We start from the raw sequence: 60948 nt of genomic DNA, 5'->3' as shown, positions 1-60948 counted from the left end.
ATGGGCAGACCCCAGGTGGTGAGAGCAGGCAACTGCACCTCCTCATCCATCACCCTCAACATAGGGGCCCCCCAGGGCTGTGTCCTGAGCCCCCTCCTCTACTCCCTGTACACACATGACTGTGTGGCTCAGCGGAGCAACAACACAATCATCAAATTTGCTGACGACACAGTAGTGGTGGGCCTGATCTCTGCAAACGACGAGAGGGCCTACCTGGAAGAGGTCAAGGTCCTGGCGGGATGGTGCCAGGAGAACTGACTCTCCCTGAACGTCAGCAAAACAAAGGAGATGATTGTGGACTTTAGGAGGTCGGGGGTCAAGGACTACAGCCCCCTCAGCATCGACGGTGCACCGGTTGAGAGAGTGAACAGTTTTAAGTACCTCGGAGTCCACATATCCGAGGACTTGACATGGACCACACACATTGACAGTGTTGTGAAGAAGGCACGACAACGCCTCTACTTCCTCAGGCGCCTAAGGAAGTTCCAAGTCAGTCAGAAGATCCTTAAGAACTTCTACTCATGTACAATAGAGAGCATCCTGACTGGCAACATCACCTCCTGGTTTGGGAATAGCACTGCACAAGACCATCAAATGCACACAGCACACACACACTCACTTTAAACAAACAACACACTGCAGCACCCACTCTCCACACTTTCGATCACCTAAACACACTTTATATTTATTGGTAAAGGATTTGCACTACAACTCGTACACCTTACTGTAAATTGTACCTAACTTGTACCTCATCCCATTTCTGCTTTGCACTATATAGTATTGTATATTAGTATATTGCATAGTATATTGTATATTGTATGGTAACTCAGTTACTTCTAGTCTGCATCGAACATTGTACATATGTCTATACTGAACACTGTGACCTCTATTTTTACTTCTTTTTACATGCTACTTTATTTTATTTCATACTTATCTTGTCTAGCAGTCTCTGGAGCGTAACAGTAAGAAGCATTTTGTATAAAAGTATTCTGTACTTCTGTATGACAACTATTAAAGAAACTTGAACTTGAAAATGTTAATCTTGTTTTCTTAAAACAAGATTAAATTGACCAAAATCAGATAAAAAGCTAAATTATCTGCCAGTGGGATAAGATCATTCAAGATAATCCTACTCAATAGACTTATTGTACCAAATACAAGATATGTTCACTTGATAAGATTTTTTTTTTGCAGTGTAGTTGTAATCAAAGTAAATGTCAAGATTAATGACATGCCTCAACACTTGTACACTATTTGTATTGAACATAGATATAGATGATTTAATAGATAATATAAATACTAACATACTAACTGTCTAACATACACAAATCATAACACTACAACAGCACTTTACACCTAAGAAGTCTCAGTGGCATAGATAGGCTACATTCTGCATTAGAGCATTTCATTTTCCTGGGCTTTTGAAAGAAAAGCTCCAGGGGCTCTTTGGGAAATTCACTGGTAGGGGTCCATTGATGCTGAGACGCATACAAGCGGCCAGATGTTCTCCCTGCAGCCTTTTCCTCAGGTCAGTCTTTTACATTAAGCACCTCCCACAGGCCAAATGAAATGATAAAAAAAAAAATATATATATATATATATAATTTCTTTTAATAGTTTAGTTCATAGCAGTGGCGGTCCTAATTATGTGCCGCTGCTGAATGCATATAAGGGCAACACTGATACCCATGTACCTGTTGAAATACTTCCTAAAGGTCAGTGAAGTCCACGACCACAACACCAGAGGGAGCTCCACAAATCACGTTCAACCCAGATTCGGGTCAAACAAGGGACTAAACACGTTTTGCAAATATGCCACAATAATGTGGGACACCGTACCCACAGCCGTAAAGGAATCTGAATCCCTACCTTCCTTCAAAACCACTCTCAAAGAGCACCTACGGGTGGCTGCAATTAGAAACTGGCGCCGGTAAATGTCAAAATCCCCCCCCCCCCCTCCAATGTAGTTTCTTCTCCTTCGCTATATATTTTTTTTTATGATATCTTTTTCTTACACAGTACCGTATATTTGTATGTCTTGTATGTCATAAATGTCTTGATGAATTGAAAATGGAGGACCCTTATGTAAACAAGTCAAAAGTGTTGTTTGCACACTTTAGGAGGTCCCTGGTATAATATTAAAGCGTCTCTTTTGGCCTCCAGCAGCCCGCTTTGCTCCTCTCAGTTGGCCATAGAGGACTTGGCGGGGCAGGCGGTAGTCAGGCATACATATGGTGTGCCCTATCCAGCGAAGATGTTTTTTGGCCACAGCTGCGGCCATACAGATTGAGTTGGTGTTGTTGAGGACGTCTGCGTGGGGGACTCGATCTTCCCAGGTCAGGCCGAGGATCCTTTGTAGGCAACGGATGTGGAAGGCCTACAGGTTGGTGATGTGCCAGCGGTATGGGGTCCAGGATTCTGCTCCATAGAGCAGAGTGGAGAGACATACTGCGTTGTAAACGGCAACCTTGGTGCTGAACTTCAGGTTTCTGTTTTCAAAAACCCTGCTGCGTACTGCGTAGGCGTCCAAAGGATGATGCGGCTTTATTGATACGTGTGTATCTCCGCGTCAAGGGAGCAGCATTAGGACAGAGTGGAGCCGAGGTAGGTGAAATGATCCACCGAGGAACACTTGTAGTATAATTTGGCTGTTAAATTATACATATTAACTCCCAATTTGGAATTCAGGAGGAAGCCATTTAGAGAAAATCCTCTAGTGACCTTAACTAGGAAAACATTAAAGGAGACAAGTTGTCTGTGGCCATGCAAGGCAGCCGTGTCTACAAAGACAATGGGAAGGTAATGATAAAAGTGTGGTGACCTAAGCAACTAAATTTAGAACAGTAGGCTATTTGAATTTCTTGATTAAAAGTTCACACGCCGAGGAGCCTCAAAGACTTTGCCAACAACGAGACCAGCTAGTCAGGTCAGTGAGGAGTTTCAGGCCAGGATGTGAAATTAAGATATATGGTGGCTGAGACCCAAAATGGTCCCAGCTGTGTGAACAAGACCAAGTGAAATATAACTTACTTTTTTTGGGCCATTTTAATCTAGATTAATCTAGATAAAATCCAGGATTGCAGATAGATTAATCTAGATTAAAAAAAATTATCTATGCCCACCTCTAGTTATTATTAAGAATGCATATTCTATGATGAAAAGATGTTTTTAAATGTATTTTTACAGGGATTCATGATTCACCCCCGAAGACGCAAAGAATGATTCGGCCAATGACGGTGTTAACATTCAAATCACATGTATATGTGATAAACAGCTATTTCAACACAGTGTTGTGTGAGCAGGTATGCTGCTCTTTTTTTTTTTAATCCACTTTTTCTCCCATTTTCTATTTTTTCTCCCATCCCAATTTTCGTATCATCCAATTCAACCCTCCCCCGTCTTTGAACGCCGTTTCATGCCTCCCACAAGCTGGCTGCAATGTGGACTAAGTCATACATAGCACGAGTCCCATCCAATACTCGAGGTAACAGCAGTCGCATCTTTCCACCTGCGCGGCTCGATCTTTCAGCGTCAGGGGTCTGGGCTTTGGAGGTGCCCCGCCCCCGTCGCTTCCTGATTCTACTGCGCAGGCGCACCAACCGACCTGTAGGAGTCGCTGTCCACAACGCCCGATCCCCACCCATCAGTTTCCCTCCCCCTAATACTGCCAATGTGTATTAGTGCGGACGACCAGCTAAACTGAAAGCATTGTGGAGCGCTGGGCTCGAACAGGGAGGCGAACCTGTTCGAGCCCAGTCTCCAGTATTCGTGGTGAGCGCCTTGCCCACTGCACCACGTAGCCGCCCGCAGGTAGGCTGCTCTTGAATCATGAAATAAAACATGGCCCGAGCTTCTGGTTGAATCAAGACTTTTAAAAAAGTAACTTAAAGCATTACATCTTCAAAGTATTATGTGGGATAAAGTATATATCTTTTAAGAATAACTCATTCTGTAACAAAAAAATGCAAGTAATCAGAAAATGCGGTAAGTAACTGAAGAAGGGAGACAAACGCATTTGCATACAAGCAGGCTCACAGCCGTTTCTCTCAGAGGTGTGAAAAGCTGGGGCACAAATAGATAGGAGGAAGGAGATGTTTAGTAATTAGGACACATTAGAAATGTATTTTTCTATATTCAATTTAAACCAGATTAACTACAATTATCACTGAAATTATGTGTTTAACCAGGGAAACATTTTGATAGTAAACTTAGTGGTTTATAGCCAAATGTATAGGATTAAGGAAAGATCATTTTCAAATAGCTAATACGAGTGTTAAATAAATGTAATTATTTAGAAAGGCATGGTTTAAGACTTTAATTAATCTAGGTAAACAAGTTGAATAAGTCAAATAATATGAAATGCCGTATAAATACACTGAATTGGAAATAACTCATGTGAATGTCAGCTTGGTGGTTTACTCTGGGACAAAACAAGTAATGTGTTATGTTGAAATGTGTGTCCCTGAGAGAAGTACCTTAATATTCATATATCATGTGTAGTAAATGTAATAGTAACAATGATTTAGTCTTAAAATGAGTTGGAAAGAAATACTGTCTTCAGCAGGGCAGTTAGCGATAGGCCACGCCTACATTTTCAAACTGAAAACGAACTGTTTGTGGATTGGAGGAAAACCTGTTATGATGTCACTAGCTGCGATGTCATCAGCTGGACCCAGGCCTGCTATAAATACAGGGCCATCAAGACACTAGGGCAGAGATGAAAGAGAAGATGATGAATACAAGGAAGGATACGTAGAACGGACTGCCCCAGCGATGAAGAATAGCCTATATCCACATTGCCAAAGACGGGATACGATCAGCGGACATTTTTGTTAGATTAGTTTGGAGAACGCCGATTCAGAACTTGAATTGTTGTATACATCCAGTGTTTTTGAGTGACAGCAAGTGTTTTTAAGAAGCAGCCAATGTGTGCTTTTGTTAATAAACGTGCAAGAAACATCAGGAGCGCCTGTCTGGACATCCCATTCTTAACTAGAGTATACTTCTGGTTTGACAACAACGCGGGTACCTAGTATCTTTATCCGATACAACACACTGTTTATGTGAAAACTGGGAAGTGTTTTAACATGTATCCATGGAAAGATTAGCTGAGCACTTTTTCAGCTACACCCTGCCAAATACAGTCACAGACATTCGCAACTGGGAGCTGTCCACTACAACCAGTCTCTGCAATCAACAGTGTCTACCCTTGGCCATTGAGCAGTTGTCTGGGATTAAGTGCCTTGCTCAAGGGCACTTCAATAATAGCTTGATGAGGAATGGGAATGTTTTTGTCCAACAATTGGGGTCACATTTTTGAATATACACTTGGTTGGAGACAGCTTTTCCAATTATGGAAAAAGGTGATTTTTGGGTACAGTACAAAGTACAAAGAGGCACACAACTCTATAACACTCAAGTGTAAAAAAACATTAGGATGTTATTCATAGTATCAGGTTGTACTTTCCACATACAAATTTGATGATTGAAGTGGATTTGCAGTGGTCATTTTCACCTAGTTAGGGTATTTAATGAAAACTACAAATACCAGCATTAAAGAATATTTCACATCCTGGTTTCTTAAAATATGGGTCGGGACCCAAAACGGGTTACGTGCCTTCTCCCGACGGGTTGCAATTTGTCAAAATGATACCCATTCAGTTCAAAATCATATGAAGTTCTAAAATAACTGACTAAACATTCATCTTAACAGAACAAAATGTTTCAAGTTATCCAGCACATGGCGGGAGTGTCTTTAGTCTACTTTAGTTTAGTTCATAGTCATAAATAAAACACAGGAGCCTTTATTTGTAGCTGTCAACAGGTTCTCTTGGAAAAGACAAACACGGACAGTGCATGTTTTATCAAATACTCCAGCAGGACTGCTGAATTAAACTGACCACCATTCTCCATCGCGTGGTTCTGCCAACAATTCTGACGGTCAGTTTTAGAGCATTCTGGTTTTGCTTCATGCATAGTACAAACAAAACTATTTTTCTCAAACGGGTCAAGTCTAACGGTTGACAACGGGAAACCAAACTATTTCCTCATGTTGAACCATAGAAATGGACAGTGTCAGTGGCATCAAGATTCCGCAGGTACAGGACTACCAATATGGTGGTCCAAAACTAAACGGATGCTTCCAAATGTGCACAGAACGATATCAAACGTGTTTAGAGAGCTTTAAATCCAACGCAGCACTCTGCAGTGGTGACATTCCAAAGTCTGTAAAAACTTGCAGATCTCCATGAGGTGTGAGCGTCACACGCCATATTTCTTTTGCAAGGCTCCAACAGAAGCTCCCTCCAGGTCGGATTGATGAAGAAAGTCAAACAGTTCTTGAAGCACTGTGGGGGGGGGGGGGGGGGGGGGAGAAATCAGACGTTGATTTATTTTGAGGGTTCCCAGACACTGCAAAATGAAATTCAATGACTTTATTTTTCATTTTAACACATTGTGTGCCACGCCTCTTCCGGGAAGTGACCCCTTCCGTGCCGCCCAGTAAACCCATGTAAACGTCGTTGTAGTTTGTAGAGCTAAACCTATATTTTATAGTATAGCTATGGGTCTAATAACGCCCTCGAGTCTCAGTGAGCTGCTTCTGGTCAACGTGCAAAAACAGATTATTTTTTCATCCATACATTTCCATTTTGAATATGAACATAGTCCGGCTGCTTCTGAGCAATTCCAGGGAAAAGACATGAAAACAGCGTTTTTGTGTAATTCAATAAACACGTTGTAATTTTTCGCATGATTATCAGATCTTCCTGAAATCAACGATAGATCATCATTATTATCCTTCGCCGTGCACACATGCAATGTGATTTAGACCGGCGCGCAACCCAACGGCAAACAGCCATACACATAAAACACAGATAGCTTCAATAGCTGTAGAAATAAATATCAGATCAACGCAAGCTTTCATATATGGTGTCCTTACCTGGTCTCTGAAGTAATGCAAAAAAAGAATCCAATAATCTCATCGCCATTCCAGTTATCCACAGCGATCCTGTCTCCGACGTTGTTGGGCATTGCACATTGCGGGATCAGTAGTCCAAACCATCCCTACAAGCGTGTGTTTTGCCGGAGTGTTTAGGACCCGCCCCCACACCGCAGCTCGGTAGGGAAAATAAACTAACCCGTTTCTAACGGGGTGCAATAATGCCGGAAGGCGTTAGAGGGCGGTATAAGACTGTCTGCCAGCTCAGACACACTCAGAACAGTATGCACAAGGTGCCCCGCTGAATTATGAATGGCAATAGCCAATAAAAGAAATACCGTGACAGAAACATAGATCTACGTTTCCGGCACTCAACGATCGGGCGACAGAACCGTAGATCTATGTTTTTGGCAATCAATGTGTTAAAAGGGCATTTAAAAGGATACAATTCACTTTTAAATGCTGTTTTTTTATAGAAAAAAATCGGATCCAATATGTATGGCTTAAAACCATTTTCCGACAATTAGTTACACAAAAAGAATTCTTGATTCAGAAAGATTTGTATCATGGATGAACAAAACTTTCAATGTGAATGGTTGATTTGAATGTAAAAAAAATGGGCTGGTTAACACTTTCCCGGCGATTGGGGGCCGTCTAATCTCACTCTATAAGGCCAGCATTTCAAAACAGACTTGCATTGTGCGTGAGGCTGTTTGTAGAGCTAAATCTATACTTTATAGTATTGCTATCTGTCCATTCTCATTGTCAATTTAGACCATAAACCGTCCCTTCAAAATGGCTTAAAGAAAAAAAATAAAAAATATCAATACGTTCTCATTTTATAGCCTCGTGAATATAAGTGTTATATGGGATTTGGACTAGTATATTTCCTGGAAGGCGAGATACAGGGCGCTAAGCTAATAACATTAAATCGAACAACGTTTCGGCACTACAGAAGCTAGAGCTAAAACGCAAAATGCATATTGTCGGTATTCATGGTCCACCATGAATGCATGAAAGGGGGGGGGGGGGGCGTCGTTTCTGATTATTGATTACCAATAACCGCGATAGCCTCAGTAGCCACATTCGCTGATCGCCTGGTTGGCTATCAAAGCAAAAAAAAAATCTTACCGTGGGCCGGTTGGATCCCCAAAAGGATTTCCCAGTTATCGATCTCCATCTGGTAGATCGATATGTCCATTGGCTGATGATATATTCCTTTACTGCAGTGCCACAGGGAACACTGCATTATCGAGACAGCGCCCCTACGAGGATCTGGCCGGTAATGCACTTTTCAGAAATCGAAGAGTGGGGTAAATCTGCAGTGCCGCTCGGTGACATTGAGTAGGTTATTCAAATGGAATAAAAGCCAAAACAACCTTGCCAAGGACATGTCCGTGGTTGGCCCTTTAACACTTTGAATGCCAGCCACGCGTTTTGTCGTTAGTTCATGCCGACCGTTGAGTGCCGCCAACGTTATATAGCGTTTGTTTGTCGTATTTTTTTTTATTGGCGATTTGAATTCATATTTCATCAATCGAGCCTCAGGTTAGTGTTGCACTCTCTCTGAGCTCAATTGGGAAGATACCGCCCCCTATCGTCTCTCCCTGTGTAACTGCACCCAATTACTTTAGACGGATGGGGGGGGGGGCGGGCCAGCCTCCTCATGTTACTTTTCCGTCAAGCCAACTGAAGAATCCATTGTGAACGCCGGCCTGGAAAACGTGTGGATTATGTATTTACAGAACCCAATGCTGAATCAATAAACACGATCGATATTTGGAATAGCGATCAGGAATTGGAATCATCTTTTTGGATAACATCTGATCTGAAGTAAGGAATTTATTTTACCAGTCTTAGGATAATCAGAGCTGTTTTCACAGAGATATCAGCGTTTGTCCTGTGTGTGTGTGTGTGTGTCTGTGTGTGCGCGATCAGGAAATGAGAGAATCGATATTTCAGCCCGCTTCTATAGCGTGCATAAGTACCCATATACTAACGATAATCTAGCGTTTATTTGAAAACGATTCATAAATAGGCAGAAAAATTACAACGTTTTTGTGTATTCCAGAATATTCCAGTAAATGCCGCTTATCACGGAATCTTTATATTTTCCTTGAAAACAAGGGCTTTTCAAAATGCTATAAAAACGGAAATGAAGCGATTAAAAAACAATCCGTTTTTGACAATGTTGACTGCAAACAAGACGGGCAGATTAGACACATAACCATAATTTAAGACAGAGATTATGCGTTCACAACGCTATCATTGAAGTGGGTGGTGGCATTTAACAGGGTTTTACCACGTTAAGCTCAGGCATTGAAAGTGTTAAGCATGGCGCCGAAACACGGACATGTCCGTGGCCTTGACTTTTTTTTATCTTCAAAAATCAAGCACTTTAACACATTGGACGCCAAAAACGAGTATACTCGTTATTGCCCACGATGCGTTGTGCGCCAGAAACGAGTTAACTCGTTTTTGGGATCAATATTAAATTTTTTCGCCATGGCATTCATAATTCATCCAGCCTCCCTCCGGGACTGCAGCTGGACCCTGTCTGATATTGCAACGCCTCAATACCGCCGCCTGGTGGATGATCGGACGAGTTACACTCCAAGCCAAACTGGAAGTGGCGCTCGGTGCATCGAGGAAATTCCTCCGGCAATAATATCTTGTAACGTGGGTCTAGATACACACTCGAGTGCATGGGATCGCTTTCGAAACGCAATAATCAATATGATTTCGGCGTTTATTGCGTCATATAAACGGGAAATGGATCGACGTCAAATAATTGGAATATTTTCGGTAAGAGGAATATAACGATATTTTCAGCCCGATTGTTTATTCATTTCACGGAAATCCATCTGATCAACATATCAACCCATACTAAATAAAGCCGTTACTGACGATCAAGGAATTACGACCCCCCCCCCCTTTCATTCACGCATGATGAAGCATAATGTATAGCAATCATATAAATTTGAATTTTTTAATATAGCATGTATAGGAAAGAAACGCCAATCGATAATCTATCATATGCGCCAGGGCCTATAACTCGCGTTTTTAGGAATTACTGCAGAAAACCTTAAAAACATACTTATATTCTCGAAGGTATTAACACAACAATGTATGAATGAAAAAATATAACGTTCCCACATCCGGAACAATAGATACCCGATGTTGAATGGGCCATAGTAATGCCGATATAGCTATAATGTTTAAAAAGTTATAGCCCTGCAAAGAAGGTAAACATCTCCATAGGGTTACAGCACTGGCAGACTGGGCATAAGGATGGGCATACTGCGTGGCAGACAATGTGTTAAGCACTTCCAAGGACCTTGTGCGAACCCTGTATTTTGTACAAAGAAATTGTTGATAGAATATGATAGAATTGCTGCATCATGCAGAGGGTGTATATAAGTTTTCCGTCATGCAAGAAACCGCACCTTTCTTATCTGGGGAGGACATGAACATGACGGCCATGTCAAATCGTCTCCCACTTGCTAGACTCCTGAGGATCTCCAGGATGAGCGTCGGCTCTTCGTTCCTGCGGCAGAGTTGATCAACATCATAACGTTGCGTTAGAAAGTACAGACAGGGGAAGAACATAAGATTTCATTGTATGCGGACGATGTCCTCCTCTACCTATCCGACCCAGTGAGGTCGATTCCATGCCTTATGAGTAAAATTAAAACATTTGGTTATTACTCTGGATACAAAATTAACATAGACAAAACAGAGGCACTGGCTATTGGGGGGAACATTTCTCAACAGGCCAGATCCCTCTTCCCTTTTAAATGGCCAAGCACTGGTATTAAATATTTAGGCATTACCATAACACCCACATTTGACCAATTGAATAAAGCCAACTACACAAGGCTTATCAATAAGATCAGAGAGGACGTGGATAGATGGACTGTTCTGCCTCTTTCCTTGATAGGGAGGGTGGAAATAATCAGAATGAACATACTCCCTAGACTACTGTATCCGTTTCAAATGCTGCCCATCCCAATTGATAACCCCACTTTTAACTTACTAAATCGATTACTCTCACGTTTAATATGGCAGGGGAAATTACCTAGAGTGCGTTTCAAAACATTACAGCTGGCCAAAACTGCTGGCGGTTTGGCCCTCCCTAACCTCAAATATTATTTTTGGGCTGCTCAACTTAGACCCTTGCACACCTGGATTACAGATGATTTGTCATCAAGATGGTTAAAAATGGAAAAAGACTTATCTACACAGAAACAACTTACTGCCTTATTATTCTCTGGACATAAGATAAGGGAGGACTCAATAGGTGTGTGGTCCAGATTTACGATAAAAATATGGAGAGGTCCAGAAAGAGTTCAGGTTGCCTTCAACATCGGGCCTGACCTCAATCGGTTTTATTGGGGACTTTACACCATCAACTTTGGATGCAGGATTCAGTGGATGGAGGACAAAGGGTCTGAAATTTGTTCACCAACGTATTCACTCCGGCCAGCTTAAATCCTTCGAACAACTCAGAGTGGAGTTTAGCCTTCCTATTACTGACTTTTTCAGATGTCTCCAATTAAGACATTTTTTAGAAAACCAGGAAGATTGGGACAGAATTCGACACCCTTCTGCTATAGAACGCTTTATAGCTAATATCCAAATTGATGCTTCAATACAAAAAATTCTTTCTAAATTATATCAAAACCTAATATCAATTAACCCCAACGACTCGCTATACATTAAGTTGAAGTGGGAGGCTGAGCTCCAACAGGAGATCTCACAAGAGGAGTGGTTCGATGTTTGTACTGAAGCACATAAGGTGACTAATTCTAATTCCTGGAGAGAATATAAATGGAAGGTCATTAGTAGGTTTTTCAAGACCCCCTTATTGACTGCTAAAGCAGGTACGACTCCCACAAGCGAATGCTGGAGGGGATGTGGTGAACAAATAGGTGACCATACACAAATTTTCTGGACATGCCCAAAACTATTTCACTTCTGGGATGATGTATTCAGGGATGTAAAAAAAGTATTCGACATGGACATCCCACAAGATTTCAAAACTGCCATCCTCGGAGTCATACCAGAGGGCATTGAGGGAAGGAAAAGTGTGTATCTTCTTCAAATACTGTTAACTGCTGCCAAGAAAATGATCACAATTAATTGGTTAAAACCCAGTCCCCCAACACATAACCAATGGCTAAACAAAGTTAAAGAAATTCAGGACATGGAGAGGCTGACTCATCTGATCAGGTTGCAAGGCGAACAGTTCGATAGAAAGTGGGTTTGTATAGAGCGAATAGGGCTATAAAGGCAATGTATTACCTATTTTCATCTTATTATTTTCATCTCACTCCCCATTTTATTGTCATTTTATTTTTAAAATGGTTTGAACTACACATGTAGTATATTCTGGTTTACCTGTTATTTGTTAGTTTATTTTTATTTTTAACATTATTATAATTTTATTTTTATTTTTTATTTCTGTTAATGTATTTATTTATTTTTTCGACCCTTCCCCAAGCATAGCTGTCTCTTGATGACACGGTACAGACAGTTGGTTGAGAACTAGTTGTAAGGTATATCTGCATATCTGTACTGCCTTGATTTGGTGCTGAATAGTAGGGATATGTGAACGGGAAGAAGGACGCAATCCTAACTGCATGCATTTACATGCTTTTGAGAAAGGTCAGTGATGAAGGGTTGGATTTGCAATGCAGTGATGGTGAAACAACCAAAGCTCTGGTATAAGAGAATGTTTGTTACTGCTGTACTACACCCAGAGAAGAGAGGTTGACACGTAGTATATTCTGGGTTACCTGTTTATTTTTTTGTTTTTTTGTTCTGTTGTTGGTTTTTGTGTGTGTCCCCCACGCCCCTTCCCCAAGCATAGCTGTCTCTTAATGATACGGTACAGACATGATGCTGATTGAGAAAGTGATGTAAAGTATGTAATTCATTATGACTGATTCATTATGTTTAGGTTACTCACACAAAAGGCTGGGGCCATGTTTGACTTCAGCTAAGCTCTATGATAGGATAAGCTCTACGATATAAGATCTATTATAAGCTCTATGATAGGATGAAGTTTATGATAGGATAAGGTCTATGATAGGATAGGCTCTATGATAGGATACGCTCTATGATAGGATGAGGTCTATGATAGGATGAAGTTTATGATAGGATAAGCTCTATGATAGGATAAACTCTATGATAGGATAAGCTCATCATAAGCTCTATGATAGGATAATCTCTATGATAGGATTGAGTCTATGATAGGATACATTCTACAATAGGATAAGCTCTATGATAGGATGAGGTCTCTCTCTAACCACCAGTTTATCCTGCCAGAGATTGTGATTATTATACTACTTATATTATTATTGTACTACTCACTTAGTGAAGAAACTTTGTAATGTCCTCAAGATCTGAGTGAGAAGGTCAGGTTCAAGGGAGCTCTGGAACATATTTCCATATGCCTCAGGCTTGATTTGCTGCAAGAGAATAGATACAAAACAATATTACACTGAAAAATAAATGATAACCATGTTACATTTTAATATGATATATATACCGTATATATATATATCCAATCGTGCAACACCCACCCTCAGGTATTTGTAAAGCATTTCAGGCTGATTTCCAATCTTCCTGAAGTCAGCTTCTAGCTGGAAGCTGCTGGTGGGTGGAGGAGGTAAAGAGGAGGTGCTCTGGGTCTGTGTGGGTGGAGGAGGTAAAGAGGAGGCGCTCTGGGTCTGTGTGGGTTGGCTGATCTGTTCCTTCCTGTGTTTTTCTTTCTGTCTGCAAACATCATCCCCTTTAGGAGCCCTTGAAAAACAGAGAAACACTGACTTTATAGGGGGAAACGCCATCCATTGGAACAATACATTCATACATATTCCTGTGCCCCGGGACAATTCAGTCAAAATTTGTGAGCGGCAATCTCTCCTAGTGCTAGACATCATGTGTTATGTCATCTGGAGGCTAAATCTGGGGCTGCTGCATAGACCGTGATGGAACAATACACTTGTTGAAGCTCTAAAATGTTAACCAGAGTTCTTACAACCAAATGAGGCTCATACTCAAACTTATTCAAACCTCATTTAAGTGTAAGGCTCACACACATTTACTGTCCACTGAGCATTTACTGTCCGAATGAATGAAAACTTTATTTAACAGATTGCAGAATGGGTACAATACAGTACGGCTCAATACACACAATTGTTAAGGGGATGCAGACCAGAGAAAGACGTTTGTCTTGTTTACATCAGGGTCCCCCATTTTCAATTCATAGTGACATTTATGACATACACAACATACATGACATCATGACATTTATGGCATAGGGACATACATGACTTACAGGTATATAGTACTGTTACATTTGTGACATACAATATGCAAATATACAGTACTGTTACCCATAGATCCTAACAGAGAATATATACATATGATGGGGAGGAGACTGTACATTAGGAGGGGGTGGGTGGGTGGGAGAGAAATATACATACGGTGGGGAGAGAATATATACATACGGTGGGGAGGAGACTGTACATTAGGAGGGGGTGGGTGGGTGGGAGAGAAATATACATACGGTGGGGAGAGAATATATACATACGGTGGGGAGAGAATATATACATGCGGTGGGGAGGAGACTGTCTATTAGGAGGGGGTGGGGGGGTTTGGACATTTACGGTGGCCAGTTTCGAATTGCCGCCTACCGTAGGTGCTTTTTAACACTTTGGATGCCAACGACGCTATAAGTCATTAGTTCATGCCGCCAGTTGAGTGTCGCCAACGACATATAGCGTTTGTTTGTCGTATTTTTATTTATTGGTGATTTGAATTCATATTTCATCAATCGAGCCTCACGCTAGTGTCAATTGGGAAGATACCGCCTCCTATCGTCTCTCCCTGTGTAACTGCACCCCATTAGTTTAGACTGATGAAGGGGGGGGCCAGTTTCCTCATTTTACTTTTCCGTCAAGCCAACTGAAGAGACCCAAGTTGATCGCCGGCCCGGAAAACGCGTGGAATATATATTTACAGTACCCAACGCTGAATCAATAAACGCCATTGATATTTGGAATGGCGATCAGGAATTGGAATAATCTTTTTGGATAACATCTGATCTGAGGTAAGGAATCTATTTTACCAGTCTTGGGGTAATCAGAGTTCTTCACAGATATATCAACGTGTCCCATATGTGTGTGTGTGTGTGTCTGTGTGTGCGCGCTGATCAGGAAATGAGAATCGATATTTCAGCCCGCTTCTATGTAAAAAAAAATTAAACGTTTTTGTGTATGCCAGAATATTCCAGTAAATGCCGTCGATGCCATCACGGAATCTATATATTTTCCTGCAAAACGAGGGCTTTTCAAAATGCTATAAAACGGAAATTAACCGATTAAAAAACAATCCGTTTCGACAGTGTTGACTGCAAACAAGTCATTGATAAACGACGGGCAGATTAGACACATAGCCATAATTTAGGACAAGAGATTATGCGTTCACAGCAGTATCATTGAAGTGGGTGGTGGCATTTAACCACGTTTTACCATGTTCACCAGTAGTAATCAAAGTGTTAAGAGCGGTTTTAAATGTGGGTAGGGATTCACATTCCTTTACAGCTTTGGGTAGGGCGTTCCACATTGATGTGGCATAATTGCGAAACGTGTTTAGTCCCTTGTTTGAGCCGAATCTGGGTTTAGCATGATTTGTTGAGCTCCCTCTGGTGTTGTGGTTGTGGTATTCACTGACCTTTGGGAAGTATTTTGACATGTACATGGGTACCTTAGTTGTATAGTGTATCTTGTAGACCAGGCCCATTGCAAGTTGCTGTACTCTGTCGTCTACTCTAAGCCATCCTAGGTAGTCAAAGTGGGCAGGGGTGAGGTGGGTTCTAGGAGTAAGGCCAAGTAGTAGTCTGACCAGTTGTCTGTCTTAGGGCTATCTTAAATACATCGAAGCTTCGTTCGATGGGCATGGGATTCGAATATGAAAATAAAATTCGATTATTAAAAAATAAATAAAAAAATGTGTGTGCAAAATCAACCTCTCTTTGTTAACTACAACAAGCAATGCTGTTTGTTATTTAAGATGAGGTCGGACTCGGCACTGACAGATTTGTGTTCATTGTGCTGCTTTTATAAAGCCTCACAATGTTTTGTTTGTCTAAGATTTTAAAAGGTTTCAACTTTACAGCACTGACAAAGTTGAACAAAGTGCTGTACAAGTCACACAACATAAAAAAAATAAAATTTAAAAAGAATTAAAAAAAAATTCAAAGCTTCGAATTAAAATCTAATCTCGGCCCCGAAGCTTCGAATTCCAAAAAAAAAATCGAAGGTCAGACCTATTGTTTTGTGATGTTTGTAATCTTGTTTTAGCGCCTTTGAGGTGCTTTGGTACCATGAGGTGCAAGCATAGTTGTAGTACCCTTGAATGAGTGCTCCTGCCAGAGTCTTCAGGGTATTATTGTTTACCAGAGAGGAGATCCGGTACAAGAATCTAGTTTGTTGGTTGACTTTTTTTTATTACATTGGATGCCATTTTGTCACAGGAAAGATTTGCCTTTAGGATGGAACCCAGGTAGGTAATTTCTTCTTTCCTTGTGACAATATTGTCACCCACTGTAACTGAGAAGCCGTCGGTCTTGCTGAGTTTGTTATTTGATCCGAAGAGAATGGACTCTGTTTTACCCAGGTGTAATGATAGTTTGTTATCAGCGAGCCAGGTGCAGATTCTGCCGAGTTCTGAGCTGAGGGTTTTTTCAACCTGCAACTTGTTCTTGTCAGAGACAAGCAGGGCTGAGTCGTCCGCGAACAAGAACAAGTTGCACTCACAAGCTGACGACATGTCATTTGCATATATTAGGAAGAGTAGCGGTCCTAGTATGCTTCCTTGTGGAACACCACAGCGCACTGTGAGGGGGGGGGGGGGGGGGTAGAGTACCGTTTACCTCCACCATCTGTTCTCTCCCCTCAAGGTAGGATTGCATCCAGCTCACTGATCAATTGCTTTTACCTCGTCAATCAGAATCGAGTGATGATTTGTGAACCAAATCAAAAGATCAGAGTCATGATAAGACATCAAACAGAAAAGCTTTAGGCTGTGATCACATTGGACACCTTGTTGAACGTCTCTGTACCTTTTTTCTATTGTTTTCAATGGTCTCGGCACAACAGGTACATGTCTCCTCCAAACTACGCACCTCACATATTTGAAGCGGCTCTTTTTTCAGGGCGCTCTCTTTGAAAAGGTTTAAACTTTAGCCGGGGAGGGCACCAATGTCAGTGTCACCTTCTTGTCAACAGACCAATCAAATCAACCAAGGGGAGGGATTACAAATCTGATGTATCTGGAGAGAAATTGTAGGCAAAGCAAAACCAATCGATAATGGAGGAGAAGCTCATTTTAGCCGTTTCCGACAAAACTTGTTTGCACGACCGAGATATGAACAGCAACACCTGGAGGGCTGTGTAGTAACTTATATAACTTATGTAACATTAGCTGAGGTAGCAATGGTAATCAGTGGTATGGCTTTGTTGCACCATGTGTGCCCTACAGCAGGGGTTCCCAAAGTGGGGGTCGCAAGCCGCCGCGGAGGGGGTTGCCAGATGATAAAAAAATTAAAAAGATTATGCAGTCAGGCCACTGAACTTAGAAGCAGGCCAGGCCAGTGTTTCTAGTTGCAGCAGCGCAATAGTTAGATAACCTAGGTGGGGAACAACCAGGAGATCACTGCAACTCACACAAGTTGGAGAACTATCTCTCTCTCGCTCTCTCTCTTGCTCTCACACACACAAAGGGAGCCGCATGTGATTGGTGGAGGTGGGACCCTTACAAAAAAACTGTTGTTGCTAACCATTGACACATGCTAGCCTGTAATAATCCCCCACAGACAAATCTACTTTGCATTTGATATATTGCAAATATATGCCATCACACTGGCATTTAAAGGGTTAGAATTATAAAATGAATATGTGGTGTTATGATCAGGGCTGAAGTTGAATAAAAGATTGTATTTTTTTCAATCTGACATTACAAAAAAACTGAAAATCCATCAAAATCAGTGTTGTTGCTAATCATACATAGCCTGTTTTTTAACAATAATTTGTGATGCCATCACAAACACTGGCATTTAAAGGGTACAAATAAAAAAAATCCTGCACCAGAATGCAGGAAATAAAGTCTTTGTAACAAAAAATGTCCTGGTGGGGGACCCCCAGACCCCCTGCTTAAAAAGTGGCCTGACTAGGGCTATATTTTGCACTATATTTCCTGACCTGAATGATTTCCCCAGTCCGGCCCTGGTTAAAAGCCTCCAATGCTTATTAGTGTGTGTGCGTTTGAACGTTTGCATGTTTCAACCATACATTTCCATTTATATATATAAAAAAAAAAAAAATGTTTACCTCCTATAATAGTGGGGGTCGCGGCTCTCTGACACCGTTATTTGGGGGTCGCGGCCTGAAAAGTTTGGGAACCCCTGCCCTACAGTATACTTTCGATTCTCTTGAGTGCAAGAACGTTTTTTATAGTGGTGAGTGTCTATGTATTGTGAATGTATGTTTGTCTTTTAACCACTGCACAAATGAAGTTCCGAAAGGAAAATAAAGTAATTTGAAGTTGAAGAAAAAGGCATCCAATCAGGGTTCCCACAGACATTGCAAAATGAAATTAAAGTACTTTCCTAAGCCCTGTTTTTCATTTTTTTTAAAGGGCATTTAAAAGGATACAATTCACTTTTAAATGCTGTTTTTTATAGAAAGAATATCGGATCCAATATTTATGGCTTAAAACCAATTTCCGACAATTAGTTACACTTTAAATAAAACTGAATTTTTTTATTCAGAAAATGTGTATCATGGATGAACAAAACTTTCAATGTGAATGGTTGATTTGAATTTCAATGACTTCTTAAGCACCTTGTTAAAAAAAATTTGCTGTTTTCAAGGGATTCCAGGCCATGACTTTCTTTTGGTAAGAAATCAAGCACTTTAAAGCACTTCAAGGACCTCGTGCGAACCCTGTCAAATGTGATCACAGCCGTAATTAAGCTTTGAAAACAGCATCACTTACGTGACAGGCGACGGCAAGGGCATGTCTGCCATCTCTTCGATCTTTAGGATCTTGGCGCTGGGGGACGTAGACAGCGGGGAGGCTTCACCCCGACCCTCCTTCGCGACGTCCTGGACAGAGGTCACAGGGTTAGGGGGTCCGGCTGCTGACGCACCCGCGGACTCCTCCGAGACCAGGACCTTTCCACCCACTTCCTCGATGTCAATTCTCCTCAGTGGTTTCTGAGAAGGATAAGATGTTTGTCCCAAAGTCAATCAAACCCCAATTTGGCCGGGGGAAACCGTTCGGCGTAAGCACAGAATAACTCACAGTGGACTGCAGGTGTGGCGCTTTGTTGACGGGCTGAACTGTTCTCCTCTGCGCTGGTTCCTCTGTGGCCAGAAGTCCACTAGTACCCATGTCCTACAAAAGAGTAGTCACCTGATAAGCATCTGGCTTCTTCCCATTCCTTTTCAGACAAGAGAATGTATTTCTTTATCATTTTGTTTAATATTTTTTTTTATCTTTCACACACTTTGTTTTAATGTTTAATGTTCCAATTGTTATTTTTTGATTATTTTATATTGTGCAGAATAGACCATTCATTCATACATGAAGTAAAAATGTCTCTACTTAGGCTTCATTATTATGATTTCTATTTTAATTATAAGAATAACTAGATGACTTGAGTACGGTATGTAACTTGAAATGTCATACCTGCATTATAACTTATTTTTTGCTTTAATTTCAATATGACTTTTAACAATATCTAAATATAACTGGATTGATAAATGTATAAACATTTTCAAACGTACAATTGTGATTTTCCGGAGCTCAGTCGTTGCCTGCTTGTTGCCCGGCTCCAGCTTCAGCACCTCCTGAAAATCTATCAAACAAAACAATCCATCAAGATTCAATAGTTAATTACCATTTCAATCAAACTTGTGAGTGCACAGGTAAACAACAATCATACACATAACAGTACAGTATAATACTATCAGAATAGACGTGGAAAGAATACACAAAGTAAGGAAATAAAGTAAATACTCATAGGCATACAGATACATAATAAAGTGTCTGGTGCATTAGATGGAGTATGTTTTAGATTCCCTAGGGGACACGGTTGATCTGGGCAGCATGGCCTGAATGCCTGATTACTTTTACCAACGGATTTCCAGTTCCGCGTTCGCGTTCTGCGATCTGATTGGCCACTGACGTTTCTGGTTGCGCCAATCGTGTGACGCCCGTTTCTATCACCGGTTAAGCTTAGGCACTCTTTCGAAGTTGGTTAAGGTTAGAGTTTGTCTTAGAGCAGGCCGATAGAACACCAGCCCTGATTCCAAACTCTAACCTTAACCAACTTCGAAAGAGTCGCCTAAGCTTAACCAGTGATAAACTAGGCGTTAGGTAGTTTGCAGGCGGAAATGGTCGCGTCACGCGATTGGGCGCACATGTCACATGACCAGAAACGTCAGTGGCCAATCAGATCGCACCAGAAACGTCAGTGGCCTATCAGATCGCAGAACTGGAAATCCGTTGGTAAAAAACTAGACGCGGCCTGAACAGATGGTGAGGAGTTAAAGGCCTTCGGATACGAGCCGTTACTGAAGCGAGTGGTTTTACATATTATACTCTTAAACCTCCTTCTAGAAGGGAGGGGGACAAAGGGTGCATTGCCTGGATGAGAGGGGTCTCTGATTATTTTCAGACTCATCTGACTCTAGAGTCCGAGGTGTTTTGGGCCAACAGCTGGGCTAGCTGGTTCATTCATTTGTGCTAAGCTAGGCTAGCTTGCAGCTGGATAACTTTCTACTGAACGCACACAGAGGAAATTGTTATCCATCTTCTTATCTGACTCTGGAGAAGACGGTAAGTGCATTTATCATAATGTCGCCTTGTTCCTTTAAACAGAACCTTTCAATACCGGTAGTCACATTTGCACCGCAGGAACTTTAAACGGAGACCGGTTATTTTACCCCCCAAAAGACCCTGGTCTGAGGGGAGGACTTTTCCCAAGTCCAGGCACTTTGGGAAGAGGTGCTTGCAGGCGCTGAACATTCTGAATGAGTACTCGCAGCGTTTAATTTCAACCAACATTTCCAAAAGTCTGCAGCACAAACCAGTTTTTGTTAATTGAGCTATGCATTAAAAACCTTTCCCCCAGCAAATATTTTAGTTAGATCAATATTGTGCTGTCAGAACAATTTTAAGTTTGTAGGTCAAGTATTCAACGAGACATTGAACATCCATTTAGCCAATTTCATCATGCATATTATAAGCCGATATATCTTGAGATCTATGCACAAAAGCGAGTTTTTCCAGCAAATATCTTGGTTACAATTAGATTATATGAACTAAGCAGGTGAAATGTTAGCATTAACATTAACCTAGCATGCAATACCTTCTTTGGCTCCTGTGAGCAGGCCTAACGCGGCTCTGGCTGTCCCTCTGCGGGCCAGTGCCTTGGAGTAGGTGTTGTCCAGGGCTATGGCTTTACTGCAGTCCTCCTCCGCCTCCTTGAACCTGGAGGAAGAAATGAGAAAGCAAGATGAGAAAGTCTGAGATCCATAATACATACGGTATACTTGTGTACGGTAAAATGTAGGGCTGCCGTTGTTAATGGGGATAATCCTCCTTTTTCTTTTTTATTAGAATGAATGAATCACTTTAAAGCATATGTGTATTTCAGTATGTGGCGTAAAACTGTGGAATTCTCTACAGAATGATTTTAAAAAGTTAGTTGTAATACCACGGCTTGACATTAACTTCAGATATTTTACTTGTCCGAAAGCTAAACTCACTCGTCCGAAACGTACTTGTGAAAATAAAGGCCTATTAGAAATTTTATAAAACCGACAGATTTGGACAATCATTATGATTTAATAACTTAAACACAGTGTGTGTGTGCATTTTTGTGTGTGGGGTATTATATACTGTATGATCAGTCTTCCAGCTCATCTTCACTCCCCATCAGCACCAGCTCATCTTCCTCATCGCCCCTCTCTTGACGACCAGGGGTTAAACCCTGGTCTACGCTAGGGCTGCACGATTTTGGGAAAATATCGAATTGCGATTTTTCGGACAGATATTGCGATTGTGATTCAATTTGATTATAAAATTATTATAAAAGAAATTAAAGCAGCCCAACGGAGGTTTATTGTAAAATGCGGCTTGCATCTGGCCTACGCGGTGGGTCTGCTTGGGACAACGAGCCTGGAAATGTTTCTTTTTACCTGGGAATCAATACCGGTACCTTTTTTCGGTACTTTACTCTCTCTCTGAAGTCTAAACTTCACAACACACAATCTAAAACCCCTCCCTACCTCCCTCTCCCAAACCGTTCCTACTAGGGATGGGCAACTCGTAGCTATGAGAAAAATAGAAGAAAAAAAAGTATACATTTTAATGAAATCTTTTTATAAAAAAAAAATTTACATATCTTTTCACATGTATGTGTAAGATTATAACTGTTTGTTGGTTTCCTTAAACATATATACGTGAATGAACAAAAATAAGTTAAAAAAATTATAATACCGGTAATCGAATATAGTGTTCTTGTTCCGTTCTTGACTTATTGTTATGTTTTCTTCTTGACTTGTTTAAAGAAGACCTGTACGGCCCATGGGGACATTAACGTGTGTTGTCGGGCCTTATAAATAAATTTGATTTGATTTGATATATATATAAAGTTTTTTCCCCCTTTTCGAGTAATACACTATCAATCGAGTATAGCATGCAATCAATCGATCTGGATTTTTCTTTAAAATGCCCATCCCTAGTTTCTACAACCATTTTTTTTATGTTGCAAGATCATGTATACATGTATTATGTATTATCATTTTTTTATGTTTAAATATCAACATTATCTGGCAATCCTCAGTAAATACTATCAAACTCCTCTGACGTTATCTGGTCTTTCCAAAGACCAGATATGGGACCACACACACACACACACACACAGAGAAAGGGAGAATGGCTTAAATTATTTTAGAATATTTCAGCTAATGAAGTTAAATGTTTATTATCATCAGTGATGCCACAGATTACTTGTAAAAGTAATCCGATTACTGATTACTGATTACTCCTTTAAAAAGTAATCCAAGTTACTTTACTGATTACTTGATTATCAGAGTAACTTAGTTACTTTGAAAGTAACTAGGTTACGAAGTCGTCGTTCCCCCAACAGTTTTTTTTAAACGCTTTATTGAAAGTGCATAAATTGTTTTTAACTTGTTTCTCTGCACATAACGTAAATTGTTAAACTAGTGCTTCAGCTTCTGTACCATCAAGTATGGTAAAGCAACAGTCTATGATGCTCACAGCATTAGAGCAGCCAGCCAGTGGTTTTACAAAACCAGTGTATCCATTCACATCTAACAAATGCAGGCTGAACTATTCAATTATATCAACTGTAACTATTAAATTGTTTTTATAAATGTCTCTCTATAAACATACAAGCAGTCTCTCTTTAACATGTAAATTAACTGTAAATCTGGCAAATAAGAGCTTTTCTCTCTCTCTCTCTCTCTCTCTCTCTCTCTCTCTCTCACCCCTCTCTCTCTCTCTCTCTCTCTCTCACCCCTCTCTCTCTCTCTCTCTCTCTCTCTCACCCCATGCCTCTTTCTCTCCAACCCCACCCAGACAGCCTACATCTCTAATATAATAATAATAATAATAATAATAATAATAATAATAATAATAATAATAATAATAATAATAATAATTATTATTATTATTATTATAATATAATCCCTTCTCTCCCTCTCTGTGTGTATGTGTGTGCGCGTGTGTGCGTGTGCTTGTGCTTGTGTGTGTGTGTGTGTGTGTGTGTGTGTGTGTGTCTCTCTCCCCTCTCTCTGTCACTCGTGTTCTCCCACCTGAAGAACTGTGGGAGAGCATTAGAGCAGCCAGCCAGTGGTTTTACAAAACCAGTGTATCCATTCACATCTAACAAATGCAGGCTGAACTATTCAATTATATCAACTGTAACTATTAAATTGTTTTTATAAATGTCTCTCTAGTCTTCTTGCGGTTTCACTTCGTTTAGACAAGCGTTTTGGGGTGGAATTCTCAGACGAATGCAACGGTGCCCTGCTGTCAGACGATTGGCGCATATGTCACATGACGTGCTGTGAAGACCCGCCCTACTCTGCCTCTGATTCGCAGACTGTGGATGGGGAATGTGATTGGGCCAAAGCAGAGTCACTCACAGACAGAGAGTCCAGTCACGCCGCGAGGACACATTCTTGTGTAACCCTTTCACTGCCACACCACGTCACTCCCAAATAAGAAAAACAGCTCAAAAATGTATTTTTGACTGTCGAAAACGAAATAAAATACTGCATTCCGCATGCATTATGAATTTATGATGAGATAGTAACGAAATAGTAATGCACAGCCACTTGGACAAGTAACTGCAATCAGATTACTGGCTTTTAAAGATTAACGCGTTAGATTACTATTTTCGGGGGAAAGTAATCAGATTACAATAACGCGTTACTTAGTAACGCGTTACCGGCATCACTGATTATCATCAACTACCCAGTTCGTTTTATAGTGCAACATTTTGCTATTTAAACGTTAATTGAACCAGTAGAGAGGGAGAAACAGAGACGCCCAAAGTCTCCGGTCGGATTTGTATTGGTCGGGCAAGGGGAGCAGTTGTCGATCGGATTGAGAAGCGTAAAATGCTCCTGGTGCATGATGTGTGGCGTATTATGTTGGCGACACGATCGACACCAATACTGGGACTCGCAATCAGATAATTGGAATATTCTTTTTGGGGTACATCCTAGTGAAGGTAAGGCCTATATGGTATTAATCCTGCTGTGATACAACCATGACTTCACTTCGATCACAAGATATGTGTGTAACGTTACTCAACAACGTGTGCCGTTGGTGACGATCAAAGCATCAAAAAACTACCCCCCCCCCCCTTTCATGCATTCATGATGAAACATAATACCGATAATATAGATGTGATTTCGAAATAGTAGTGTGTACAGGCGAGAAAGGGCTACGTTTTTAGTGAATTGCACGTATTGCTGCATAGCGTAATTTTCTGGGCTTAGACAGGATTACTCTAAAACTATACTCATTCACCACGGTATAAAACGGGAATGTATGGATGAAAAAAATCTTTCTTTAACACATATTGAACGATAGTCGATGTCAAATGGGCCATAGTATTGTATCCATAGCTATAATATAGAATATAGTTATAGCCCTGCAAACACTGCCACGTATTCCTATATTTTAGAGCGTCGGCCTGTTAAGTACAAACGATGCTCAACTGCGTGGTGCTGATTGAGTTAATGTCAAGCCTTGAATACCTTGGTATAATTACAGTATGACAAATGAGACCATTGTCAGCCTAATTCTCATGATAAGACCACTTTCCCATAAACCCTGTTGCAAGGAGATGTTTCCATTTGTTCCCGGCTTCCTGCCCCCCAGCAGTCTCCCATATGGGATTTGTTTTGATGACAAGAGGAGAGGGTGAACATCCCTTGCAAACCATGAACATGGGAGTTATTTTTGTTGAAGAAGCAGGTTGTTTGGAAAGGCTTCCTTTGCGCCATAATGCCATTCGGATTCCTGTGGATCCGACCCGGTGGAAACAATATGAATACAAAATAAGAGGCCATAAATGGATTTGTCAAGGTCTCATCAACTGCCTTTCATTCTCATCTGTCTCAATATGTTTCTGCAATAACTCTTTCTAGCACCTTAAATCAAAAGCACTTTGTGATGCTTACTTATGCAGCTTGAGATAGGCCATGGCTCGGTTGGCAGGTAAGAGAACATTGGTACCGTCTGCTTCCATGCCACTGGTGTAGCACTCAACAGCAGCCTCATACTTCCCCTCTTTGAAGTAAGCGTTCCCCTGAAAAATGTCATATTCTTAGTCAATAAGAGTGACAACACTGTGACGTAAGCTTATGGACTAGAATTGCTACATATTTTATCAGGGATGTGATTGCGCCTTAAGAAAAAAAACTGAAAATCTACGAAACTATCTTATTTTTTTTTTTTTATAAACACACCATTTGAACACATTTTATTTGTATAGATTGAACTGTTCACAGGGAAGAGGAAGGTGGGAGAGGAAAGGGACAAAGAAAATGAATCAAATATCTCAGTGTCCCCCTAAAAAATGTAAAGGGGGTCATCTTGACCCCTCCCAAGTCATCCTGGCTCAAACACTAACGTTAGGACCTATCTTTTCTTCTTTGCAACCAGAGCTCAGTGAGGATCATGTTCTTTGATTTCTCCAGCGCCTTCAACACCATCCAGCCGTCACTGCTAGCGGAGAAGCTCTCTGCGATGCAGCTGGAGCACGGCTTGGTGGCCTGGATCAAGGACTACCTCACTGAGAGGCCACAGTACGTCAGACAAAAGGACAGTCAGTCTGACGTACTGGTGAGCAACACCGGCGCCCCCCAGGGAACTGTGCTGTCACCCTTCCTCTTCACCCTCTACACCTCAGACTTCTGCCGCAACTCCAGCGGGTGCCACCTGCAGAAGTTCTCAGACGACTCCTCCATCGTAAGCTACATCACCGACGATGATGAGGAGGAGTACAGAGCCCTGGTGGAGAGCTTCGTGGGGTGGAGCGACAGCAACCACCTCCAACTCAACACCAGTAAGACCAAGGAGCTGGTGGTGGACTTCCGGAGGGGCAAGAAGAGACCCCCCCCGATTCCCATCTCCATCCGAGGGGTGGAGGTGGAGATGGTGGACTCATACAAGTTCCTTGGGGTACACCTGAACAATAAACTGGACTGGTCGGACAACACAGAGGCCCTCTACAGGAAGGGACAGAGCAGGCTGTTCTTCCTGAGGAGACTCAGGTCCTTCAATGTGTGCAACAAACTGCTGCAGTCTTTTTACCAGTCTGTTGTGGCCAGCATCCTCTTCTATGCTGTGGCATGCTGGGGAGGCTACATCAACTCAAGGGACACCAACAAGCTCAACAAGCTGGTGAGGAAGGCTAGCTCCGTGGTGGGAGTCGAGCTACCTAGACTTGAGGTGATGGTAGAGAGGGGGATGATAGGGAAGCTGGATGCCATCATGGAGAGCCCCTACCACCCCCTCTACGACGAGCTGGTCAGGATGAGAGGCTCGTTCAGCCACAGACTCATCCCCCCCCGACACTCAACTAACCGCCTCGGACGGTCCTTCATACCAGCGGCCATCGGGCTCCACAACAGTGGGCAGCGACTAGCAGCCTCCAGGCCCCACAACAGGGGGCAGCGACAGCGACTGCTACCAGACATTGACCTGGGACTTATAGGAACCCAAGGGGGACAAAGTAGACTACCCTGGTACTTTGATTAATGTATACTCAGTAGATAGTAAATTATTATAACACTACCTCTTGCATACTGCACCTCATGTGACACTGTGAATAATGTGAATATTCCTCAGCTAGTCAGATAGTAAATTATATTGACCATATTGATCAAATTGTTTACACTGCCTGTGTTGTCTTTTACTACCTGTATACTGTGTTGTTTTACTACCTGTACCCCTCCCCCCCTCCCCCCCATGCTGCTATGATGCCTGAATTTCCCCAAGGGGATCAATAAAGGAATATCTTATCTTATCTTATCTTATTGTGCAACACCTGTAACCGCCTCCTCTGGAAGTCTTGCCTACTGCGAAAGGCTGCAGTTGGACTAATGGACTCTTTTGCTTTTCTTCTGCTCTCAGGTCGATTTTGAGAATGAAGGTGGTGACATTTCTCCATCTCAGCTTCTTGTCTAGGTTGGCTTCTGTACCTCATGCTTGAGTTTGATGTTTCTACAGAGCTTCACATTAACTGGACAATGCTTGCTCTCCCTTGAGTAGTGTTGAGTGGCAGACTGCTGCACTGCTTGCAAGTAACCTTCCCTGGTTGGTCAGTTTTACAAAAGCAATCAGTGTTAGTGTGTTGACGTCTTTACATTTACGTCTCAACAAAACTGATAAATGTTGCTTCCGCGTTTCGCTTAGACCAGGTGGAAAAATAATCAAAACATACATAAAGCTCAATATTATAAAAAAATAAATAATTAATATGTGAATATTTTTTTATCATGATTTTAGGTCCGAAAAACCGGAAATCCGGTTAAAAACGGATAAATCACATCCCTGCTTATACATTAGGCTATGAAAGGTTCAGAAAGTAAATAAGTGGTTGGTTTCTGCAGAACTCACTAGGGGTGGGAAGATGAGTAACTCACGATACGATACTGTGACGAATTTGGCCCTCGATAATGTTAATATCACGATACACAACATCTGCGATAATCATTATAAGACATTTCATCTACGGTACATCACAATATCTGTAACTGAAGAAGATAAATTACCCATAAAGCTGCAACAAGCAGGAATGATGTATTTATTTACAGAATTTACATGAAACCTTATCAGATTCTTTAGTGTGCATCACAAACTGGCCAAATGTACATGAAACAATGTACTTAAAATTAAATAAAATTATTATTAACTATGAATTATTAACTAATAATAACTATTAATTATGTCCCCGGAGCCCAATGGAAAACAGTTACCATTTGCAATAAATATATATATATATATATTTAATTTTTGTTATCTAATAAGGAAAGATTTTCAGGCTGTTCACCTCATTTCAAATAATTTGTATTGCAGTAAATGTGATAACATTTTTATATTGATTTTTCTCACCACCCTTAGAACTCACCCTGTCTTTCTGAACCACTGCCTCCTGTCTCTTCTGCTGTTCCTCCAGCAGTTTCTGTTGCTTAGGATCCACCACAAGAGTCTCCTCCACCACGGCGGCTTGACTGGTGACTTTACCTCCCTGACGGGCGATGGTCTAATGAGATGAGGCGGCATGAGAGAAAGGGGGAAGATTACTAAGGAACGGACTACAGAAATGCAGCGAAGCCCAAAACCCTGATTCTAGGACTCACCTCTTTTATTTTCTTAACTTCAGTCTCTGCTTCCGGGTTCCCAGGATCAAGCTTGAGAACAGCTTCATAATCTAGTAATAAGCAATATTCAAATCATCATTTTATTTATTCGTACATGGAATTGTTACAGTCCAACAGTGTCTTCAATACATATACAGGTAGTTCACTTAATATGATCCACTAAATTCCATGGCCGAAAGGAACAGGAAAACTCTTATTGTACCTGCCCCTACACACATACAGTACACTGATAAGACTATTCATAGCGCAATGTTTACCAAATAAAAAATAAAAAACATACTTATTTAGCAGAAATGAAAAAACAATTAAATTAACATAAATAAATACATTTTGTGTATCTATCAGTTAATTGCATATTTACTAAGGTTCATTCATTTATATACACACAGATGTATCTATATATTTATACACACAGATGTATCTATATATTTATACACTGTTCTATTAAAGTATATAATGTATTATACTTCTATATAATTGTATTGTTTTAATTTTATTATACTATAACTAAACCACCCATAAGAGAATAATCACCCATAAGAGAAAAAGAGAAACCAGTTAACTTAAAAAGAAGGAAAAAAAACTAGCCTATTTACAACCATCTGTTAAAACACTGTCACCTTCTAGGGAAGATTCATAATTCTGCAATTCGAACCGACACGCTCCTCTTCGTGCAAATGCTTTGAAGTAGTTACTGTCCAGAGCAATTGCCAAATTGCAGTCGGACTCTGCAACAGTATACCTGCCAAAAACAAAACTCTCAATGATTGACAGGCTTACATCTTAGAATACCTTATCACTACATATTTATCAAAACGTATCAAAGAGCACTGTTCTTCATAATAGCCTAGTATGATGGGTATAGACTGTTTCAGTGGAAATGTTTGATGTGTTGCTAGGAAATCGCTTAGAATACAGTTAATTTCCTGTTGCAGTGTTGGCTAATATAAACAGCTGAGTGGAAATCAAAGATAGTCCGGTCTTGAATGTCCCTAACTAGCATGTCCCATATGCTCTGTAAATAACTATGTACAGATACCGAGATGTCACTCCATGTTACCTGTTACCTGTTTACTGCACAATGTTGTTTTTTCATTTTTTGATTCTATTATATGTGTACCACTGTATTGCACATCGTTGCGGGCAAGACCACCCGCATTTCATTGTATACCTGTATGCCGTGACAATTAAAACTCTTGACTTGACTTGACTTGAATGCTGGTTTATGTTTGACTTACTCTTTGAGTCTGAAGAAGCAGGCAGCTCGGTTTGTGGGCAGGATGGGATTGTAAGGGTCTGCACCCATCCCTCTGGTGTAGCACTCAACAGCATCATTATATTTCCCTTCTTTGAACAGCTTGTTACCCTGGAAAAACACAAGGATTATCATCATATTTGTTAAATAATCAATTTTTTTGTTAAAGGAACATGGCGACATTATGGGAAATACACTTACCCTCTTTTCCAGAGTCAGACAAAGATATATAGATACCAATTTCCTCTCTGTGCGTTCAGTAGAAAGCTATCCAGCTGCAAGCTAGCCTAGCTTAGCACAAATGAATGCAAGTGGATATGGACCAGCTAGCCTAGCTGTTGGCCAGAAACACCTCCCCCTAGCTTTCTACTGAAAGCAAATGACATGTCGTCAGCTTGTGTGACTGCAACTTGTTCCTGTTCGCAGACCACTCAGCCCTGCTGGTCTCTGACAAGAACAAGTTACAGGTTGAAAAAACCCTCAGCTCGGAACTAGGCAAAATCTGCACCTGGCTCACTGATAACAAACTATCAGACCTGGGTAAAACAGAGTCCATTCTCTTTGGATCAAATAACAAACTCAGCAAGACCGACGGCTTCTCAGTTACAGTGGGTGACAATATTGTCACAAGGAAAGATGAAATTACCTACCTGGGTTCCATCACCTAGAGGCAAATCTTTCCTGTGACAAAATGGCATCCAATGTAATAAAAAAAAGTCACCCAACGAACTAGATTCTTGTACCGGATCTCCTCTCTGGTAAACAAGAATCCCCTGAAGACTCTGGCAGGAGCACTCATTCAGGGGTACTACGACTATGCTTGCACCTCATGGTACCAAAGCACCTCAAAGGCACTAAAAACAAAATTACAAACATCACATTGCTTGACCTTACTCCTAGAACCCACCTCACCCCTGCCCACTTTGACCACCTTAGGATGGCTTAGAATAGACGACAGAGTACAGCAACTTGCAATGGGCCTGGTCTACAAGATACACTATACGACTAAGGTACCCATGTACATGTCAAAATACTTCCCAAAGGTCAGTGAATACCACGACCACAACACCAGAGGGAGCTCCACAAATCATGTGAAACCCAGATTCGGCTCAAACAAGGGACTAAACACGTTTAGCAATTATGCCACATCAATGTGGAACGCCCTACCCAAAGCTGTAAAGGAATGTGAATCACTACCCACTTTCAAAACCCCTCTCAAAGAGCACCTACTGCCATTCGAAACTGGCCCCTGTAAATGTCCTAACCCAACCCCCTCCAATGTACAGTAAATGTTCCTAACCCAATAATACACAAGTCGAGACCCTCTTCTTGGGACCAAGTAAGGTTTTGTCGATAATCCAATGTACAGTTACCCCCACCTCCAATGTACAGTTCCAATGTACTGACTCTGGAGAAGACGGTAAGCGCATATTCTTATATATATTTTATTATATTATATATATATAATGTTAGCGTGTTCCTTTAATGCATTTTTTTCAACCTTACTGGTCAATATAAAATGTCTGTCTATTTGCAGTAAATACACACCTTTTCCTTCTCTGCCAGTGCAGTGTCGCGGTCCGCAGACACCGCAGCTTCCTCTGAATCAGAGTCATTCGACTCCACCGGGCTTTCTCCTTTATCCATCGCCTCCAGAGCCTTGTCCTGCCATCAGTGAAACAAACAGGCCCACCACACGTCAGTTTGTCCTCAGTTTCATAAATCAAAACACTGCAAGTGTGGGGAAAATAATGCATTCATTATTACCACATTAAACTTATCCCATGATTGATAGTCATATGATGCTTTTATCCTGTCCGCCTGCGTGGGTGCAGTCTTCTTATCGGCAGTGCATGTGGATTTCTTCTTGTGTCTTTTATTCTTCTTCTTGTAGTCCTTGTTGCGTACAGCTGGAAGGGTTGTCTACAATAAAGACAGTGTGAGACTTTCTGTGACCTGAATGACGGTTTTGAGAGATATATCCTAATCATGACAAAGATCAACGACTCCTACTACAGCCAGCGGCGACAACAACATACTTGAGCGTCTCCATCAGGGTTCCCAGTTCGCAGGGCCTCGTCTTTCTTCTTGATGTCCGTCTCCCAGTCGTCGAGGTCCTTCATGAAACCGTGCAGATCCTCTGCATTCTGGCGCATTTGAAGTTGTAACTCGATGGCTTTATTTCCAGCAGCCATAGTACTTTCCTGTGAAGGAGAGAGAGAGATGTTTGTTTTGTTTTATTAAATGCTGTCGTTTAGCTGTGGGTTTAAAAATATATATATATATTATTAACCCTTTCACTGCCACATGACAGCCGGTTAACCCTTTCACTGTGACAATACAGACGGTTAGCCCCTTTCTTTACTATCACACAACCGACGGCGATGCTCCATCATTAGCATCATTAGCTCCGCATTTGCTCTGGAGCTAATGATGCTAATGATGGAGTATCGCCGTCGGTTGTGTGATAGTAAAGGGCTAACCTTCTGTCGTGTGGCAGTGAAAGGGTTAATGGAAGGCGTTTGTTGAGTCTTCCAAAACGGGACTCGTGTGTTGTTGTTGTCATGCTCGCTTGCTAACCTGACGCGTTAGCAACCAACTTTAGCTTGGAGTAACATTACAGTAGAGAAGATCATCGACACACAGCTGAGCTAACCTAGCAAACTAAATACACAAACAAACCGAGAGTGTGTGTCCCTTGGATCCTCACGACCCCCGAGGTTGGCTGTAGGAGTTCACTTGTAGCTGACGTTAAGTGAGGGTTGTGGCTTGTTATTATTAATACAATCTATCATCACCAGTCTCTCTCGACTATCGGGTTTTTTGTTTCATGCTCAGCGCCATGACAGCAGAGGACCAGCAGGCTTTGCGACACTCCTGTGTTGCACATGCGCATAGACTACTTCAACGTGCACGCGCTCAATGGCACTTCACCCAAGCGGTCACGTCGATTGATTGATTGATTGAAAACTTTATTAACAGATTGCATAGTGGGTACAGTAGTACAGTACAGCTCAATACACACAATTGTTAAGGGGATGCAGACCAGAGAAAGACTTTCGTCTTGTTTACATCAGGGTCCCCCATTTTCAATTCATCATAACATGACAGACAGTACTGCTACATCTAGACATATACCAGATCTACAAATACAGTACTGTTTGTGATACAAAAAGGGTAAAAAAAAAAAAAAAAAAAAAAAAAAAGAGTATATACATTTGAGGGGGAAGAAACTGTACATTGGAGGATGTTGGGTAGGTGGGTGGGAGGGGGGGGGGGTTTGGTGGGTGGGGAAACTGTACATTGGAGGGGGTTGGGGTATATTTTACAGGGGCCAGTTTCGAATTGCAGTCTCCCATAGGTGCTCTTTGAGAGTGGTTTTGAAAGTGGGTAGTGATTCAAATTCCTTTACAGCTGTGGGTAGGGCGTTCCACATTGATGTGGCATAATTGCGAAACGTGTTTAGTCCCTTGTTTGAGCCGAATCTGGGTTTAACATGATTTGTGGAGCTCCCTCTGGTGTTGTGGTCGTGGTATTCACTGACCTTTGGGAAGTATTTTGACATGTAGGGGAGAGTGGGGTAAGGAATGCCAATTTTTACTTAAAGTGCCTTTAAAGCAAGGGGATTACAGTAAGGCCCCCAACTAAAATATGTACATATAGTTTAGGATGTTGTGCATCCCTGGGGACAATCATTTTGGATCTTAAATAAACTGTTTCAGAAATATAGCTTTGGAAAAAAAAAAGTGGTTTTGTGGCACAACTTGCCCCTGTGCGGGGTAAGTTGTGACATTAGAGAGAATACACTGGGGTAAATTGTGCCATTGATAATTTTAAGTAAAACAGATCATTTTAATCTCAAAAGCGGTAAAAGCATCCTGCAGATCTTCATCTCCTTTCCAACCTGATGTATAGTCTTCCCATGTTGCACTTCTTTCACTCTTTCCAACTTCTCAAGAGGAGTTGAAACCCTGTCTGTCTTCCGTTTGTGCGTGGCATGATGGATTTTGGTCTAAAATTAAGAATATCACATAGTTTTAGTGATCAAATGTAAGAATACAATGTACAATAACAATAAAATACAATAAAGTAATATATATATAGTTAATAATTATAAGTTGGGGCAACTTAACTAACAGAACATCTGGCACAACTTAACCCAGGCCCTTTGGCACAAATCACCCCAAGCCTATACCATTTTGAAAGAAATGCATCCACCAGCTGTTTTGAGCTAGCATCATGCTAACTGTATAGACTCATGGTGTAGCTTACTAAAGCACTAAAACATGTGTGAACTGTTTTCAAAGTTGTCTATAATTGTTCAAACACAGCAATAAAAAAAACTTGATCATACAAATGTTACTTTGGAGGGCAAAACAATGTTTTTTTTTAACTTAAATGTGCTTAAATGTGTCTCCCTTCTTTGCAGGTTGAGTGAAATGCCTCTTCAAAAATATGTTGTTACATGACCAACAGGGGTGTCACGTGACGTGCAAAAAAAAAGAAGAAGAAGAAGACATTGTAAAATGGATTGTACAGTAGGTGGCGGTATGCGCCTTTTGTGCTCGCGATCTGCCATTAAACCCATTGAAGAAGAAGAAGAAGTGACGTGCACAACAGAAAATGACCTCTCTCTTGCTAACGCTAGCTGGCAGTTAGCTAACCAGCGCCACACATCCATGCAAGTTTAACATTTTATAGTCTGACAAACTCCATGAAATGGATCAGACTAAACAACAAGAAGAAGACTATGGATACAACTTATTCCCGGATAGGAAAGCGAGGAAGTACAAGAAAGGGTCTATTGGGGAAAGCCTGTTTTCTTTTCATCACAAGTGTCAGGTCATGTTGCAGTTAGCTGTGGACAGCAGTAAGTAGCCACGTTAGCCAGCTAGTTTAGCTGTAATGTCGTGCCTTTCTTTGAAATATGTTTGCCATTGCCTGTGCACTATCAGTGTACAGTTTCTACGTCAAATGTATATACTCTCTTTTCTGGACTCTTTTTGTATCACAAACAGTACTGTATTTGCAAATCTGGTATGTCATAGATGTATAGATGTAGCAGTACTGTCTATCTGTATGTGATGTATGTCATAATGTTATGATGAATTGAAAATGGGGGACCCTGATGTAAACAAGACTAAAGTCTTTCTCTGGTCTGCATCCTCTTAACAATTGTATGTATTGAGCTGTACTGTACTGTACTGTACCCATTCTGCAATCTGTTAATAAACTTTTCAATCAATCAATCAATCAATGAGCTCAGTTACTGCTTAAACCCTGTCTGCCGCTATGCTACTCGTGCTGTCATAATGCCAACGTTGTTAACGTTAGTAAGTCACTTAAGCTGATCTAATGAGCTGGCATTACGTTAATGCATTTGTTATTTGTAACCCTTTAGGTCCATATGCAAAACTACTCCTTGTAGCCATGAAAAGTTCAGGATGGTAAGTATTCTTCTTCTGTAAGATCTGAAAGTATCATAGACAGCAGTTCAATATCTCCATACGATGAATTGAAAATGGGTGACCCTGATGTAAACAAGACGAAAGTCTTTCTCTGGTCTGCATCCCCTTAACAATTGTGTGTATTGAGCTGTACTGTACCCATTCTGCAATCTGTTAATAAACGTTTCAATCAATCAATCAATACCCTAGAGTCTAAATTGGGGTAGAACGTAGAAACAGTAGAAATACTTGATGAATTCAAGTTAATGGAGATTTGATTTAACGATAGCAAAACTATATCAAAACATCCGTTTACAAACTATCTCACAACTCCTGCAGTATAATCCAAGTCTCATTTATGTCGTATGCTCTGTATTTCACAAACGCATGCATTTTTGCTAAAGCCTTGCTAACAAAAAACATTTCCGGTTAAGCGCTGTCTTCAATTAACTAATGTCAGGTGACTTGAAAAACTTTTCAGACAGGTTGTCTGTCTCCCTCTAGCTTAGCCTAAGCTTGTTGGTTGTGTGTGTGTTTGTTGGCTGCATCCAAGCCGACCAGGTGAATGATGTTAGTAGAGGAGAGTTACCTCCATTTTCATACCTGGACACTTCAGAATAGACTACTCAAAGTGGAACACTGGAGCACTCATAACGTCTGCACATTTATTGCAGGTGGGGTGACCAGAGGTGCGTTGCTCATGGGACTGGGTTGCACGCCGTGCAACCTTGCTCTCTGAGCAGAAGCACGCACATGCACGGATGTGCACACAGGAATGCGCTGCACTCGACTGATGCGCCAACTCGCTAAGTACCCACCTGGCTACTTTGCATATCAATAGAGCAGGTCGTCAGGTGTGTTCAAATACGTTCTCGGATACATTCACACACAACTTGTGAATGAAATGTTACATTCCATTCGTAGAGGCAATTAGGCATTGTCTTTAGTCTGTGCGTACGTGAGGGAACATTTATGCGCATGCGCGGGAGCGCGCGTGCACGTGGCGTCATGCAAACACCGTGCAACCAGTTTTGAAATCACCAACGCAAGCCTGGGGGTGACTGATTTTGACGCTTCCCCTCTGCAATAAATGTGCAGGCTTCATGAGTGTTTTACTTTGGATAGTCAATTCTGAAGTGCTCGGGTGGAAAGTCTTGCTTCTATGTACTGTCCTCTGCTGTTGAGCACCAAAGCCCTCTCATTCGAAACTTGACTGAAGCACGTATGAACATTGGCTCGATAGTTCTTGAATTCGAAACGGTACGTTTTAGACGCATTATCTGCAACACGGCAAAGTTGTGGTTTTTGACATGCTATGTATCCTTTTATTGACACAGCACAGTCGTCAAAGACCGACATTTTTCCTGTGAGGACTGCGATGGGACTGTCAGCGGTGGCTTTGATGCCACCACATCTCAAGTAAGGAAGATATTTTGGTAGACTTGTTAAAGCAACACGCCAGCATTATGGGAAATGAGCTTACTGTCTTCTCCAGAGTCAGACAAGAAGATTGATACCAATTTCCTCATTAGCACAAATGAATGGAAACGGATACAGATCAGCTAGCCTAGTTGTAGCTTGTAGGCCAAAAACACCTCTCCCGAAATCTTCCTGGACACTTGCATGTTTTTTTTTTTACACTTCTCAAAATCCTCCTGGACACTTTTCACTTTACATTTTCACACTTATTACTGTACATTTTACTGTATATTTCTGGCTGGATAGTTGTATATTTAAGATTTTAGAATGTATATACATACCAGAATGTAGATCCTGCACCGTATTTAATTCTTTGTTCTATTTTATTCTTGTTTTTAATACGATTGTATTCTTATTCCTATTTTAGTCCTATTGACTACTTAATGTTTATTGTTGTTCAATGTGAGCGATAAGTGCAGAATTTCCCTCTGAATTAGTAAGGATTTCTATTCTATGGTATCTCATCTTGTCTGACTCTGGAGAAGATGGTAAGTGCATTTCCCATAATGTTGGGGTGTTCCCTTTTTAAAGTATTTTGCCAAATAAAATCCCAGTTCTGTCATTTGTACGTACGTATGACATATATCAGGGCGGCTACGTGGCGTAGTGGGCAAGGCGCTCGCCACGAATGACTGAGACGCTGGGCTCGCCTGTTCGAGCCCAGCGCTCCACATTGCTTTCAGTTTAGCTGGTCGTCCGTACTAATACACATTGGCCGTATTAGGGGGTGGGAAACTGATGGGTGGGGATCGGGCGTTGTGGACAGCGACTCCTACAGGTCGGTTGGTGCGCCTGCGCAGTAGAATCAGGAAGTGTCGGGGGCAGCGTGAGCCTCCCACGCGTTACTCCTCGCCACTGAGAGATCGAGCTGCGCAGGTGAAAAGATGCGACTGCTGTTACCTCAAGTACCGGAGGGGACTTGTGCTATGTATGACTTAGTCCACATTGCAGCCGGCTTGTGGGAGGCAAGAAACAGCGTTCGTGACAGGGGAGGGTTGAATTGGATGATACGAAATTGGGATGGGAGAAAATATAGAAAAATGGGAGAAAAAGTGGATACAAAAAAAAAAGTATGACATATATCATGCCAGTTGGGGTACCTTCGTGTATACGGTTTACTTTACTCTTACTCATAGTATATATACAATAATTCAGATTCAAATTTTTTATTGCCTATATTTATTGTAACGTATAGGCCTAATATAACCGATAGGGCAAACAGACCCTCATCTGCACCTTTGTTTACACTGTTTATTTTTCTCATATTCTTATATGTACTTAATTATATTGTTTACACTATTTATTCTCGTGTTTTTATATTCAGATCTAATTATACTGCCTATATTTTTGTATTTCTACTATTACCCTGTCCATACCTGTACCTCCCCTCCCCCATGCTGCTATGATGCCTGAATTTCCACAAAGGGATCAATAAAGGAATATCTTATCTTATTTGATATAAGAAAACCTCTGTCTGGCAACTTGTAGTATGATTTATGGTATAATGTTAAGCTAATGGCATGTTCTTTGATTTCAGATTGTTTTGTGTCAGAACAATATTCACCAACAGTCCCACATGAACAGAGTGGTTACACACGAGCTCGTACACGCCTTTGATCATTGCCGGGCAGATGTAGACTGGTTCAACAGCTACAAACATCTGGCCTGCTCAGAGGTGAGCCTTAATGTGTTCAACGTTGTACACTCATCTGTGTTCCTACAGTATGTTCTGTAAAGTATTTAAATGTTGTTGTATTTATTTATATTTATTTAAATCTTTTCAGATTCGAGCGGCTAATCTTAGTGGGGACTGCTCATTCAGAAATGAACTGTCCAGATTCCATTTTGGCCTGAAAAAGCACCATCAGGTAACTGTGGGGAGATAAATCTGCCAGCCGTACAAATATTCTTAGTAGCAGTGTTCACTCAACTAAAGAGACGCACATTTATACGCTATTTATTGCTTCCATAGTACTGTATATTTGTATGTCTCTTAAATGTTTTGATGAATTGAAAATGGAGGACCCTTATGTCAACACGTTTTCTTTCTCGTCTTCATCCTCTTAGCAGTTGTTGTATTGAGCTGTACTGTATTGTACCCATTCTGCAATCTGTTAATAAAGTGTTCAATCAATACGAATATCACCCATCAGGCTGATACCAGATTAAAATGGGATATCGACATTGGAGAATCTCCCCAGTACCAATATCAAGAGCCGTATGTAACACGTCGATTATCAAAGCAAAGTGACTAAATGGATTTCTCTGATGTAGAAAAATGGCTTTTGACCTCGATCCTTCTTTTCTAATGAATGATTGGTGGAAGTCTATACTGGTGGAAGTCTATACTGTTCAGTAACAGTAAGTGATTGCATCAGTACACTGTATTAGCCCATACTTAAAAGGTTTAGCATTCAGAGTGGGGTATTGACAGTGAAAAAGTGGTCTCGCTTCATCCATATACTGTACCTAACCAGAGATGGATGGATGCAAATGTTTCCTCAATAGCAGAATGTGTATCCGGCCTAATGAAGGTGGAGATAGCGGCCAAATAATCAGACCGGTTTGGTGCTTTAGACCTTAAAGGAACACAACATTATGGGAAATGCACTTACCATCGACTCCAGAGTCAGACAAAAACATTTAGTAATTTCCGTGTGTTCAGTAGAAAGCTATCCGGCTGCAAACTAGCCTACCTTTTTTGTATGTCTTGTATGTTAATGTCTTGATGAATTGAAAATGGAGGACCCTTATGTAAACAAGATGAAAGTCTTTTTCTGGTCTTCATCCTCTTAGCAGTTGTTTGTATTGAGCTGTATTGTACCCATTCTGCAATCTGTTAATAAAGTTTTCAATCAATCAAACCTTAGCACAAACAAATTGCTTGTGGTCCGTATCCGCTAGCTACCTATAGGCTAGCTTGCAGCCGGATAGCTTTCTATTGAACGCACAGAGAAGAAATTCTTGTCTGACTCTAGAGAAGAAGGCAAGCGCATTTCGCATAATGTTGGCGTGTTCCTTTAATTAAAGGCCATCCATCACTGTACTGTTTGGCTCACTGGTTCTTGGTTTCCCCCTGGTTTGCCAGGAGTGTGTCCGGGGACGTGCCTTGCGTTCTATCCTGGCTGTCAGGAAGATCACCAGAGAAGAGGCAGAGAAAGTGGTGGATGAGGTCTTTCCCACCTGCTTCAATGACCATGCACCCTTTGGTCGGATTCCACACGACAACAAGGACGCCAAGTTTGCCTACGGTGATTATGAGAACCGAGATCGATATTCCGCCAACCTTTAACCTGTCTGATCAGCACATTCTAATTAAATGTCCAATGGTGCTTTGGTCACGATGCTGACAGAGAGCCTGGCGTTAGCAGGGCGCCAGCTACCACAATGACCCCCTCGGCAGAATGACTCGTGTGTCCAAAATGATCAGAAATTCCTTCAAAAGAAACATCTGAGTTTTGTTTTCTCTGGTGAAAGCAAATGTTGTAAACCCACAGTAGGACCCAATGAAAACGATTTTATTGTGCTTTTTGGACAATTATTATTTCTGAGAGGGGGGAAAAAGGGATCGTATCGAGTAATTCCTATTTGTGAAAATGATTAGATGTGGCCACAATGTTGTTGTCATGTCTCTTTTTTTTTAAAGACCTAGCTAACTGAGTTTTAAGAAAAGTATACAGTGTTTCATCCATGGCATTCTGTCACTGTGATTTTGGAAAAGTCACTTCATCACAGGTGGGGGTGCAGTTCAGCGAACAACTCCCATCTTCTATTTTGCCATGTTGACCCACAATGACTGAACCCGAGGCGCTCTCTGTAAATATATTTGATTGTACTTAACTTAATTAGAGTCGGCTTGTGTTGGAATTAAAGTTTGATTCTTATGAAAATTCAGATTCTTCATTTTTGTTTTTAATCCCAATTGTGACATATTCCCACTGTGTGTATTCGAGTACTGTGGCATTGCTGTGTTTTTTTGGAATAGTTGTTGGCACATGCACTGCCTAGTCAAGGTGACATGGAAGACATTAAGGTCATGTTTAAAGTTCTCCCCTTTACAGAACCAAATAATTCTGGTGACAATGTATGTATTTTTCAAGGAATTGGATTCCTGAGAGACAATTCTGAAGAACATTTGTAGGTTGGACAACTGGGAAGAGTTCATTTATAAATTATGTTTCTCAAGATGGATGGAGGCCATCGGTGCTTCAAAATTGCTTGCACATCTTACAAATCTACAACTTCCTCTGTAAAATGATAGTGGTGATGTCTTTATTGCACATTGGCATTCAAAGAATCTGTTATCTGTCCCCAAAGATTAATAAGGAAGAATTATATGGGAATTAGCCTCATAATCACTCCCGCCATTTACTGCAAGACAGCTTTCTGGCTATCACAAAGTCTGCAGACCACCCTCTGTGTTGCAATCGGAACGGCCATGTTTGGTATAAAGCAAGATTTATATGGGATCAAACAACAAGCCGAGTGGAATGGAATGAGGAAAGAAGATTACGTTAATGTGAGAGGCTTACAGAAATTTGCAATAACAAAAAAAGTTGTTTATAGGCTGTCTGGGATTAATGTGAGTCAAATGCATGATGAGAACACAAAAGCAGCAGAAGACATTTGGTTCTCAGAAATACCACCCACCAAAGCTGAAACATTCAAGTAAACATGGGAATTTGTCTTGGAATTGTATATTTTATACGATATCAACCGATACCGATATATGCAGGGTTTCCCCCCCCAATTTTTTTTAATAATTTCAGGTAATTAACATTACATATATCTCTTGTTGTGGAATTAACACAACATTATGCATACTTTTGACCATAAATAAAATCAGAATTTGTTCTTACTTGCTTGCCTGGGTAAATAAAGGTTATAGAAATGTAAAAAAAATTAAAACCGATACCGATATTTTCCGATATCACATTTTAATGCCGATAATATCGGACGTCCCTATTATCCAGTGACGACTATTAAATGTACTTATTTGTTAAAACAATTTTGATGCTGCTTCAGAGCCATCCCTAGATGTTTAGGCAAAAAACAATTCTGGTTTACCTGCTTATTTCTGTATATCAACAGAAACTACGAGATCATGAGGAATCTGTAGGTAAATGGCTGCTTTTTTTTTTTATATATATATATATAAAACAAGCCAAGAAGGTCAAGAAGGTCATGCTAGCTTGTTGGGAAGGGGGACTAAATATTGTTGCAAAGTTCAGCACAATCTTTAGGGTCTCACCTTTACAACCATGATCAAATTATGCTAGTCCCTTGTGGTTTTAGGGCAAAACCATGCAATGGTGTGATTGTCATGCAGAAATGTTTTGCGTATTGTGGTTCCTAAACAGTCTTGGAATTGCATACAGTTCAGTTCAGTTGAAATTATTTTCTATATGGTGATAGATGTTCCGAGGGGCCCTCTGATTGGCTGACTAACCTCTACGACCAATTAAATAACTTAGAGGGCCTTGATTAAATAATTCCGATACTAATTTGGTTGTCATATTGAGAAAACATTTTTGAATCCATCGTTCAAAAAGAAATTCTGATTGGTTGGGGGCCCTAAATTCTGATCTGCCTAGTGCTTGAGAGAATTAGATTAGATTCAGATATATTGTCATTATACAGCACAAGTACTGTACAGTACAATGAAAAGAGGTTTGGCATCCAACCAGAGTGCATGACACACATATAGTCTCTTGTATCAGTTGTGTGTTATTCGGTTTATACTATTGTGTCTCCTCAGTATGCAGAGAACTTTCAGCAAGAAAGCTAGAATCAACCATCTTGTACTTGTCTGTGTACCGTACATGTTACTGTGTGAAGCCTACTGTCAACTTGTTATCAGTATGTTAGACGTGATCCAGAAATAAAATTGAGGCATGCCATGAATAGAAATGTTTAACTTCCAACTGTTCAACTTCAACTGTTTTACAAGTGGATATGTGAATTTGACAAATCTTTTAGGGCGTGTTCACACCTGTACAAACCAAACGGACTATCGATCTAAAGGGACCATGGTCCACTTAAAGTGGACCAAACAGGGCAGGTGTGAACGCGCCCTTAATTTAACCCCCAGTGACCGTAGTAGTACCATTGCAGTCCTTTGGATGGCAGTCTTATACATATCTTCACCATCAGGATGAGTGGAGGCCCCATCAATTTACCAAGAACTACCACTGTTTTAGTGACACCGATAATTTAATCCATTTCAATTAGTCCTTTTTCAGGTGAATGTCAGGGGATTATTTATTAAATTTTTTTACAGTCTAATAGATACGACGTGCTAATCACGGTACCACTGAGCAGAACATCTCCTTTCATTATTCCATCCATTTAAACAGGCGGCGCCCACTGTGATCTAATTAGAGAAAGCTCAGTCACTGAAATCCCTCGACTTCGCTAATCTGTCTGGGACACAAAACAGTAACGCATTAACCCCCGAGAGCACTGATGAACTCATCTCATTAATTATAATAATGCTGGATTTAGTCGTGAAGTTGAGTGGTAATGAGAAAAGTGAGGACACCCACAGACTTGTGACTTGTCTTGGATGTCTAATCTTCACAAGGGTGTTCTCACTATGAGACATGGGTGAATAACTTACAAATTATTTAGAAAAATGGGCTGATGTGAAACTGAAGACGAATTGTATGCTCTTGTGGTAAACAAATATCCGGTATAAATTGTCTAAGTGTATTGTATTGTTTTGATCTTTTGAATATCCATTTCATTTTCTTTGTTAAATTCTTCTTCTATATTTCCTCTGTTGTCACGTTTTGAAAGGACTAAAGGGTTAAGGATATATTGCAAGAAGGGTAGGTAAATAATGTTTTAAATTACTAAAGAGTTATGGATATTATTGTAAGAAGGGTAGGTATATAATGTTTTAAATGACTAAAGGGTTAGTTAATATATTGTTAGAAGGTTTTAAAAGAACACGCAAACATTTTGGGAAATTAGCTTATCGTCTTCTCCAGAGAAGCGGACAGTGACGAGTAGCCTAGGCATTGTCCAACACCCCTCCCGAAGGCTACCCGTCATTTTCCGCTTCCATTCATTGTGCTAAGCTAGGCTAACATGCAGCCATATAGCTTTCTACTGAACGCACAGAGAGGAAACTGGTATCTTCTTGTCTCTGTCTGTCTCTCTCTGGACGGTAAGATAATTTCCCCAAATGTTGGCGTGTTCCTTTAAATTACTAAAGGATAAGGATATATATAAGAAGGCTAGGTATATAAGCTTAGGCTTCTTCCTACACTTTTTCGGTCATACTAATATTGTTTTCTTTCTATTTTGATACACGAAATAAACAAACTAAACTAACAAATTCTGAAATGTATTCGTAAATAGAACTGGAGCACGGTTATAGTGATTATAGTAGGTAGGCCTACCGAGTAGAACTGTTGAGAGACTATCATGTTAACACTTCAACAAGAAAACAATTCTGATGTATAGTTTACATAACCTCTCACATGTCCCAAAACTCTAAACCGATGTTACACACATTAATTTAGTTTGACCTGTTATGATTGTTGAGATATGACATATAAAGATATGTATATTGTATGACTTCTCATGTACTACTGTCTGTGTACCATTTTGTTTATGTGAGTAGCTGTGACCATAGATATATTACACTAGATGGCTCACCCGCGCTGCTGGCCAACGGAGACCGGCGTTGCCACATGGCGGCCATCTTGCGAGGGTGGAGCACGCCCACTCATAACATGCATGTCTATGATGTACTATTGAAATAACCATAGCTTGTTAAATTTTTAACCGTTTGGTTTGTTAAAAACGTCAGAGATGTAGTTATCATACTGCATACTTATAATGGACTTTGATATGAAAAAATAAATAATTATAAAACATTTGCTTCCAAGCTAGAATCATAGCCACATTAATAACGTTTGTAATAAACCATACCGTCTATAAATCCGTCAATATTTCAGCAAATTTAGTATTTTTGTTTGTGCAGATCATCACCTTAAAGCAGTAGTCCACCCTCGCAAGATGGCCACCGGTGAAGTACGCGGGAGACTCCGCCTTGAGCCATCTAGTGTTATATATCTATGGCTGTGACTACCACTGTGTCCAATGGGAAGCGCTGTTGCGCCGTGTATTGTCGCATGATTGTGATGTCACTGTATGGATATAAAACGGGCAGCGACACACCCTGACACTCTCTTGATCTCTTGATATCTCTCTTGACACACCTGAGTTGTGAATAAGCCACGCCGAATCGAATGGCTAAATGACACCACAGTGTGAACAGTACGATCCTTTTGAATGACTAGTATATTTAACTTGCCGCTGTATATACAGTAGGTTACAACAAATTATTCTACAATTTGGAATGGGAGGCGTACCTCCGGGGTGGACGAGAGGCGGACCTTCTGGGTGGACAAGAGGCATACCTTCTGGGTGGACGGGAGGCGTACCTTCTGGGTGGACGAGCGGTGTACCTTCTGGGTGAAGGGGAGGCGTACCTTCTGGGTGGACGAGAGGCGTACCTTCTGGGTGGATGGGAGGCGTACCTCCGGGGTTGACGGCAGGCATACCTTTGGGGTTGACGGCAGGCATACCTTCGGGGTGGACGAGAGGCGTACCTTCTGGGTGGACGGGAGGCGTACCTTCAGGGTGAAGGGGAGGCGTACCTTCTGGGTGGACGGGAGGCGTACCTTCTGGGTGGACGAGAGGCGTACCTTCTGGGTGGACGGGAGGCGTACCTTCTGGGTGGACGAGAGGCGTACCTTCTGGGTGGACGGGAGGCGTACCTTCTGGGTGGACGGGAGGCGTACCTTCTGGGTGGACGGGAGGCGTACCTTCTGGGTGGACGGGAGGCGTATCTTCTGGGTGGACAAGAGGCGTACCTTCTGGGTGGACGGGAGGCGTACCTTCTGGGTGGACGGGAGGCGTACCTTCAGGGTGGACGAGCGGTGTACCTTCTGGGTGAAGGGGAGGCGTACCTTCTGGGTGGACGAGAGGCGTACCTTCTGGGTGGATGGGAGGCATACCTTTGGGGTTGACGGCAGGCATACCTTCGGGGTGGACGAGAGGCGTACCTTCTGGGTGGACGGGAGGCGTACCTTCAGGGTGAAGGGGAGGCGTACCTTCTGGGTGGACGGGAGGCGTACCTTCTGGGTGGACGAGAGGCGTACCTTCTGGGTGGACGGGAGGCGTACCTTCTGGGTGGACGAGAGGCGTACCTTCTGGGTGGACGGGAGGCGTACCTTCTGGGTGGACGAGAGGCGTACCTTCTGGGTGGATGGGAGGCGTACCTCCGGGGTTGACGGCAGGCATACCTTCTGGGTGGACGAGAGGCGTACCTTCTGGGTGGATGGGAGGCGTACCTCCGGGGTTGACGGCAGGCATACCTTCGGGGTGGACGAGAGGCGTACCTCCGGTGTGGACGAGAGGCGTACCTCCGGGGTGGACGAGAGGCGTACCTCCGGTGTGGACGAGAGGCGTACCTCCGGGGTGGACGAGAGGCGTACCTCCGGGGTGGACGAGAGGCGTACCTCCGGGGTGGACGAGAGGCGTACCTCCGGGGTGGACGAGAGGCGTACCTCCGGGGTGGACGAGAGGCGTACCTCCGGGGTGGACGAGAGGCGTACCTCCGGGGTGGACGAGAGGCGTACCTTCTGGGTGGATGGGAGGCGTACCTCCGGGGTTGACGGCAGGCATACCTTCGGGGTGGACGAGAGGCGTACCTCCGGTGTGGACGAGAGGCGTACCTCCGGGGTGGACGAGAGGCGTACCTCCGGGGTGGACGAGAGGCGTACCTCCGGTGTGGACGAGAGGCGTACCTCCGGGGTGGACGAGAGGCGTACCTCCGGGGTGGACGGGAGGCGTACCTTCAGGGTGAAGGGGAGTCATACCTTTTGTCTGCTACAGCTAACGGCGCCAAGGTGTTCTTCGACGAGGGTAAATATATCTTAATGTTACCAAATGGTACTATGTCTATGTATGTATGTATGTATGTATGTATGTATGTATGTATGTATGTATGTATGTATGTAAGAGGATGTACTATTTGCAAACCGAGTGTGATGTTGATAAGTGTCACGTCAACCATGATATTGAAACATGGCATGAGATTATGGGTCACTGTAATTATGAGGATGTTTTAAAGCTGAAGGATGTAACCGTAGGGTTAAGGGTACAAAGTCTAAGCCGGATCTCTGTTCCTAGTTTACCCAAACTAAGAACAGAGATCCGACCGATAAAGCAAAGACACCACTTGAGTTGGTGAACACTGATTTAGCTGGTCCAGTTACCAACAAGTCCATAAATGGCTTCAAGTATATGCAGTCATTTACAGATGTGTGTATATGGGAAGTGTTTGTTTATTTCCTGAAAGCGAAGATTGACAGTTCAAGCCACTGAGAAGTATCGGGCAGAAATGCATTAGATCAGATAACAGTAATAAGTAAGGAGTTTCAAACACTATTGAGAAAGAACAAGATTAGACATGAGACATCTTGTCTTTATTCCCCTCATCAAAACTGGACAGCTGAAAGAGAAGAGCGCACTCTTTTTGAGATGGCCAGATGTACGCTTATCAACAGTGATCTACCTAAGAGCCTTTGGCACTATGCCATTCAGGAAGCGGCTTATACCAGGAACCGGGGTTTTAGCACACGGGCACTACACCATATTCAGCACTGACAAGGAAAACCTTAGCTAGAATGCATAAGTTTGGGTCAGTGTGTTATGCGTACCAGCAGGACAGAGGGAAATTAGATTCTAGATGTGAGAGAGGACGTTTTGTAGGACATGACTAGAACAGTCCAGCCTGGGGCGCCCAAGTGGCGAACCATGTAACGCGATGCGTCGCGAAGCGGCCGACCCGGGTTTGATTCCCGGACCCGGCATGAGGCATCCTTTGCCGAATGTCTCCCCCCCGCTCTGTCTCCCGTTCTTCCTCTCTCTCTCTCTCTACCGGACTGCCCGTTAGTAAAAACAATAAAAGAAATCTACCAAAAATATTTCTTTTTTTTAAAAGAACAGTCCAGCCTATCTTGTTTACTACCCCAACAAAAAGAAAGTGCAGAAGAAGCACAGACTGGTAAAGTTTGTCACCAAGACAACTTGTGAAAGCGAGACTCAGACACAGGAGCAAGAACAGGACTGGGAGGAAGATTTTGTGAGAGTGAAAAGGCCCACAGAGATTAGGGCTAAACAGCATGAGGGTGAAGAGCCTAGTGTATTAAGCACAGATGTACAGACTGACGGTCCACAGTCAGCACCAGAGGATGATGGCGAGGAGCACCCTAGTGTGACGTCACATGCCTCAGACAGTGGGAGATATCCCAGCAGGGAGCGTAAACCCCCTGGGTACCTGAGAGAGTATACTCGGGAAGATAGTGATGAGGATGATAGCACACTCAATAGGGTAGATTATTGCTACAGAGCAGTTTGTGGTATACCTCTGACCTTTAACACTATGATCGCCGGGGATGAGTTAAGACGTCATTCCTAGCCATGCTCATTCTGCCGAAGACGCCGTAACTCGTCTTTGATGTCAATATTTAAAAAATCTGTCATCGAAATCATATTTCCTTTCCGGAGCCCTGAGATGTACTGGTGAGCTCCACTCAACTGTCTAACGGTTCGAGAGCGCCATCTGGTGCTTGCTACACCCTGAACAATACATATAGGACATTGAATGGGCCATAATAATGGCAATGTAGCAATAGAATTAAAAAAGTTATAGCCCTGCAAAGAAGGGGAACTTCTCCATAGACAAATAGAGCTGGCGAGGGATGGTCAATTATGAATGTAACCCATGGCGATTAAAGTGTTAAAGAGGCCATGACATCGACTGAGTCAGAAAGTTGGGGAAAAGCGATGGATGAGGAGATTAAGTCCCTAGAAGACAACCAGACTTTACCCTGACGAAATTGCCAGAGGGCAGGGATTAGTGGGGGGTAAATGGGTATACTCAATCAAGGGCGACGTTGACAAGGATATCTTGATCTCTTTATCTCTTGATATCTCTCTTGACATCTGAGTTGTGAAAAACCAACCAATGATACCACAGTGTGAACAGTACGATCTTTTTGAATTTAGAATATTTGACTTGCCGCTGCAGATAGACAAAAGGTATAAGTCAGCCCCGGACGTGGAAAGATTTTCCCTGCGTAGTGCGTTAGCCTATTCTCTGACAATATAAACTTTCAGAAAAGTTTTTTGTTGTCCTTTTAATGAAGGAATACTCCCCAAATCAGATAACACGGACGATTGCTTCTACTGTGCGAGCTGCCTGCCATTGCTTTTTGAATGAAGATTTGCTTCTGTGTCGTCTAAGGCTGACCCCTATTAGTCGAATAGTCGACTAATCGATCGAAAGGAGCCGTAGTCAACTGCCAACCTCTTAGTCGAATGCAAAAATAAAATAAAAGATTATTAGAATTTTTTTATTTTATTTATTTAAAGTTTTTTTATCATTCTTTCCAAAAGAAAAGAGGCCTAGAAGCATGGCTAACACTAATGACACGGATACCAGATGCTAACTGCCTAAGAAAACAGCCACAGAGGCACTGAAAGAGGATTTCACCCATAGACTAGACAAATCCATCAGTGGACCAATTGCATGCTTTTGCAGAGGACAAGAAGCCTTTCGTCGACTCCTTCAGACATTAAGCACCCCCACAGCCCAAATGGAATGATATGGGGGAAAAAAAAATAATAATAATAATTTCAAAAAAAAATATTCATAGTCGACTAATAGTCGACTATCGGCTCATTTAGGCCAATCAGCTGATCAGCAGAGGGAAGCAGTAATCTAACAACTGAGAATTTCAAACAGTATAGGCTACCTTTCCTTCTTTCAGATTTTTGATACACTGTTTCACCATCAAGAAAGCTTTGGTGAACAGGAGAGAAGAAAGAATATTGTCTAGCTAATGGATAGAGAGATTGCCAAGCATCAACAGCACCGTATGACTCCAAGTAGGACTTTAGGACCACAGAGGATTTTGATATAACACAGGATCTTATCGAGGATCTATCTAACACTGGTTCCATTAGGGACGATGGGAACATATGATTGCAAGGGATTGGTGCCCGAGACGACATTGATTGTAGACAGAACCTTTTCCTACATTGTATCCAGATTCTAAGAGAGTGATGCACTATCAGGTTATATCGGTAAGCATCCGATTTCAACGGAAGTGTTATGGTTTGTAACCGACCCCAATCGCACAACACAAGACAGGTATGGTGGTTTGCCAAGAAACAGATATTTATTTAGAGACAGGGAAAAAGGGCACTGTCCCTTTAAGGGAGAAAACACAAAACACTGGAATAACACAAGAGGGGAAGGTAAAGTGCCTTTAAGAGGCGGGCAGGAAAAGGGAACACTATGGGAAAGTAAGGGAACGCCTAAGGGAAGGTTAAGGGAACGCCTAGGGACAGAGGAACTAGAGACTAGGTAAACTAGGGACAAGGAGAACTAGGGAGAGAGGAGAACTGGGGACTAGAGAACTAGGGACAAGGAACTAGGTGGAACTAGAAGGGGAGAACTTGGGACCAGGAACTAGGTGGAACTAGAAAGGGGAGAACTAGGGAACAGAGGGGACTGAGGCCCGCGGAGGCGGGCTGGGGAACAGGGAGGAACTGGGGACAGAGGACCGCGGAGGCGGGCTGGGGACAGGGAGGAACTGGGGACTGGTGGGAAAACATCTGGGCCGCTCTGCAGAACAGAGGAGAGGGTTAATATTCAAAGGGAACAAACAGAGCAGATGCAGAACAGTCCAGATAACAAAGTAACAAAGTATATACTATCTTCGTGTGAACAAACACACAGTGGGAGATGAAATGTCCAAAATAATATCCACGAGAGAACAAAACAGAGTGGGAGATGAAATGTCCAAACTAATAACTAAGTGAGAACAAAAGGAGGCAATACGCTGGGTGAGTGACATCACAATCAAAACTCACCCAGGCGTATGCGTAATGGTACAGGAACAGCAGCGAGACGGGGGCAAGAGGCATTACGCTGAGTGAGTGACATCACAATCAAAACTCACCCAGGCGTATGCGTAAAGGTACAGGGACAGCAGCGGGAACGGGGGCAAGAGGCATTACGCTGAGTGAGTGACATCACAATCAAAACTCACCCAGGCGTATGCGTAAAGGTACAGGGACAGCAGCGGGAACGGGGGCAAGGGCACTACGCTGAGTGAGTGACATCACAATCAAAACTCACCCAGGCGTATGCGTAAAGGTACAGGGACAGCAGCGGGAACGGGGGCAAGGGCACTACGCTGGGTGAGTGACATCACAATCAAAACTCACCCAGGCGTATGCGTAATGGTAAAGGGACAGCAGCGGGGCGAGGGCATCGCCACCGGGTGGCTGGCTGTCCGAGCCGAGGGACAGAGTGCTGGAACAGTGGCGGTGGCGAGGGTGTCGTCCACCGGGTAGCCGACTGTCGGAGCCGAGGAACAGAGTGCTGGAACAGTGGCGGTGGCGAGGGTGTCGTCCACCGGGTAGCCGCTGTCGGAGCCGAGGAACAGAGTGCGCGCCACACCTTGGTGTGCGCGTCGGAACAGTGGCGGTGGCGAGGGTGTCGTCCACCGGGTAGCCGCTGTCGGAGCCGAGGAACAGAGTGCGCGCCACACCTTGGTGTGCGCGTCGGAACAGTGGCGGTGGCGAGGGTGTCGTCCACCGGGTAGCCGCTGTCGGAGCCGAGGAACAGAGTGCGCGCCACACCTTGGTGTGCGCGTCGGAACAGTGGCGGTGGCGAGGGTGTCGTCCACCGGGTAGCCGCTGTCGGAGCCGAGGAACAGAGTGCGCGCCACACCTTGGTGTGCGCGTCGGAACCGAGAGACGCCTCGGGGTGCGTCTGAGAGGAGGAGTGTGCCAAGCACGAGGATCTTTGGAAGATGCGCGTTGCGCGCTGGAGACTGGAGAGCGTGCCAAGCCCTTGAAGATGCGCGTTGCGCGCTGGAGACTGGAGAGCGTGCCAAGCCCTTGAAGATGCGCGTTGCGCGCTGGAGACTGGAGAGCGTGCCAAGCCCTTGAAGATGCGCGTTGCGCGCTGGTGACTGGAGAGCGTGCCAAGCCCTTGCAGATGCGCGTTGCGCGCTGGTGACTGGAGAGCGTGCCAAGCCCGAGGGTCCGGAAGATGCGCGTTGGTCTAGATGTGCGTCAGGACGAACAGCTGCGCTGGGGTCTGCAGTGGAACGCTGGGGTGCCTCCCGTGGAAGTTACAGGGAGCGCAGAACAGTCTCCTCCACAGGCTACGGCGACAGCAGACGAAGGCTTGAGCGCATCTGGCGCGCTGGTCTGGATGTGCGTCAGGACGAACAGCTGCGCTGGGGTCTGCAGTGGAACGCTGGGGTGCCTCCCGTGGAAGTTACAGGGAGCGCAGAACAGTCTCCTCCACAGGCTACGGCGACAGCAGACGAAGGCTTGAGCGCATCTGGCGCGCTGGTCTGGAGTGGAACACTGGAATACCTCCCGTAGAGGATTAGAGAGCGCAGTACAATGTCTCCCTCCAGGCAAACGGCGACAGGTGGCCAAAGCTTGCACCTCGTCTCACGCCGGAGATAAAACAGCATAGGCAGACAGAGGATCTCCCGAAAGAGTCTAGATGTTTAGAGAATATGACTCGGCAAGTATACAACACGACCCCACGCCGAAACGAGGGGAAGCGCCCTGGTATTTAAAGCCCACAGGGGAACTAATTAGCCTGCCACCACAGGTGCGAGAGGTAATTGATAATCGAACAGGTGTGGCCACTGAGAGTAAAGAACGAGAGGGTGGGGGCTAGAGAGAGTGAGTAGGGAATTCCTAACAGTAGGCTTAAAGAAGACAGAGAAAGTTGGTGAGCAGCGGACAAAACCTCACAGTACCCCCCCCTCAACGGGAGCCACCTGGCGACCCAAAACAAATACAGACAGAGTGGCAGGGGGCAAAACAAGACAAAAACAAAAGGTACTGGCCAAGCCAGCAGGGGAAGCCACCACAAGAGTGGGGCTAGCAAAAGAAACAGGGTCGCCGAGGGGTAACTAGGGTAGCAGAGGGGCAACTGGGGGAACTGGTCTAGAGGAACTGGTCTAGAGGAACTGGGTCTAGAGAACTAGTCTAGAGGAACTGGTCTAGAGAACTGGTCTAGAGAACTGGTCTAGAGAACTGGGCTAGAGAACTGGTCTAGAGAAACTGGTCTAGAGGAACTGAGGGGCAAGCAGGGTAGCAAGGGGTAACCATGGTAGCACCGGGAAAGGGCTAGCAGAGGGAAGGTTAGCTGCCAGGGCACTGATAGCTACAGGGCCTATGCTAGCTGTACTGCTACATCAACATAGAGGCTGCGCAAGCTGCCGGAGCTAGGCTAGCAGAGGGAAAGGGTAGCTGCCAGGGCACTGATAGCTACAGGGCCTATGCTAGCTGTACTGCTACATCAACATAGAGGCTGCGCTAGCTGCCGAGCTAGGCTAGCAGGGGGAAAGGGTAGCTGCCAAGGCACTGATAGCTACAGGGCCTATGCCAGCTGTACTGCTACATTAACATAGAGGCTGTGCTAACAGCCGGGGCCAAGCTAGCAGACCGGGGCCATGCAGAGGGAATTGGGTTAGCCGCCAGGGCATGGCTAGCTACAGGGCCTATGCCAGCAGCAAGGGCTGCATAAACATAGAGGCTGTGCTAGCAGCCGGGGCTAAGCTAGCAGACAGGGGCTCTGCTGAGGGACTGGGTTAGCTGCCAGGGCATGGCTAGCTACAGGGGGGTCAAACAGGGCAAAACGGGAAGCAAACAGGGGAGCTAACCGGGGAGACTAACAAGCTAAACAGGGAGCTAAACAGGACTAACAAGGAAGCTAAACTGGGCTAACAGGGAAGCCAACAGGGCTAACAGGGGAGCTAACAGGGGAGCAAGAGGGGAACTAGAGGGAACAAGAAAAAAAAAGGCAAACTCAACATACACCATCTGTGCTGGCTGGGGTCGTCGATTTGGTGGGGTCGTACTGTTATGGTTTGTAACCGACCCCAATCGCACAACACAAGACAGGTATGGTGGTTTGCCAAGAAACAGATATTTATTTAGAGACAGGGAAAAAGGGCACTGTCCCTTTAAGGGAGAAAACACAAAACACTGGAATAACACAAGAGGGGAAGGTAAAGTGCCTTTAAGAGGCGGGCAGGAAAAGGGAACACTATGGGAAAGTAAGGGAACGCCTAAGGGAAGGTTAAGGGAACGCCTAGGGACAGAGGAACTAGAGACTAGGTAAACTAGGGACAAGGAGAACTAGGGAGAGAGGAGAACTGGGGACTAGAGAACTAGGGACAAGGAACTAGGTGGAACTAGAAGGGGAGAACTTGGGACCAGGAACTAGGTGGAACTAGAAAGGGGAGAACTAGGGAACAGAGGGGACTGAGGCCCGCGGAGGCGGGCTGGGGAACAGGGAGGAACTGGGGACAGAGGACCGCGGAGGCGGGCTGGGGACAGGGAGGAACTGGGGACTGGTGGGAAAACATCTGGGCCGCTCTGCAGAACAGAGGAGAGGGTTAATATTCAAAGGGAACAAACAGAGCAGATGCAGAACAGTCCAGATAACAAAGTAACAAAGTATATACTATCTTCGTGTGAACAAACACACAGTGGGAGATGAAATGTCCAAAATAATATCCACGAGAGAACAAAACAGAGTGGGAGATGAAATGTCCAAACTAATAACTAAGTGAGAACAAAAGGAGGCAATACGCTGGGTGAGTGACATCACAATCAAAACTCACCCAGGCGTATGCGTAATGGTACAGGAACAGCAGCGAGACGGGGGCAAGAGGCATTACGCTGAGTGAGTGACATCACAATCAAAACTCACCCAGGCGTATGCGTAAAGGTACAGGGACAGCAGCGGGAACGGGGGCAAGAGGCATTACGCTGAGTGAGTGACATCACAATCAAAACTCACCCAGGCGTATGCGTAAAGGTACAGGGACAGCAGCGGGAACGGGGGCAAGGGCACTACGCTGAGTGAGTGACATCACAATCAAAACTCACCCAGGCGTATGCGTAAAGGTACAGGGACAGCAGCGGGAACGGGGGCAAGGGCACTACGCTGGGTGAGTGACATCACAATCAAAACTCACCCAGGCGTATGCGTAATGGTAAAGGGACAGCAGCGGGGCGAGGGCATCGCCACCGGGTGGCTGGCTGTCCGAGCCGAGGGACAGAGTGCTGGAACAGTGGCGGTGGCGAGGGTGTCGTCCACCGGGTAGCCGACTGTCGGAGCCGAGGAACAGAGTGCTGGAACAGTGGCGGTGGCGAGGGTGTCGTCCACCGGGTAGCCGCTGTCGGAGCCGAGGAACAGAGTGCGCGCCACACCTTGGTGTGCGCGTCGGAACAGTGGCGGTGGCGAGGGTGTCGTCCACCGGGTAGCCGCTGTCGGAGCCGAGGAACAGAGTGCGCGCCACACCTTGGTGTGCGCGTCGGAACAGTGGCGGTGGCGAGGGTGTCGTCCACCGGGTAGCCGCTGTCGGAGCCGAGGAACAGAGTGCGCGCCACACCTTGGTGTGCGCGTCGGAACAGTGGCGGTGGCGAGGGTGTCGTCCACCGGGTAGCCGCTGTCGGAGCCGAGGAACAGAGTGCGCGCCACACCTTGGTGTGCGCGTCGGAACCGAGAGACGCCTCGGGGTGCGTCTGAGAGGAGGAGTGTGCCAAGCACGAGGATCTTTGGAAGATGCGCGTTGCGCGCTGGAGACTGGAGAGCGTGCCAAGCCCTTGAAGATGCGCGTTGCGCGCTGGAGACTGGAGAGCGTGCCAAGCCCTTGAAGATGCGCGTTGCGCGCTGGAGACTGGAGAGCGTGCCAAGCCCTTGAAGATGCGCGTTGCGCGCTGGTGACTGGAGAGCGTGCCAAGCCCTTGCAGATGCGCGTTGCGCGCTGGTGACTGGAGAGCGTGCCAAGCCCGAGGGTCCGGAAGATGCGCGTTGGTCTAGATGTGCGTCAGGACGAACAGCTGCGCTGGGGTCTGCAGTGGAACGCTGGGGTGCCTCCCGTGGAAGTTACAGGGAGCGCAGAACAGTCTCCTCCACAGGCTACGGCGACAGCAGACGAAGGCTTGAGCGCATCTGGCGCGCTGGTCTGGATGTGCGTCAGGACGAACAGCTGCGCTGGGGTCTGCAGTGGAACGCTGGGGTGCCTCCCGTGGAAGTTACAGGGAGCGCAGAACAGTCTCCTCCACAGGCTACGGCGACAGCAGACGAAGGCTTGAGCGCATCTGGCGCGCTGGTCTGGAGTGGAACACTGGAATACCTCCCGTAGAGGATTAGAGAGCGCAGTACAATGTCTCCCTCCAGGCAAACGGCGACAGGTGGCCAAAGCTTGCACCTCGTCTCACGCCGGAGATAAAACAGCATAGGCAGACAGAGGATCTCCCGAAAGAGTCTAGATGTTTAGAGAATATGACTCGGCAAGTATACAACACGACCCCACGCCGAAACGAGGGGAAGCGCCCTGGTATTTAAAGCCCACAGGGGAACTAATTAGCCTGCCACCACAGGTGCGAGAGGTAATTGATAATCGAACAGGTGTGGCCACTGAGAGTAAAGAACGAGAGGGTGGGGGCTAGAGAGAGTGAGTAGGGAATTCCTAACAGTAGGCTTAAAGAAGACAGAGAAAGTTGGTGAGCAGCGGACAAAACCTCACAGGAAGGGCTGAACTAATCAAAGCTTGCAATGATGTTTTTCCGCAGTGGGAGGACTCAATATGCAACCACGCTGGAGTCTCAGTCGACCGATCCCCCATCCAGTAAAGAATATTGCGTGTGTTTGCTGCCCAATAATAAAATTGGAAATTTGGCAAGGCCAGCCCCCCTGACCGTTTCGCCTCTTGTAAGAATCGCTTCCTAGGCTTGGAAGTTTGCCATTCCAAATGAATGCCGAGATCTGTTTATCTAGTGTGTCAAAGAATTGTCTCTGTAAATAAACTGGGAGTATATTGTCACTACACCATAATAATATTGAGGTTTTGATCCATAGAAAGGTCTGTGCTATACAATTTCAGTTAGATTAGATTTATTGTCCTTTAATTTTGCACTCATGACATTAGTTGCTTGCCGCTTAATCAACATCGAAAGACCCCCCACTTCCTCCCAGACACCCATTCCAAGAGCCTGTTCGCTTTCCAGGTCTCTCTCTCTCTCTCTGTCTGTGTGTCTCTCTCTCTCTCTGTCTGTGTGTGTCTCTCTCTCTCTCTCTCTCTCTCTCTCTCTCTCTCTCTCTCTCTCTCTCTCTCTCTCTCTCTCTCTCTCTCTCTCTCCCTCTCGCTCCCTCTCTCTCCTCGCTAGTTCTCTGCCTGTCAAACCCTGTTTGAGGAAGTGTCGGGTTACACTATGCCTACGTCCCCGACACACGCGCAGTCAAGTTTGTGTGTGTGTGTCCGTCCCCGACGAGGGAGAGAGATGGCGCACACACATTTACACACTTCTGCAGTCCCTCCCGCCGTCCCTCTCTCTCTCTCTTTCTCTATCTCTCTCTCTCTCTCTCCCTTGCTCGTTCTCTGCCTGTGAAAACCCGTTTGAGGAAGTGTCGGGTTACACTGCAGTGCTACAACCATAGAGGGGGCGTTACTGCAGATCAATGCTATGTCGACGTCACAGAAACCGTCAAATCAGAACAGTTTAGTTGAGTGAGGGAAGATCTCGTGAACTCGAGACTAGACTGATGAGTTAATATGGTAATTAGAGACACAGATCCATTGATACTAACCTGTATTACTATAAAACCATGCTAAACACAGAAAAAAGGCATTTATAATGCATGTCCCCTTTAAATCAACTTTCCAGCCCCCTGTCAACTGTCAAATGATGTCAACTGTCAACCTGAATTAACATTCAGTATTCAATATGGTCTGATATTAACATTCAGTATTCAATATTGTCTGATTCAATATTAACATTCAGTATTCAAGTAGAACAGCTAGCTAGCCGTTGTGGACACTCACCTTTCCACAGCAAACCGGTAGGCAAGGCACCTTGGTTGAGAAATGCAGGCTTCAATCTATGTTGTTTTGTCTATCTGTTCAGTACTGTTCAGTCCTGTTTCAAGATGCACAATGAGATCTTCTGAGAGAATTACACAAATGTTCTAGAATGTTTGATTATGACATCATACTGTGACATCACAAAGCTATAATGTTCTATTGTGACATCACAAATGGCCTATTATGACATCATACTGTGACATCACAATGGAACATGTTTGAGGGCCATTTGAATAAATAATAATAATAATAAACTAGACAATTCCAAGCGGGGGAAATTGTGAAAGTGTGGGTGACGCCTGTGCACCGCCGGCCAACGGGGGAGAGGGTCTCTCGCGAGTCTCTATGACAAACGGTTCAAAGGATACAAAAAGGGGGCACGGCCTAAGGATCGGGGGAGTGGTCAACATAGACCAATGAAAGAGGATATCCCTACTGAGTGCAACGACACAACCCGCAAGTCGCATAGCATTATTACACTATTACACACTATTACACTATTACACCCCTTCCTGACAGGGAGCGACGCGAGCGAGCGTGATTGCGAAAATGATTAAAATGTATTCGTTTCAATCTTTTGTGAGCGGGCTGACAGCCGTGTCATCGTTTTGATGTGTTTGTTTTATTTCTACGTCCAAAATTGAGATCACACTCGCAATTCACCCAAGGTAGGGGAAAAAAGATTATTTCAGCTGCTACACTCTAAATTGCAATGCATTTCCAATGGGACCGAAATTTTACCGTTTAAAGTCGATTCGTAGCCAGACGGTGCGGTGAAACTTTACGAGTTCGAATACCGGAGTTGACATAGGCAAGCCGCTCGTTTTGATACCTTTCACGTGTATGGGGCGCGAACGCTCTGGCACGAGTGGTGTTTGCAAAATCGGTGGAATAAAGAAGAAGAATAAAAAGAGTGACAAGAACTATAGTGTGGGTGGCAACCTGGCTTCGCCAGGTCACCCACACTAATAATGCATATAATAATGTAGTAAGGCTGTCCCCGAAGCTTGTTTTTGGGATTCAAACTTCGTCAGGGTTCTTCGAACGGACGTTTGAACCTTCGTTTTTAATTAAAAAAGTTAAAATAAAAAAAATAAAAAATTATTACTTTTATTTTTTATATCCTCAAACTAAATCCTCAATTTGAATAAAGTGATTCAAACTTCGTCAGGGTTTTTCGAACGAACGTTCGAACCTTCGTTTTTAATAAAAAGATTCAAATAAAAAAATTATAATTTTATAATTTTTTTTATTTTAATTTTTTTAAACTAAATCCTCAATTTGAATAAGGTGATTCAAACTTCATCAGGGTTTTTCGAACGGACGTTCAAACCTTCATTTTTAAAGGGGACCTGCATTCCTAGCACTATTTGGGCAACTTTACACAATTCCTGTGAGTCTATGGAAGACATCTGTAAGGTTTATTTAAAAAAAAATCATTGTTTTATATTTCTAATGGAGTACTCAAAAGCATCATTTTCCAACCTCAAGATTTCAGCCTGTTATTGGCCTGACTCCGCCCATAAGCACTTTCAGTGGCAGTCAATCCACACAGTCTGCGAGTGGCAGAGAGAGAGAGAGAGAGAGAGAGAGAGACACAGACAGAGAGAGAGACACACACAGACAGAGAGAGAGAGAGACCTGGAAAGCAAACAGGCTCTTGGAATGGGTGTCTGGGAGGAAGTGGGGGGTCTTTTTCCCCCCCCTTTTTCCTCAGATTTTTCTCCCATCCCAATGTTAGTCGTTATACCAATTCCCAATCCCCTTCCTGGTCGCTGCGCACCTACCCCCCACAATCGGTCTGGGAGAGTGGAGGCTATCACGTGCGCGGGGTGTAGATTTGGTCTCCCTGATGTTGACTCCTTAGCCACAGCCTTGGGTTGTTTAATACTGGACGAGTGTTTCATAACGGCCGTTGTGTGGGCCGGTTTCGGGGCCGGTGCGTGGGCCGGTGTGTGGGCCGGTGTGTGGGCCTGTGTGTGGGCTGGTGCGTCTGAATGTCCCGGGCTGAATTTGTGTCCCTGTCCGCCCCTGGTATAAGTCTACTCTGATTATTAGCAATGATGAGTTTGACTTTAAATATTCCAGTGATGTCACCGGAAGACACTGAACCCTTGCTCAATGTAATGATGCACAGGAAACGAGGACACATAGATGTGTAGCATTCTTATCAACTACAGGCAGATCAGCTAAGTGTAAGTGAATGAGTGAGTGAGTGAGTGAGTGAGTGAGTGAGTGAGTGAGTGAGTGAGTGAGTGAGTGAGTGAGTGAGTAGTGACATTGCCAGTCATAGAGGTGCTTTGCATCTAAAAATTAAAATATTTTCATACATAATTGAATTGCGCTGTAATTAATACAACGCAAGGATTCAGTGTCTTCCGATGGCATCACCGGAAGACATCAAAACTCATTAACTCTCAATAACGATAAAGCTAAATGAATGTGTTCACTGTTTTAGGATACGTTTGGGAATTATGGTTATTATTATAATAAATCAGCATTGTTTTAGTTTTTTTCTATCCATTCGTTTTTGTGTGTGTGAAAAGCACATTTTAACAAACCATACCCTCAGCTACTCATGTCTCAGACTCAAATCCACACTTTCTACCTGCTTACCTACAATTGTAAAAGTTATGTTAAAAATTATATTTAACTATCAATTAAATGATGTGCTTTGTTAGCATATACTGTATTTCTTTATTAGTTCCTAACAATTATTTGTGCCGCCTACAGTAGTGTTACCAATGTATCTTCTAAAAAAATTAAGTGATGTAGCCTACTTATTACAAAATAAAATGTTTTAAAAAATCACACA

The 60948-nt window shown here is 43.3% G+C and overlaps 2 protein-coding genes across 2 annotated transcripts; one reads left to right on the top strand and one right to left on the bottom strand.

Annotated features, from left to right (window-relative positions):
- Positions 1 to 5764: 5764 nt before the first annotated feature.
- Positions 5765 to 33039, bottom strand: LOC311241347 (RNA polymerase II-associated protein 3-like). Its single transcript, XM_084330132.1, has 17 exons — positions 32885 to 33039; positions 32242 to 32406; positions 31970 to 32125; positions 31751 to 31867; positions 30186 to 30313; positions 29568 to 29689; positions 28927 to 28997; positions 28695 to 28829; positions 25741 to 25868; positions 21384 to 21505; positions 19798 to 19868; positions 19313 to 19405; positions 19004 to 19224; positions 13528 to 13747; positions 13316 to 13413; positions 10387 to 10487; positions 5765 to 6347 (listed from the first exon to the last, which is right to left on the bottom strand). Exons 2-17 carry the CDS (start codon positions 32395 to 32397, stop codon positions 6262 to 6264), a joined length of 2025 nt encoding a protein of 674 aa, XP_084186258.1. The 5' UTR covers positions 32398 to 32406; positions 32885 to 33039; the 3' UTR covers positions 5765 to 6261.
- Positions 33040 to 34835: 1796 nt separating this feature from the next.
- On the top strand, positions 34836 to 41012 carry LOC311242226 (mitochondrial inner membrane protease ATP23 homolog). Its single transcript, XM_084331185.1, has 6 exons — positions 34836 to 35072; positions 35604 to 35649; positions 36987 to 37068; positions 38666 to 38803; positions 38913 to 38996; positions 40217 to 41012. Exons 1-6 carry the CDS (start codon positions 34922 to 34924, stop codon positions 40418 to 40420), a joined length of 705 nt encoding a protein of 234 aa, XP_084187311.1. The 5' UTR covers positions 34836 to 34921; the 3' UTR covers positions 40421 to 41012.
- The last annotated feature ends 19936 nt before the right edge of the window (positions 41013 to 60948 follow it).

The sequence above is a fragment of the Notolepis coatsorum genome, assembly GCF_963971535.1.
Source record: "Notolepis coatsorum genome assembly, chromosome: 15".
NCBI lineage: Eukaryota > Metazoa > Chordata > Actinopteri > Aulopiformes > Paralepididae > Notolepis > Notolepis coatsorum.
The sequence above is the reverse complement of the archived record's forward strand: the minus strand, read 5'-3'. Positions and strand labels throughout refer to the sequence as shown.

Coding starts and splice junctions, on each gene's coding strand:
- LOC311242226 (XM_084331185.1), top strand. CDS start 34,922: ATGGATCAGACTAAACAACAAGAAGAAGACTATGGATACAACTTATTC. Junction 35,073..35,603: donor GCAGTTAGCTGTGGACAGCA/GTAAGTAGCCAC, acceptor GTAACCCTTTAG/GTCCATATGCAAAACTACTC. Junction 37,069..38,665: donor TTGATGCCACCACATCTCAA/GTAAGGAAGATA, acceptor CTTTGATTTCAG/ATTGTTTTGTGTCAGAACAA.
- LOC311241347 (XM_084330132.1), bottom strand. CDS start 32,397: ATGGCTGCTGGAAATAAAGCCATCGAGTTACAACTTCAAATGCGCCAG. Junction 28,998..29,567: donor TTATGAATCTTCCCTAGAAG/GTGACAGTGTTT, acceptor GCTTATTACTAG/ATTATGAAGCTGTTCTCAAG. Junction 21,506..25,740: donor GCCTATCTCAAGCTGCATAA/GTAAGCATCACA, acceptor TTCTTCCTCCAG/GTTCAAGGAGGCGGAGGAGG.